Source organism: Cannabis sativa, chromosome 3 (genome assembly GCF_029168945.1).
Source record: "Cannabis sativa cultivar Pink pepper isolate KNU-18-1 chromosome 3, ASM2916894v1, whole genome shotgun sequence".
Classification (NCBI taxonomy): domain Eukaryota; kingdom Viridiplantae; phylum Streptophyta; class Magnoliopsida; order Rosales; family Cannabaceae; genus Cannabis; species Cannabis sativa.
The window spans coordinates 2,177,796-2,249,884 of NC_083603.1; the positions used below are offsets into that span (position 1 = coordinate 2,177,796).

At 34.1% G+C, this 72,089-nt stretch overlaps 6 protein-coding genes across 15 annotated transcripts; 4 read left to right on the forward strand and 2 right to left on the reverse strand.

Moving 5' to 3' along the window:
* The first annotated feature begins 9,501 nt into the window (after positions 1–9,501).
* On the forward strand, positions 9,502–13,845 carry LOC115709101 (protein TRANSPARENT TESTA 1). Its single transcript, XM_030637136.2, has 2 exons — positions 9,502–10,320; positions 13,162–13,845. Exons 1-2 carry the CDS (start codon positions 9,724–9,726, stop codon positions 13,681–13,683), a joined length of 1,119 nt encoding a protein of 372 aa, XP_030492996.2. The 5' UTR covers positions 9,502–9,723; the 3' UTR covers positions 13,684–13,845.
* Positions 13,846–16,765: 2,920 nt separating this feature from the next.
* Positions 16,766–17,817, forward strand: LOC115709080 (uncharacterized). The gene is made up of 2 exons (XM_030637113.2): positions 16,766–17,038; positions 17,482–17,817. The coding sequence occupies exons 1-2, from the start codon at positions 16,825–16,827 to the stop codon at positions 17,709–17,711; spliced, it is 444 nt and encodes a 147-aa protein (XP_030492973.2). The 5' UTR covers positions 16,766–16,824; the 3' UTR covers positions 17,712–17,817.
* A 657-nt stretch (positions 17,818–18,474) lies between these two features.
* LOC115711322 (thylakoid lumenal 19 kDa protein, chloroplastic) lies at positions 18,475–20,147 on the reverse strand. Its single transcript, XM_030639660.2, has 2 exons — positions 19,573–20,147; positions 18,475–19,118 (listed from the first exon to the last, which is right to left on the reverse strand). Exons 1-2 carry the CDS (start codon positions 19,934–19,936, stop codon positions 18,742–18,744), a joined length of 741 nt encoding a protein of 246 aa, XP_030495520.2. The 5' UTR covers positions 19,937–20,147; the 3' UTR covers positions 18,475–18,741.
* A 2,532-nt stretch (positions 20,148–22,679) lies between these two features.
* LOC115709329 (putative RING-type E3 ubiquitin transferase C3H69) lies at positions 22,680–27,156 on the forward strand. 10 transcript variants are annotated; one of them, XR_009686986.1, is made up of 8 exons: positions 22,845–23,043; positions 23,493–23,580; positions 23,668–24,458; positions 24,673–24,742; positions 25,999–26,087; positions 26,196–26,243; positions 26,320–26,461; positions 26,689–27,156. XR_009686986.1 is itself a non-coding variant. In XM_061112908.1 (7 exons), exons 1-6 carry the CDS (start codon positions 23,033–23,035, stop codon positions 26,230–26,232), a joined length of 1,086 nt encoding a protein of 361 aa, XP_060968891.1. In that variant the 5' UTR covers positions 22,845–23,032; the 3' UTR covers positions 26,233–26,243; positions 26,320–27,156. The 10 variants fall into 10 exon arrangements, 4 of the variants coding, with proteins under 4 accessions (XP_030493269.2, XP_060968891.1, XP_060968890.1 ...); XR_004010216.2 differs by having other exon boundaries at positions 26,320–26,440; XR_004010215.2 differs by having other exon boundaries at positions 26,320–26,416.
* Positions 27,157–27,688: 532 nt separating this feature from the next.
* On the reverse strand, positions 27,689–28,345 carry LOC133035536 (uncharacterized). The gene has a single exon (XM_061111380.1). It carries the CDS (start codon positions 28,343–28,345, stop codon positions 27,689–27,691), a length of 657 nt encoding a protein of 218 aa, XP_060967363.1.
* Positions 28,346–30,823: 2,478 nt separating this feature from the next.
* LOC115709523 (small RNA-binding protein 11, chloroplastic-like) lies at positions 30,824–31,778 on the forward strand. The gene is made up of 2 exons (XM_061111271.1): positions 30,824–31,393; positions 31,452–31,778. The coding sequence occupies exons 1-2, from the start codon at positions 31,247–31,249 to the stop codon at positions 31,581–31,583; spliced, it is 279 nt and encodes a 92-aa protein (XP_060967254.1). The 5' UTR covers positions 30,824–31,246; the 3' UTR covers positions 31,584–31,778.
* Positions 31,779–72,089: the final 40,311 nt, after the last annotated feature.

Genomic DNA, 72,089 nt, shown 5'->3' on the forward strand with positions numbered 1-72,089 from the left:
TAGAAATCTCCTACTTGTATGGGCAAATCTGACTTAGAGTTTGTATTAGTAGTGGTGGTCCAAGAAAGAATTACTCATTAAATTTGGTTGAATTTAAGTCTTTGACTTTAATTTTAGATTCCAAATAGAAATTTTCTTAAATTTCTAATTCCAGAATACAATACAGTTACACTTTCTCTAGTGTTTAATATCCATCTTTTATTAATGGATTATAACTGTATGGAATGTGAGTTAGGTATTCTGTGACCAGGATCCACTTGAAGTATTCTAAGAACTCTTTGATGTAACTAAACCTATGTCATCATAGACACTACCACATTTTCTTAATCTATGGCATTTGTATCTTGTTCATAGTGGATTTGACAAGATCAATCTCTGCAAAGAGTTAATATGCCTATATCCACTGAAAGTAATTCATCTCATTCGCAGATGGATGTACATTCAGGGGTGGATATGAGTTTTTCGTTGTATTCTTAAAACGATAACTCTAGATTATACCTTTTAGCAAAGAAATTTGAAATGTTTGAAAAATTTCATTAATTTCTAGCAATGGTTAAACACCATTAAGGTATGTGGTTAAAGATCTTGCGAACTGATAGGGGTGGAGAAATAGTTAGTAGATATGCAGTTCAAAGATCATTAAATTGATTTTTGAATTATATCCAAACTTACCTCCCTAGAAATTTCGAGTTGCATATTGATGATTAGTTACTAGTCGTTGCCTAAATCCTTCTATGGTAATACAATTTCAGAATGATGTAATGGTTGTATACTTAATGTAAATCATTACTAGATTCATGGATGACCTAATCAAAATCTTAAGAAAAGCTAGAACTGTTAACCATGGTTTCTTAGCTATTCTAAGTGATTAGGGGTGGACCATCCCATTGTCAATAGATAAGAAAGTGTTTGTTCAAACAAATACTACTTTTCTAAGAAAATGACTAAGTCTGGAAAACAAGTAGCAAATAAAGGAGATATTTAATTCTTGATTCCAAAAGTGTTCTATCATCTTATATGACATATGATGATCCCACTGCCTCTCTTGTCTTGTCACAACCAAAGAGGTTAATACCATTTAGTTTTCTTCGACATAATTCGCGGTACCTTGTCGTAGTGGGAGAGTTTCTAGGAACTCACCTTCTTATGACTTGGGAGACACTAGTGATTAAAATCCATTGTGAGTTTAAACAAGTAATGGATTGTCAAGATAAGAAACTAAGAAGAAAGCCAATAGAACTATGGTTTAATCCATTCACATGGAGTAACCTAAAGTTTTCTATTACAAGGACATAAAAGGAAATTTTCGTTTATAAGTCCATTCAATGGACTTAACAAAACTTCCTGTTCCTAGTATTATGGGTTTGAGTTTATCTAAACCTATGGCTTGTGGTATACCTGGTAATTACTTACTCTAATGCAAGCAACTTACTTTAGTAAGATGCTGAAGCATTTTATTTCTAATGGCAATCTATAGAAGCTTCACAACTTCTTAGGTATAGATTTTATTTATCTAAGGAAAAGTCTCAACTATTCCAGAAAAGATAAAGCCATGGAAAAATTTCTTATATCAACAGTGAGAGGTCTTAGATATGCTTTTGTATGCCTTAGACCAGACACCTGCTGTTGAGTGGGAGTAATGAGTAGGTATCAGATTAATCCAGGAGAAGAACATTGGAAGACAATCAAGTAAATCTTAAGATAAAGAAGAGGAACTATATGTTAGTCTATAAGGGTGTGTTTAAAACTCTTAGACTACACCATATCAGATTTCGAAATTTGCCTATGTGCTAGTAAATCTTTCTGATAAGATGGTGGTTACTCTGGGGGTGGAATAGTGATTTTGGAGAAGTGTAAAAACCTATACGAAGTCTCTAGGTCTACCGTAAAGGGACCGAATGTTAAAGTGCGGGAAAGTTACTTATTCAGTCTAAGGAAAGTTCTATACATCTTTGGCACCATTCCAAATTGCCTTAAACTACTAGTGTTAATTTCCTGATTAACCAAAAGTAGTTGCCAAAGGTATAGAATCCAGTATCCCAAGAGAGTAAACATATAGAGAGGAATTTCACATTATCAATGATTTTGTGATTAAAGGAAGAGTAATGGTGGAGAAAAGGTTGTGGTTAATTCAACCTTTCAGATCCTATTACGAGGAGTTTACTACTACTACACTTGATTTGTATATCAAGGTGTTGAGATTATTTGAAACGCACTTTTTGTTTTATATTAGTGCAAGTGGGAGTTTGTTGGGTTTTATGCCCTAAATAAAACTCATTTCAATATAATCAGATTTACTTATTAATATAGATCGAAAATAACATTTAATGTTGCATGGTTCACATGATTTATTTCATGATTATATGTACATAATGTATAAATTCATCTGAAACCCTTTTCACATACTTGATCCTGTTTATTGTGTCGTCAACACATTGGAAAGTAAACATGACTATGTGAATAAAGTTTCCTAGATTTATCAGACATAGGGTTTTACTGATATGATAATCTACAACAAGAGTTTACTTGTATTTGGAGAAATACTATGTTCTTTCCAGAGCATTGGTTAAAGTAAAGCTCAGGTTGGATGCATGGAGTATGCATCGGAAGGGACCGATATTGAACTTTGACTTAGATTTATTAAACTTACCGTAATATCTATTCAAGTCAATATCGCCTAAGTTGATCCTAGATCAAATGATCTTAATCCTGATATGATTAGGCTCAATCTTGAAAGGCTATTCGTGTTCTTTGATTTGTTAGTTAAGCCTACTTTTAGGTCAGGGTGATACGTACATTTTGGGAACACGGTAGTGCAATTGAGTGGGAGCGCTAGCATAAACATGGAATCTATAGCTTCTATCTGGCGAATAGTAAGCAAAGGATGATCTCCTTCGAGCTTGACCAAACGAACATAAATGGTGGAGTACTCATTTCACATAAGCTGAAATATCATTTATACGGGGTCAAGTGTTTTAAGGAATAAATACATTGTAGGGTGTAACGGTAATTGAATCCCTTTACAGTGTAGATCATTCATATAGAGGATCATTGATCAAATTAGGATTATAACAATGGATAACTAATGATGTGTCTATATGGTGGAACATATAGAGCATTCTATATACTGAGAGTGCAATTCTAAGTTCTATGCGTGGATTCAACGAAGAATTAATAAGTTAGTGAATTTTAGTGTTAAATTCTTGATCTACTTATTGGAAGCTCGGTTATATAGACCCATGGTCCCCCCACTAGTTGAGATAATATTGCTTGTAAGACTCATGTAATTGGTTTTGATTAATCAATTATAATTCACAAATTAGACTATGTCTATTTGTGAAATTTTCACTAAGTAAGGGCGAAATTGTAAAGAAAAAGTTTATAGGGGCATATTTGTTAATTATGATACTTTGTATGGTTCAATTAATAAATATGATAAATGACAATATTATTTAATAATTATTTATAGTTATTAAATAGTTAGAATTGGCATTTAAATGATTGAATTAGGAAATTGGCATTTTTGAGAAAATCAGATACAAAAGGTGTTAAAATTGCAAAATTGCAAAGCCCAAGGCCCAATCCATTAAGTGTATGGTCGGCCACCTTTGTAGCTTTTTTAAATGATTTTTTTCATTATTTTAATGCCATATAATTCAAATCAAACCCTAGAGGAATGCTATAAATAGATAGTGAAGGCTTCAGGAAAATAACACACTTTTCTGAATCAGAAAAACCTAGCCTCCACTCTCTTCTCTAGCCGCCACTCTCTCTCTCTTTTCTTCCTCAAAATTTCGAACCTCTCTTAGTGATTAGAGTAGTGCCCACACACATCAAGCAATACCTCAATCATAGTGAGGAAGATTGTGAAGAAAGATTATCAGCAAAGGAGATTCAGCATCAAAGATTCAGAGAAAGAGATCCAGGTTCAGATATTGATAATGCTCTGCTACAGAAAGGAATCAAGGGCTAGATATCTGAACGGAAGGAGTCATATTATTCCGCTGCACCCAATGTAAGGTTTCCTAAACTTTATATGTGTTTATTTTATCGTTTTAGAAAGTTCATATTTAGGATGTTAATAAACATACTTGTGAGTAGATCTAAGATCCTGGTAAAATAATTTCCAACACTATTAAGGGTATTCGATTGAGTAGAAGTGGACCGGTTTTATCCCATGTTTTCTTTGCGGATGACCTTATCCTGGTGGGTAGAGCCAATCTGAATGAGGCAAAAGGTCTATGGGATTGTCTCGAAAAGTTCTGCTCTTGGTCTGGACAACAAGTGAATAAGCTTAAAACGTCAATCTTTTTCAGTAAGAATACTCCCAATGGTGTAAGAAGAGGTATTAAGGAGGCCCTGGGGGTTAATTCTCCGGAGGGTGTCATCAAATACTTGGGACTTCCTCTGTTCAGATCAAGACAGAAGGATGCTGACTTCAACTTTATACTGGATAATCTCACTTCTAAATTGCAGGGATGGAAGGCAAAGACGTTATCCAAGGCGGGTCGTGCTACACTCATAAAATCTGTGGGTCTGTCTTTGCCCACCTATACTATGCAAACTACCAAACTCTCTAATCGTCTTGTCAACAGAATAGATGGTTTGGTGAGGGACTTTTGGTGGGGTTTTGAGAAAGGTAATCGTGGTCTTCATCTCAGAGCGTGGGACAAACTTTGCCTTCCTAAATCTCGGGGTGGCTTGGGGTTTCGAAAATCTAAAGAAATGAATCAGGCTTTCCTGGCAAAATGGGGGTGGAAACTCTTAAATGGATGTCAATCTCTTTGTTGTAAGATCTTGGAGGCCAAGTATCTTAAAGGAAAGGATTTTCTTAGTTGTAATTATAAGGATTCTGATTCTTGGTTTTGGAAGAACATTGTGAAAGCCAATGCAACCTTACGGAAAGGAGTTTGCAAGAAGATTGCCAATGGGAGGGATACAAGCATTTGGAGGGATCCTTGGATTCCTCATTTAAAAGGTTTCATTCCGAAACCGATTGGTAATGGCACTCAGGGTCACATCTATGTGGCCGATCTCTTATTAACATGTGGCAGATGGGATGTTAACAAATTAAGAAGCCTTTTTGATCATGATACTGTCTCTGCTATCTTAAAAGGTGGCAATCCTTCTGGGCAAGGTGAGGACAGATGGATTTGGACATTAGAGAGTAATGGGCGATTCTCTTGCAAATCGGCCTATTTAACTCAAGCTTTGGAAAGAGCGCCTCATTGTGAGGTGGCTCCATCTCTGTGGAATAAACTATGGAACAGCAAAATTTTGGAGCGACATAAGATTCTGTGGTGGTGCATCCTGTCCAACGCACTCCCTGTTAGATCTTTAATCGGAAGCAGGTTTCAGATTGAGACTATGACTTGCCCGCTATGTGGTTTAAGGGAGGAATCTATCGAACACTTGTTTCTTACTTGTGATTTGGCGTCACATGTTTGGAGATCCTCGCCTTGGGGTATCTACCCGGTGTGTGATAACGGAATTCGCATGTGGGATTGGGTTAAGTTTATTTGGAGTCTCAAGGACAGGGGTATACGAGCTGAAGAGGTCTTTCTTTATGCTTCAATTGTAGTCGACACCATCTGGAGGACAAGAAACGAGGTGGTTCACAATGACTGTCTGCCTGATGTGAAAAGATGCATTGACTCTGTTTGTTACTCATTTGCAGATATTCATCCTACTATCTTGCCTGATCATGATCAGATTCGGCGAGAGTTTTGGGCTCCTCCGCCTCAGGACTGGATTAAACTTAATTGTGATGTTAGAGTGGGCCTGGAGAGTATGTGTATCGCAGTTGTCGCAAGGAATCACCTGAGTGAGGTGATCCGGGTTCACTCGACTCAGTTAGACTTCTCGGATGCACTGTGTGGAGAGGCTGCGGCCTGTTGTTTAGCCGTCTCGGTGGCTTTAGAAATGGGATCCAAATTTGTAATAGTGGAGAGTGACTCGAGACTAGTCATCAATGCGCTCAATGGGAAGGAGTCTCATTGGGCTCTTGAGAACTATGTCTCCTTTTGCTCTAAGTCTTCTCCCTCGTTTATTAGTTGTAATTTTATTAATGTTAGTAGATCCTGTAATTTTGTTGCCCACAATGTCGCTAAGTGGGCTTTTACCCACCATTTGAACGGTTCTATTTCGGTTCCCTCCTTACCGGAGAACTTATTTTGTAATGACCATGAGGTCTAACTACTTCGTTTTATGATAATACGCTTATTATTCAAAAAAAAAAGTTTCTGTACTATTTATCAGAACCTTTGGTTGAGAAATTTATTAATAAAAGAATGTACTACAGTAATATGTGGTAATATATTTAATTTTTTGTACTATGTTTATGTCCCCTTTTAAATTTTAAGAACTTTTTCCAAATGTATATATATAGTGAGCTGTAAAACGGAAAACCACTTTTACATTTTGTTATATTTTGCATTTATTGGAGAGATCATCATATCAAATAATAATAATAATAATAATGAAAAGTGTATTGATATTAGGTACTAGTAGTACCTAGCAATTTCTCAACATGTTATATTGCGATTGGCTAGCGATACTTCTTAAAAGCACTACAAAAAATCTTACTTTTAGTCACAACAAAACTTGTGACTAAAAGTGAAAAAATTGTGACTAATTATCTATCATGATTCATATATTGTGACTAAAAGGTCTATGGCTAAAAGTATTAGTCACAAAAATTACAATTTGTTGTGACTAAATGTATTTTTAGTCACAATACTAAAACTAAATTAGTGACAACTTATAACTAAATATATTATGTTTTAGTCACAAGTAACATTTTGTTGTGACTAAAAATCACATTTAGTCACAAAAAATTATATTGTGACTAAAAAGTTGTCACTAAAAATAACAGTTTTTAATAATTTTTTTTATTTTTTTATAGTGAAGCTATATATGAAACTATATAAGACCTAATACTTAATTAGACCAATAGCGATGTTGACACATGTGAGAGTGTTAAGCACCATTGGTGCCCTTTAATGTTTTCTCTGATGAAAAGTGTGAAGCTTAGGGCTTCATGATCACTTCACTATTTATAAATATTTAATATATTTATTATTAAATGTACAGCCAACAATTCCTCTCCATATATAAATATATAAGTGGTGTTTGTTAGTATTTTGTTTTTTAATTTTAAAAACAAAATATAAAAGTGTAATATTCTTTAAATTTTATGTTTTGTTTTTATTTAAGTTAGGTTTAGGGTTCGAAGTTTGGGGTTTGAGTTTGGGTCCATGATTCGAGGTCTGAGGTCTGGGGTTCGGGGTTTGGGGTCCAAGGTCTAGGTTCGGGGTTCGGGGTCCGGGGCTGAGGCTAAGGTCTAGGCCCGTGGTTTGAGGCTGGGGCCAAGGTCAGGGACCGAGATCGGGTCCGGGTTCGAGTTCAAGTTTGGGTTTGAGTTTGGGTCTGGTAACGAATTTGGGTAAAGGGTCAAGGGTCAAGGGTTGGGGATATGCAAGGTCGGGGTCAGGTGTCGGGTTCGGGGTCGAGTTTTGGGGTACGGGATCAGGGTCGGAGTCGGGTTCTAAATATTGATGAAAGAAAATAAAAATAAATTATATTTAAAAAAAATGTTTAAAAATTTTTTGAAGGTGACTTTTTTTTATTTTTTTTAAAGTTTGATTCTTATTTTTTAAATTAAAAAGTAAAAATAATTTTATAGAACATATTTTTTAAAAATACAAAATAATACAAAAACTGATTAAAAAAATATTATAGAACGCCCTATGAAAAAAATATATTAAAATATAGGGACATTATTACTTTTCTCCCAACAGTTCCGATTTTATTATTCTATTTTGGGGAAAAATTGTACTTTAATTTTTTGTATAATATGTTATTACAGTCATAACATTAATTTCATTTTGGAAAAATTTAGAATAGTTTATAATAATGTCAAAAATAAAGTTTAAAATAATAAAGTATTGTTTGGTAATACTTTAGTTTTAATTTTTTTAATCGCAAAAATAAAGGTAAAATTTTATTTTTTAAAAATAAAAATATGTTATATAACTATTTTTATTTTTTAATTTTAAAAAACAAAAAATACAAGTGTAGCGTTCAAAAATTTCATTTTTATTTGTTAATTTTATTTAAGTGGTTCTGGGTCCGGGTATGGGGTCGGGGCTGGGGAAAGGGTCTAGGGTCGAGCTTGGTGTTCGGTTCTAAGCCTGGGTTCAAAGCCCAGGTTTGAGTCCAAATCCGGGGTCAGGATCCCGGATTAGGGTTCGGGTTCAGGTCGGGGTCCGAGTCTGGATCTTAAGGTCCAAGTTATGGTCGAGGTCAAAAATAGTGATTAGGAAAAAAAAACTATTTAAAAAAAATTTGAAAGTCTCTTTTTTTTTTTTCAAAAATTTTAAAATTTTAATTCCGATCAGTTAAAACATTGAAAGTGAAAACAAATTTATAGAATATATTTTTTGAAAAATATTTTCACTTTCTAATTAATTAAAAATAAAAAACGAATTAAAAAAAGTATTAGCAAACGCATCTTAAATTATTTCACGCCTTATATATAAAATATACTCACATGTTCGACTGAGTGTTTAATGAATCTTATTTTCAGTACTATAAACTAAAATTTAAAAAACAAGAATGATACTTGCTATAATTATAATATATAGGATAAATATTATTTTAAACTACGTGTTTTATAAAAATTACTGATTAGACAATTTATTTTGTTAAATGATAATTTTGTACTTTGTGTCTTTTAAAATAGCATAAAATAATTCACAGAGCTCATTTTTTTTAAAACTTAATAATAACCTCATATAAAAATGTTAAGGCTAATTAGATTATTTATTTATTTATTGCATATGTACTCATCATGTTAGAAATTGACTTCCTAAAAAATTGAGTTATTATAATTACTCAAAAATATAAAATGTTAGTACGGAAGGAAAAAAAATAATAATACCCCTACTTATTTTATTTTTTAATTTATACTTATATTTAATATTCATTGGAAAAACAAAAAAAAAAAAATACTATACAAATATACAATATTATAGTCATATAGGAAACATACAACACGTATATCCATGCAAATGTTGGATAATAAGGACTATAATCAATCTCTAATCTCTAATAATACTTAACAAATATATATATATGTGCTTAAAACAAGATGAAAATGCATTAATTAATAATCTATGAGTTTCAGTATATATAATATATATAACTAGTCAAAGTAAAAGCTATATACATAAATTCCCACATAAATGCTAGGTATTAGTGGTATCTACACCATTTTATGTATTAATATCGTTATTAGTTTAACTAAGTATCAGATCACATATAATTTATAATATAATAATTTTTAGAAAGTATCGTTAACCAATCGCAAGACGACATATTTTGAGAATGCTAGACACCACTAATACCTAATGCTCTAGAGCCAGGCAGCTGTCATTATCTTTGATTGCTTTGTATGTATATATATATATTTACATATTTGCAGGGTTATATTGGCATATTATATGTGGTATTATTTTCATCCAACTTTTCTTTTTTCTTTTTCACTTTTTTCCCCTTCTTTTAAATTCACTTTTTCCCTTATTTCATCATCAATTTCAAACCCTTCATTTCTCTCTCTCTCTCTATATATATACATATATATAAGTATAGTACTATATATATATATATTATTCAATCAAAAGCTATAGAGAGAGTCCCTTTGATTTCTTTGTGTGTGTGGCCATGACAAACCCTCATCACTTCTCCAAAAATACTTTATTCAATAATGAAAGAGGATGGATTAACTTCATTCCCATCCATAACCCTAACCCTAACCCTAATAATAATAATAATAATAATAATAATCATTACTACTATTACTCATCTTCATCATCATCAACAACACCATCTTCTTCTTCTTCTTCTTCATCTTCTTTTTCTTCTTCATCAAAATCTCCTCCTTTAAGAGAAGCACTTCCTTTAATAGACAAATTAAGTCCACAAAGCTTATTATTACCAACCAATAATCATAATCATAATAGTGATGATTATGATGATGAGGATGATGATGATGATGATGATGAAGATATTGAAGATTGTGAGAAAGATAATACTAGTGTAACTGTGGCTTTACACATGGGATTAATCCCAAGCCCTAATAATAATGATAATAATATTTCTAGGGTTTTGGATAATGAAAAGGAAGATTTAGAAGGAAGTGAGGAACAGGGTAGAGGTGAGGAGTACTGGATTCCTACCCCATCTCAAATTCTTGTTGGCCCAACTCAGTTTCATTGCCCTCTTTGCTCTAAATCCTTTAACAGATACAACAATCTACAGGTAATTAATTATATAAATATATATTAAATATTTGATTAATTAATTTAGAATTTTTATTTATTAATTGATGATTAGATCTATAGTATGTAAAGTATAATCCTTTGTTAATAATAATATATAATAAATATTAATTAATTTTGAACCCTTTTCCCTTATTATTATTATTATAGTATTATATATATGATTATTTTTTTTATTTATTTATATATTTAACTAATTTCTGTTGAGAGAGAGAACATGTTCTTTTCTATGAGGGACTTTGTTAAATTTTTGTTAATATTATTTATATACTTTGATTAATTCATTTTCTTATATATATATATATATAGAGAGAGAGATTCACTGTAATTATATAATACAATCAAATTGAGCATAGCATATATTATTGATTATTTAAACTAATATATATTATATAGGACAGTAGTTTGACCCAGGGTATCATCATATATATATATATATGTATGTATACATACATATATATAAATATGTATATATATGAATTATGAGGTCTCAGAAAATTCTACCTGAACAGTAATAATATATATGTAATAAACAGTAGACTGACTCTCTTCACAGTCAGTCTTTGAAGACCAACCAAACCAACCACCAATAGTCCACACATAATACATATACAATACTAATATATATATATATATATATAATCATACAAAGGACACACAAACAGTAGATATATATATATGCATATTAATTTTCCTTAGTACAAGTTTCCTTAAATATTATTTATTATTGACCTTCATATTATTGTTGATTTAATTTCATAATAAATTAGAGGCACACTACTTAAAAGTGATTGTTTGTAGTTGTGCTCATAATTGTTTTTTTGAATAGAATAGGGAATTGATTAAGTTAAATGTTTAGATGAATATCTAACATTACATTAATTTCATCAAAAGAAAAAAGGAAGAAGACAAAAACAATTCAGAGGTTAGAGTTAGATATTCCCACATTTTAATAATCCTCTGATCAATTGCATATGCAAAGCTACAAATTTAAGAGAAGAAGAAAAACCAGGCCCCTTCCCACTACATCATCACTACATTATATATATATATATATATAAACTTGTCTTGTCCATATCTCTATCCATATTATATGATGCATGAATCATAATATATATACTATGAACATATATATATATATATGTATGGTGTGTGTATATCTCTCTATATACGTACATTGATTAATCATAACTCACACATATATATGATTATAATTAGGGGTGGGCATCATCCAATCCAATCCAATTGAACCGAACCGAACCAATCCAATCCAATTACAAAAAGTTGGATATCCAATTACAATTGGATTGGATTGGATGTTAAAAGTTGGATTCTAATTGGATTGGATCGGTTATTGGATGTCAATCTCAAAATCCAATTAAAAACCGATCCAATCCAATTACATTTATATATATTAAAAAATTATTTATATAATAAAAAATATTAAAAATATTTATTATATTTTTATTTGATTTTCTTGTATGTTGAATTTGTAACATTTGATTGTTTAGTGTATTTATTTTCATGATGTTTTGTTCTATTTTATTACTTAGACATATTATTGTTTTAATTATTTAAAACTTTTAGCTACAATACACTTGTAAGAATAGTATATTTATGAAGTATTAAACTGAAATAAAAAGTGATACTCAGTTTTTTACTTATTTTTCTTTATATTTTTAAGCTAATATTGAAATTTAGGTGTGTAATTGGATATCCAATTAAAAAATCGATCCAATCCAATTAGTAATTGGATTGGATTGGATTGGATTTTGAGGTCTAATTGGATTGGATCGGATGATGATTTCTCAAATCCAATTACTAATTGGATTGGATCGGATGAGGAAAAAAAGGTTGGATTGGATCGGATGCCCACCCCTAATTATAATTAATTAATTTGAGCTATATCTTATATATATTATACGTTTTCTTTAGATTAAATACCACTACTACAAGAAAAGTTATTTTTACTAGTACAGTTTGTTACTGCGCTGATAACTTTTACCAGCACATTTCGCAAACTGGGCTGGCCATGAGGTCAAAGTTTTACCAGTGTATATTTGCAATGGCTAAAATCTAACTTTTACCAGCGCATTTACGTGCCATGAGAAAAGTCATTTTTGCCAGCGCTTTTTATTTTATGCTGGCAAAAGTTCTAATACCAACATTGATTTACCAACCCCCTTTTACTAACACATCACAAATAATTTCTATTTTACCAGTACAATACCAACTTTTATCAACACAAAAATGTGCTGGCAAAAGTGACATTTCACAAACAAAACAAGTAAATACACATATATAGAGATAATATTCATTAGAGCATTATTATTGGGTTTTTAGTAATTAGTAGTAGTATTTAGTTTATAGGCCGTGCTTTATAATTGGTTAATAATATTTTTTAAAAGTTATTTACTTAAATTATATGAGACTCAATGCTTAATTACACCAATAATATGACACCAAATAAAATATTACACACCAATAATATCTTTTAGTGTGTTTACATATCAATATAATATTAGTACACTGTGATGTACATAGAGATAATTTTTAATATCTCTAACTCATTAGTTATTAATTTACTCTCATCAATAATATGGTTAATCTAAACTTAATTAATTAGGTGGTGGTAGACATGAAACCATACATTGTGCCAAAGAAAGAAATGCATTAGAGTATTAATTTACATTAAATATTTCTATTAATATTTTTGTACTGACTGATTATTTGAGTAACCCCTCTTTATTTCGCGATCATAAATAGTACTTAGTTAAATTAATACATATTTTTTTAATTATTTTTTTACTTTTATATATAGATGCATATGTGGGGACATGGATCTCAATACCGAAAAGGAGCGGAATCGTTGAAGGGAAGCAACAAGCAAGGAGGAGGAATGACGAGAGTGGCGTGCTATTGTTGTTGGAGCGGGTGCAAGCACAACATCTCGCACCCCCGAGCAAGGCCTCTCAAGGACTTTAGAACTCTTCAAACTCACTACAAGCGCAAGCATGGCGCCAAGCCTTTCGCTTGTACAAAATGTTCTAAGCCATTTGCTGTGAAAGGTGATTGGAGGACTCATGAGAAGAATTGTGGTAAGATTTGGTATTGTCTTTGTGGCTCTGATTTTAAGCACAAGAGGTCTCTAAAAGACCATGTCAAGGCCTTTGGCCAAGGCCATGCTCCTCTACTTGATTATAATAATAATAATCATAATAATAATAATGGTAATGTTAATATTGATGATGATCATGATCATGAAGATGAGCCTAGTGCTTATTCTGAATTAATAGATGATCAACAACAATATCCTGATGATCATCATCATCAATACTATTAATATTAATAATTATATATTGTTATTAATTTTATGTGTATGTAATGTGAAAATTTGTATTAATTAATTCATGTAACTTTTTAGAAGAAGACTATATATGATATCATCATGATGATCTATATCATGTTAATTAAGCTAATATATATAGTTTGTAATTGCTTCTTATTTTTTGCTTTTTAATTAGCTCTATCTTTGTGCTTTATTTTGTAATTCATGTAATTTTATGTAAGATATTTCATGAGTAATTATTAATATTTTTATATATGTATGAGTAAATAATTATTCTCTCTCTTTCTTAATTTTAATTATACATGAGTGGTGTGGGATAGTACACTAGAGGGTGTGGGAAAATTACAAATGTGTAAAACCAAATTAACTATAATTAAATCACGAAATAATTAAGAATGACAAGATTAACAAAAGAGATGAACCAAGAATCGGAGATAAAAGTTGATAGAACATAGTAATTAAAACCAGAAACAAATAAAGCGTTAAAACAATAAAATAAACACCAAGATATATACCAGTTCAAGTCTTATAGATCGATGTAAATAATGACTCTACTCAATTCTGGAATACCGTCGAATAGTCTTTATTGATTGAGCAAGATCGCAGGTACAATACAGTCGAGAGGATTCTTTTATTTGGATTCTCTCAAAGTGTTTATCTCCCACACTCCTACTTAAGAATCTTTTTCATTTACAGAAGATTCTTCATACAAATCCCAAAACTCAATCTCTCTCTTTTATCTGTATCTCTCTCTCTACCTCTCAATCCCTCTCCACATTCTCAATCTTCAACCTCGAAGTCACTCCTTCCAAAAATCACGCCTTTGCAAATGATGAGAATGGTAGTATTTATAGATATGGGATATGGATCCCCAAAGTCGGTGGCTACAACAACTAAGTTGTTAAGTCAGTTACAACGTACTTAATGGACTTAACAAACTTCTTGTAACAATATCTCCACGTCAGCTCAAGAAAAAGCTCTTTCGGATGAGAGGCACGCTTCCTGGATAAAAGACCAAAGCGTACACTGAAGGAACTTCCCATGTACGAATAAGACAGTTGGAGTCGACTATCTAGAACTTCCCTCCAAGAAAGAACAACTAGCCATCCAGAACACCTTTCTAGAGACAGATTAGCTTTCCTGGAGATTTCTTCCGAATGAACAAGTTAGACTTCTGGGAATGCTCTTCTGAATGGACAAGTTAGACTTCCGGGAGAGCTCTTCCGGATGACATCTAACTTTCCATAAGAACATCTTTTGAAGATCTTTTCATTTAATGAAACTATACCACTGAAGGATAATAACATGTAGGACGTTATAATATAATAAAACTATCTCCACTTATATAATATTATTAGATTAAAGTATTCACTAATTATTTTTTTATTCTAATAAAACTAAAATAAATACACAATAACTTAATTATTATAGACTCATTCTAAACTCTCCTGGAGAAAATAATAGAACTGCTATTTTTGGTAAAAGTTTTATTATACTTTTATGTTTGAAGTTTTTTTTTTTTTTACATTTTTACAGTATTCTATAAAAATACAAGAAAACAACTACAAAATCACATGAAAGCAACAGGAAAACAACAACAAAAAAATATTAAAATACTATACAAATAATAAAAAATCAACAACAAAATAACAAGAATACAATATTAAAATATATCAAAAGACCATATTGTATGTAAATAAATTAAATCTTAAAAACTGTAAATTATTTAAAATTTTATACAACTGTATTTTTGTAATTTTTATGTTATTTTTTTTAAATGATCCCTTTATTATATGAAGAAGCTGTAATTAAGTTAATTAATATTGTTTTTTATACTTGTATGCAATAACAAGAAGATTGATGATCATGTAAAAATTTATGCTGCATGAATATATATATGTACAAATATATATTGCATGCATATATAACTATTTAGTTCTAAATATAACTACAAATCGATGACAATTTTTGCCCTATTTATGGGGTGACGAGAAATCTACAGAACACATCTTTCTCCATTGTTCGTTGGCATTCTATCTCTGGAGATCTTTCTCGTGGGGTATATATTCAATTTCTGACAATGGCATTCGTATGCGGGATCGGAGATCTGGGATTTGAGTAAAAAAGGAATTAATGCGGAGGAGGTTTTCTTGTGTGCCTCTATTATCATGGACACCATTTGGAGAGCTTAAAATGATGAGGTACACAATAATAATTTGGGTAGCATAAAGTATTATATATTAATGACTTCATTTCTTATTGTTATGTAGAATACTGTGCTTCCCTCTTCTCTTACTCTTCTCCTGACTTGGTGGAGAAATGGTCCCCTCCCCCTCTCGACTGGATCAAATTGAGTTGTGATGTTCGTGTGGGGATGGAAGATGTGTTTAGCAATTGGTTGCTCGTAACCACCTTGGGGATCAAGTGGTCTAGGTGATGACTACGAGTTTATGTTTCACTGAGTCCCTTTGTGGCGAGGCCACAACTTGTTGTTTGGCTCTGGATAAGGCGGTGGAGCGTGGCCACAATTTTGTAATTGTGGAAAGCGACTCTAGTAGTTATCAACACTCTTAATGGTATTTGTGCTAGATGTGAGATTGATAACTATACTATGTATTGTAAAAGACTTTTCTCTTCTTTTGTTGATTATATTTTTTCTATAATTGTAAGAACTTGTAATTTTTTAGCCCATAATGTGGTACAGTAGACATTTATCCACAAGAAGATTGGAAAAAATTAAACTCTATACCCTTTTTTTTTTATATTGTCCTCTTTTATTTTTATCTTCTTTTTTAAAGTCTATCATTTTTATCTCTTTTTTTTTTTTTTTAAACATTTTACCAATTTTGTACTTCAATACACTTTCCATGTGACTCCCTTATGTCAGGGTATTTTGGATACAATATATATAAAAAGAAGTATCTTTCAATTAAATATAAATTAGAGATAGATTTGATTAATTGATATATAAAAAAGGTATTTTTCAATATAATAAGGGTGGTCTATGTGTACATTTTTGGGATCCATAGAGGCAATTGGGCTGGATCAGTCAATCAATTCTCTCATGGTGTCAAATTGTCCATATATACATATACACTCTCTTTCTCTACCACAAGCTAGGTCCAGCAGTCTAGTATGGCCATGGCATACCATCTTTGCCAAACCATGCTCTGCTGCAAGCCATACAAGACTGTTATAATTAGGAGCTTAAAAATCAAGTCTTGCTATGAAAATCATAATGAAAGCAAACTAATAATCCAAACAAAGAAAAGATGCCTGAGATGCAATACTCTTTACTCAGACCAAGACAATTCACCCACTGCTTGCTCCTTCCATGGCCACACAACTGGTACATAATAATTTCCTTCCTCTTATCCATTCCCAACCACATATATATACACACATATCAACTTTTGGGTTTTGTTTTTGTGTTCTTCAAATTAAGAAAAGAAGACATTTTTAAGCTATTGCAAGTTTTTCTTATATGGGTTCTTTCTTTAATGTTTAGATTTGTAAGCAAAAAGGGTTTTTCTTATATGGGTCTTCTACATAACCAAAAGGGTTTTTAGCTCAAAGAAAAAGAAGACATTTTTCTTTCTCAAATTTAAATGTTTAAATTTGTTGATGAAGCTAACAAAAAAAGTTTATCTTTTTAAGTATTCAAAGTTGGAAAGATTCTTTTGCTTTGTGCTATAGCATCTATTCTACATAAACAAGAAAAAGAAGACTTTTTTAAGGTATTTAAAGTTTTTTCTTAATTGGGCTCTTTCTAAAGTATTTAATGTATAATAGGAGAAAGAGGGTTATTGGCATTGGCTCCACCACACCAAGGGATAGATGGTGAGTGGAGTGATCGGTCTGGTGTAATAGTTTACAGATGGAATGAGAGGAATAACAGACCAAACACTGGAAGTGGCAATTGGAAGAAGAGATGGAGCTGTTGTTCTGAGTATGGTGAAGATGCACCACCTTGTAGAACAGGTTGTCATGTTTCCTATGATGATGGCTACACTTTGTATTAATACGTAATCATATGAATGAGAACATAAAGATTTGTATTTGATCAAAGTTTCTGTTGTAGCAAAGAAAAATGCTAAATTATAGAATATGATCTTTGTCATGTGATTATTACTTTCCACAGCCATAAGAGGCACTAGAGAGCTTAATCCTACAAAATCTAAGAACAAAAAAAAAAGTTAGATTGCAGGGTCGGTCCTGAGAATATATAAACTAAGACGAATTATATTTCGGAGTCCTCAAAAATATATATAAAAATATATTGAAAAAAAGTGTCGTGAAATTCGAGATCATAACATTGTATAATATGTTATACACTCCAACCGACTAAACTATAAATATTTTTTGTTTACAATATAATTTAGTGAAACTTTTTATTTTTTATTTTGGGCCCTCGAAAAGTGTGGTCCCTAAACACGGGCCTAACCCGCCTGGTCCTGCTCCCACGTGATTTCCTAAGTTAGAGGTCATGAGTTTGAATCTGAGTGATTTAAATGTGAGCACAATATCCATCAGCTTAGTCACCCTAGACATCCATCTCGGGAGCATTTTATGTACCTAGTGCTCGATTGAGCCTCAAGTGACGCACCCCATCAAAAGTGGGGGTGATCGACCTAGTCTCAAAGGATCTTGGCGAACATTTGTAGGCAGGATTGAAACTCTTATGGTTATGCCGGAGAGAGAGAGAGGAGCCACACCTTATAGCCTCATCCCCATTTTACCATAAAAAAAAATTACAAACATGTCTATCTCAATACACTTGATAACTTTGGCAAGAACAATGAAACTCAATGTCACAATTCACAAACATGTCTATCCCAATACACTTCATTCCTACATTTACATGTATAACAATAATTTTACTTCTGACATATTTCATGACCTCTCAACAATGACAAATATTATGTTGTTCTCACAACCTCATATCAGCAACAAGTAAAAGAGACCAAGTACAAGAATGAGACCTTGAATGATGCCCTCAAAGACAAAAATTTCCCCCCAAAAAAAGAAGAAGAAAAGATTTACCAATCAAACTCAAGAAGAGTTAACAGTTTTAAAAGACTCATGAACATGTTTCAACATGTCACTATCTTTATTCCACTCTGCAGTTGGAGCATTAACAAAATGAGCATAAAGCTTGTTATTAGCACAAGTAACTGAGATTAAGCTATGTGCAGCAACACCATCGATCTCATAATTGTAATAAAGCTGACCCTTTTCATCTTTCTTCTCCTCAGATGAAACCTTATCTGCACTGGCTATTAAGTCCTGCAAATCCACATCAGACAATGCCAAATTGTTCAAGACCACATCTTTTGGTGCTAATTGCCTAAACCCAGATAGGAATGTCAAGTACTCTTTCTCTGATCTCTTCTTTGGGTTATAAAACTCACTGTCTGTCCCATTTGTACCTATATAATAAAACACAATAATATTAAGGTCAACTCCAATAGACTTTCAAAATGTCAAATTTGAAAAAGTTTAGCTCTAAATTTAATTAGTTTGATAGTAAGATCAAATACAGCATCCTACTTAATATTAGTAAATAATACAATTATAATTTAATAAATAATTTAACAGTACATGATTAAATTCGTGGAGTGGAGTTAATTCCCCTTGTGTTAATCAAGCCTCGAAGCTTGATCACCGATATTATAACTTAGTAGTTTCACACTTCTCCTCGGTCCAAGTTTGAATTCCTCCAAACTACTATTATGGTTGGAATTTTGAAAAATTTAGTGCTAAAATTTCACTCATTCTTTTGTTAATTTAACACTAAATTTAGACATTTAACATTTCCCTAAGTACAAATCCCAATGCCATAAATAAATAAAAAAACCATTTTTAACATAACATGATTATTACCCTTTTCGACTTTTGATACTAATCGCTCTTTCCATCCCTGAGGCACATCATAGACATACTCAGCCGAGTCTTGCTTGTTGGAATTTCCACCGTAGCCGCCGTAGTTGGCGGCGCTGGCTGCCGTGCCGTAGTATATTTGAAAAGAAGGGTCAGCTAGTGAAGGGAGTGGGGCAGAGGAAATGAGAACCGCGGCGGCGGCGGTTGCGGCTAAAGTGGAAGCTAAGGTGGTGATTGGGGACTTGGTGGAGGAGAATGGGAGGTGGGTTTTGGCTGCCGGTGGAGTTTGAGGTGGTCTTGCGGTGGTTGGAGTGGTGGTGGTGGTGGTGTTAGAGAAAAGGGCTGAGGGAGAGAATAGAGTGGCCATGTTAATGGGTCATAAAAATTTGATCTTTTTGCTAATTTTTGGGATTATTTGGATTGGATTTTGAAGGCTTTGGTAATGGTTGGTTGTGATTTTGTTGTGAATGGAGTTTTGGGATTTTGCTCTTATCCAATTTTTGTGGCTCTCAAAGGTTGTCTTTTTTTTTTTTTTTTGAATAAATGTATTTATGTGTGTGTGTGATAAAGAGATTGACCACATATTAAAACATTTACTTTGTATCAATACTAATACAAATTAAAAAAATTGATTTAATGATTCTCGTATGTTTATTTAATTAAAAAAATAATTTACGACATAGATACTTAAATTTAACTTATAATTGTAAATAAATATCTAAGTTTAATTTTTAGCATTAATAATATTTAAATTATAATTCTGAAATTTTTACAAGTAATTGACTATTAAATGTTAAGTAAATTGTCACGTGAAAATTATCAAAGTTAGTAAATTTTTATTTTTTTAAAAAAAAAAAAATTAGTTTAAACATACCAATAAAAAATAACATGTGGATAATGACTTAACATTTAATAGTTAAGTAAGAGTTCTAAAAATATAACTTAAGTATTATTATCGCAAAATTAAACTTAAAAATTTATTTACAATCGAAAATTAAATTTATATTTTTATGTTAGCCTCGAGCAACCTACTCTAGCACCTCCTTCTCCAGATTACTCTAATTAAAAAAGAAAAGAAATTATTTTGTTTTTGTCTTACTATTTTATGATATATGTCACTCTTGTTGTGAAAAGTGAAAACTTTGTAGTAGATGAAGTAGATACAAACTTTTACATACAAACTATTACTAAGTTAGCTTAAAATTAATCCCACCTAATTTTGATCCTAAAGTTAAGATATAACCTTTTTATATATAAATATATGGTTAAGTATTTTTTTGGTAAACTTTTTGTCTAATTCGACTTTTTTAACTTTTTTTGTTTATCGTGTATGTCATAGTTATTTAGGATCACTTGTAAATTTTTTACAATTTTTTAACTAATATACAAAATTAAAAATAAAGTTTAAATATTTTATTGCCATACATGTGGTAAGTACTATTTAAACTTTATTATTAGCATTGTAATTTTTTTTAAATACCAAAACAGATAAAAATTCTATGAGAACAATCATGATTCTACTACTAAATTTTTTTATACATGTATATTATTTTAAGAATAATACTAATAATATGTGCAACTAATGCATAAGAGTATTACATTCAATGACTTTGATACTTATTTAAAAAACAATCCTAAACCCTACTTAAATTAACTCAACATTCATCACCAAAGAGGTGGTCTAGCACTTAAGGTGATATATGAGTGTTAAGAGTTTTTTGGTACCTTTTTTGGAAAGTTTAAATGTGAAGGTAGAGACCTGCCCATTCCGATTCTCAGTCTTCTTCTACCTTTAGGATCTTTGACCCATTCCTTAGGTCTCACATTTTGACCTTAAAAAAAATTAAAATAAGTCTTTACTTGAAGAAACTTGGAAATTACAATGTATATTCATTTTTTATTTTTATTTTTACTTTTTAATTTATATTTAATTTTATAGGTTATGTTCCATTATGTGTTCTCTAATTTTAATAAATTATATAAGATTATATTTAATAATTTGATTATAAAAAGAGTATTTATTAATTAAAATTATTTTACAATTATATTTAATTAATGTGTAATAAAAAATAGTAATTTTCAATTTATTTCTAATTGTGAAATTTCAGTTATGAGCTAGATAGATCCTAGGCGTATATTTGGTCTACTTCAGCTCAGAGTCGGTCTTATGAATAGATAAATACTAAGTATCATAGTACCTAATACTTCTGTGATGTATAATATAGTTATTGATGCAGCTCAATAACAAATTATAAAAATTACAAATTACAAAGGGAAATTTAATTTTCTATACTTAGAAAATCTTAAAATTTTTTCCCTAAACCAAAAATTTAAACCCTAAAAAAATTATACATTTTTTTTCAAAACCCCAAAAATACTCTCAAACTCTCACAGCATCTCTCTTTCTCTCTCTATCTCGGCATCCCACACCCCAGGTCCGATGGTCGGACCATAGGATCCGATGGGGTCCGACCAATCGGACCCATCGGACTGTTTTTTTTTTTTTTTTTTTTTTTCTTCATTCGATTTGAGAGAGACTTAGAGAGAGGGGGTCCGATGGTCGGACCATGGGTTCGATTGGTCGGACCCCATCGGACCTGGGGCTTTTTTTCCTTTTTTTTTTGCTTTCGATTTGATGGACCGGCGGTGAAGAGGGGGCCTGGGATTCGTGGGCTTCGACCGTCGGTGATGGGGGGCCTGGGATTCGTGGGACCGGCAGTGAACTGGGCTTCGACCGTCGTTCGGGTTGGGGTTGGGATTCGTGGGTGAGGGTGGTTCGGGTTGGGGTTTTCGTGGGTGAGGGTGGTTCGGGTTGGGGTTGATCGTGGGTGAGGGTGGTCGACGACGGGTGAGGGTGGTTCGGGTTGGGGGTTGATCGTGGGTGAGGGTTTTCGTGGGTGAGGGTGGGCGGTTGGGGTGAGATAGAGAGAGAGAGATGATGCAGAGAGAGAGAATTGTGAGGGGGGTATTTTTGGGGTTTTGAAAAAAAGGTATAGTTTTTTTAGGGTTTAAATTTTTGGTTTAGGAAAAAAATTCTAAGATTTTCTAAGTATAGAAAATCAAATTTCCCATTACAAATTACAAATTATTTACACAGAACAATACAACACAAAAATTTCCAAAAAATATAAAATAATTAACAATGATGGAGAATGGTAACTCCCAAATTAAGAATTATATTTCCTATTCTGAAATTACGTAAATACCCCCTTCAGTTGCGTTAACCTTAAGGGTATATTCGTATTTTCGCTTAAAAAACCCCAATTTGCCATTTTTTTCGTACCGTACGACCGCCGAAAACCCTAGGCCACTCACAATTCGCGAAAATTTTCCTCTTCAGACATTCGTTGAAAGTTTTTTTTCCTCTATTTCTCCGAATGAATGATTGTATTTAGGGTTCCTTCTTCGTCGATTGTTGCTCCAGCCTTATGAATCGGAGTTTTCCCTCTCAAATTGGATTGTCATGTCTAAAAGGTGATTTCTTTTAATCTTCCCCGATCCTTTAACTTCTCTTTCGTACTAATTTTTGTTGTAATATTTCTGTCGTAAATTAGGTCATTTCTGATCCAAGTTTGTTGATTTTGATTGATCTTCGTTGTGTTTATGTGATTCTGTATCTTTCTATTGGTTTTGATTTTGGGGGAAATGCACAGTTTTCTTGTATAATCGATATTTATATATACATGTATGTGGTTGTATGTGTTTTTTTGGGGGATTATTGGATTTTAAGAGGAGATATTTTTGAGCTTGTTATTGGGTTTTTATAAAGAAATTATTTTGAATTTTACGTTCTTATTATTGTATCTGTTTGGTTGATGAGAAAAAAGTGAGCCAAAGATAACTGTGGCAAACATTGATATCTAATGCTTAGTAGTAAATGGGAAATGTATCATTTTTATTATTTTTCTGTAATTATTTTACAGGGTTCTTTGTAAGTTCTTTGCACAAGGAGCATGTCTGAAGGGGGAGCATTGTGAGTATTCACATGATTGGAAGGACCCTCCAAATAATGTAATAGTTCATTGATTTTATTAGTGTATCTAGGCATTGTTTATGTTTAAGCATATGAATTTAATCTTTTTTGTTTAACTGTTTCAGGTTTGCACCTTCTATCAGAGAGGGCTGTGTGCTTATGGTAGCCGATGCCGATATCAACACACTAAGGCTTCTCAATCTCAATCTTCTGGTTCATCTTCGTCCACAAGTTCACAGAAATTTCCTGTTTCAGATTCTCGGTCTCGTCCTCATTCTTCCAGCACCTCATTAAATGGGGTTGCTTTAGTTTCAGGGGTGTTTTCCGAGCTCTCTGCTGCAAGCAGGCCTTTTGTTGTTCCCAAACAACCTGCTTGGAATCAAGGGCTTGAGCAATCTGATGCTCTACATAGTGGTAATGTTGGTGAGAGCAGTCTTAGTCCGGCGGATCTTCCTATCTGTTCATTTGCTGCTGCTGGTGATTGTCCACGTGGGGAAAAATGTCCACATATTCATGGGAACCTTTGCCCTACATGTGGAAAACATTGCTTGCATCCTTATAGGCTTGATGAAAAAGAGGAACATCTGAGGACATGTGAAAAAAAGCATAAGAATCTAGAGGCATTGAAACATAGTCAAGAAATTGAATGCAGTGTCTGTTTGGAACGTGTTCTCTCAAAGCCGACAGCAGCTGAGCGGAAGTTTGGGTTGATGTCGGAATGTGATCATCCATTCTGTATATCTTGCATCAGGAATTGGCGTAGTAGTTCACCAACTTCTGGCTTGGATGTCAACAGTGCATTGAGGGCCTGTCCAATATGTCGCAAGCTTTCATACTTTGTTGTTCCAAGTGTCATTTGGTACACTTCTAAAGAAGAGAAACAAGAAATTGTTGACAGTTACAAGGCAAAGCTCAAGTAATTTGTTTACCTCCGAACCAAATTATATATGGATAATTTCTCAATTATTTCAATAGTTGTCTTCTACATTTGCAATATTTTTAAAGAAAAGGAACTTTTAATTTTTTATAGCTGAAGGCATATTGTATTATTCTCAAGTCGTTAAGTTGGTATTTACATGTGATGAATTGCTAGTTTTAATTAGTGGAATCAATTGGTTTTTCTTCTGCAGGTCAATTGATTGCAAGCACTTCGACTTTGGCAATGGAAACTGCCCATTTGGTACTAGTTGCTTTTACAGGGTAATACTCTACTCCTAGTTGCTGTTATTTTGTTCATATAATGCTCCACCTTTTGTATTTCATATGTTATTTGCAATTTGGATACGTGGCTGTTATTATCTGAGAATATATGCTATCGACAATATAAGTGAGAAAGGTCTTATTTTCTTTGATTTCTAATTTGTAGATTATTTCCTTGGCTTCTTTGTTGTGAATTTCTTTTGAAGTTCTTGTTCTTCAATGTCAGTTTTACCTTTAGGCTGTAGGCTAACTTACAGAGGCTCAATGTGTACTCAGTTAATATAAACTGAATTTAACGTACTGACTAATATTTAAATGAATTAAATTGGTGCTTATCATCTGTTGCTGTGTTAGAATTAGGAAGGGGTTAGTATTAGAAATCATTCAAGATGGACCACATTTTTTGCCTGATCCTCGAAAGCCTCACCCAGGCTCAGCAACAGTTGATCGACCTGGCATTTTTCTTGCTGTCTTATTGGTCGACCTGCGGAGATTTGGGCAATGAGTAACATTAAGTTTTCATGAACTCTGCAACTGAAGTAGACAGTTTTTTTAGAACTGTGAGTGGTAAGATGTAGTGGGGCAAGGGCATGGGGGGGACATTTACTTGAATTATATCATGCAACTTCTTTGCTGCATTTTACTTTCATGAAGGAGAGTATTAGCTTTATTACTCCTTTAATGGATAGAATATTTGTTGTGTTCCAGCATACGGTCAAGCCAGGCTCCTATGTATGGAAACATCACAGGCCACCACCACGAAGGCGAACTCCACACAGATCCAATTTTGTGGACATCGATGCTATGTTAGACGAAATGGAGTGTTTATTGGATGACGGTTTAGACTCTGAAGATGATAGTACTTGGAACATGGGGTTAATGTTTTCGTTGATGGGCTTTGAGACGGACTCATCTAGTGATGAGGATTTTATGTTCTAAACTCAGCTTTTGGATTAGCCAACTTTTAATTGCCTTATTTTTATTTTGGACGTTGGAATTGTTGCCATCCATTTTTTTTCTTTTTTTTTGGCATATTTGTCGGGGACAGAATTTAACTTGCGTCATTGAACGGGCGAAACATGTAGTGTCTAAAACTATAATTAAACATGTGAAATAAGATATAAATTTTATCTTCTTGGTCTTTGATAATGTTTGGTATCCTGGTTTCATTTCTACTGTTTTCGTCTTCCATGGCTCTGATCATGGTTGGCTACTAAGCAGTGAACTTAGCTGTTGTTATCTGATATCATTTGCAGCATGCATACCGCGATGGCAGTTTGGAGGAAGTTGATCTGCGTCATCTCGGGAACGAAGAAGGTCTAACTGTGATAGCTAAACACGTTAGGTTATATGCTTTTTTCCCTTCCTTTCAATTTGTTCCCAAGAATTAAAACAAAAGCCAAAACTTTTCCATATTTTTTTTCTCACAACTTAAAATTTTCGGTATTCTCAGGCTATCAGACTTCCTAAGTGACATGCATATAAGGTGATACCCCCCTATGTAAGTTTGCCCCTACTTATTATGATTTCCTTATCTTGGTGAACAAAAATCTTGTTTCGGGTCCGAATATAAGTAGATTCTTTGTCAATCAATATGTGCAGGGTGTTTACTCATATGAACAAGAAGAATAAGAGATTGTGTGATATGGTGTTGTATGTTATCTTTTGCTGGTGGTATGCTCACCTTGTTTTTTGGGGGTATGGTGATTCTACGATAGGGTATGATTTTTATACCGTACTATTAGGATACAATTCGGACCATTCATCAAAGATTGTACGCTGATTCTTGTCATCGTACAACTTCTGGATGAATGGTTATTATCGTGTCTTATCATCGTAAATCATACCCTAATCGTAGATTGTACGAGTAACTTCTTCTCCAAGATAGAGAAAGAGAGAGTTGTAATTTAATGTATTTTCCTTCCAATTTTTGTGTTGTTTTGTAGGCTCAACACTTATACACGATGATGGCAGAGGTTGGTTGGTTGGTTGGTGATGCTTGTTGTTATGAAGTTGAAATAATAGTACTAAACAAAGAACAAAATCATTGCAAGTAAACATTATTGAAAAAGAAAAAGAGAGATATACACGTGAGGATTTTTGACAAAGTTTGCTCCTTTTTTTCTCTTTTTCTTAGATTGTATACATATAATCATACATATATGTCTCTCAAATTTCAATGGCTAATTCTTGTGAGTCAAGATTGAATTTTGAATAAAGGGGCATGATGATATGAATATGATATATATGATAGAGGTGTTGTATTTGTAGTAATTAAGTACCTTCCTTTGTGGATGAGTTTGAGCCTCCAAGTGTATATATATCTTGATATTATATGACATGGCTATGGCTATGGCTACTTCTACTGGTCTTACTCCAAATTTTTAATAAGAGAGAGACTTGGTTTTCTAATATATTAAGCTTTTTACATTTACCATAGTTTCTATTTTCAGCTAAGAATTCAAAGTTTTAGTTTTTATGTTTTAGTTGTGCATGTGATTGTTCTGAACTTCATTAAAAATGTTGTAAGCCTTTTCATTTGACTAATTAAGATTTTTGACACTCGAATTCTGATACGTATCAAATCATGTTTTATGAACTTATCAAGTCGTAAATTATTTTTTTTGAAATATTGACATTGTAAGATTATTTTTCAATTTTATTTACAAAAGTTTAATGTAGATAAAAATTTACGGGTACGATTTGGTATATGTTAAAGTAGAATTGAATTGGATTAGATAGAAATTCTTAAATCTAGAATTTAAAGGGAATTTTAATTTCCTAAAAAGTTTTGAGTATAATTATAATTAGCATTAGCTGATTAATTTTCTTTTTATCTTAATTTCAAAAAAATCTTAATTTATGCGCTTAAATTAAGAAAAATTTAATTCTAGTTCTACTTTTGTAACTTTTTTTTGAGATGAAATATCAACTTTATTGAATAAATTAGCATTCTGAATGCAAAAGATGTAAGAGTTCACCAGAAATAGAAATATCAGAAATGTTACGGTCAGATTGATACCGAGAATGTTTAGCAACATAATGTGCTACTCGATTTGCTGATCGTCTAATGAAAAATAAATTAACATTTGGGAGGGTAGATAACAAAAGTTGGCAGTCTTTGATTGAAAGGGCGAAAGTGGACTTCATTGCTTGGTTGCTTCGAATAGCTTGTACAGAAACAAGATTGGCCGTCTCAATTTGAACATGTTGCCAATTGTTGGTCTTTACCCAACTGAGAGCTTTTTTAATCCCCATGACTTCAATGACTTCAGCTGCATATCTTCCACCATGGCAACCGGCCCGTGCTGCAACAAGGTAACCAAGATAGTTTTGGGCAATAATTTCGAAACCATACTTATTGTCGATATCAAAGAGTGCTGCATCTACATTAATCTTGATTGTGTTTTCTACAGGTTTAGTCCATGACTCAGCGCTATCACCGATGTTTTCCAGACAGATTGATGACAACAAAATTTTATCGTGAGCTTTATTCCAGTGATCAAGAGCTACTTGTGCAGAAGTAAGCACGTCATTAACAGATGAGTGTTTCTTTTTCCAAACAACCTTGTTCCTAGCCTTCCAGATTGTCCAACTATACATGGTAATAAGACAAATCATATTAGCTCCAGCTTGCTTAAAGATGGTCTCCAGCCAATTGCCGAAAGAACCACCAGGATCAAAAACTACTGGAGTTGCACATTGGCTCCAGCAATCAAATGCAAACAGGCAAGAGATGAGGACATGGCTAATGGTTTCAGGTTGTAGATTACAAAAAGGGCAAGTGACTGAAATATCGAGATGCTCAATCACTAGTTGGACACAAGTTGGTAATGTATCTGTAACAGCTCGCCACAAAAAGTTTTTGACTTTTGTAACTTAATTACAATAACATCGTATCTTTTTTATTCTTTCCATTTTAACGATTAATTTTGAAATCTTCAACTTTTTATACCGAATATCAAGATTTATATTTATTATTAACTTAAATTAAAAAGTATTAATGTCTCTTAATAAATGTGTATATATCACTATTTTATGAAGTTATTAAATTATTATTAAAGTTTCATTATTATCACATAAAAATAAAGTTAGTAGTATTTCAGTGATTTTATATGATATAGCAAATTGATTTCAAAATTTTACAAAGACAAAATTATATAGATACTAAATGGTATTAATAAGATTGCTTAAAAAAAATTGTAAATTATTATTCGTGTAGATACTATTTAGCATAATGTTGAATTATTAGAGAATGGAAGCTTAATTTGATTCTATATTGTTTAGTTAAATTGATACTATTTAGTAGTAGTATATAATTTTTTTTTTATTTATTTTGATGTTATATTTTCTTTTTAGTATATATTAATCCTATTTTGTTTAAAAGTTTTATTTGTTGAATTTATCAACAATATTATTGTATGTATTTTGTACTTTGTAGTATATAATCGAGTCTGTGACTGTGTTTGATACTTTGTAGTATATAATCTCATTTAAATTTTGGCAAAACCAAAATAATAAAACAAAACAAAAATGTACTATTGGGTAGTTAAATGCAAATAAAAAAAAAATAAAAGATACTATTAAGTAGTCAAATACAAAAGTAAAGAAAAAGCATGTACGATACTACAATAAACTCCCTTAAAAGTGATGTACTGATACATTGTTTCGCCATTAAAAAAACTTTAATTTAATTTTTTATTATCTATAAAAAAAAAACTAATTAGTATCTTACATGAGGTTTTTCTTGACATTTGTATTTGACTACTTAATAGTATCTTTTACTTTTTTTTATTTGCATTTAGTAGTATCAAAAGTAGATAAATAATGCTTAAAGATTTAGCAATGGGAAGAACAATGTTGAACCAATTTATTTATGGATTATTTTGACAGATTGATTTGCATATGTAGTAGATAAATAGATATGCAAATCAATCCCAGCATTTGATAAAGCAGACCATATGTTTCATCACAGCCACACCCCATAACCCTACAACCTCACCTTGTTTCTTTTAATTTTTCTTTAAAAGATCTAATCTTTTCATTTTCTTGGTAATAATTTTTAAAGCAGCATTGGGTTTTAAAATTCTAAGCTTCTTCAACATCATCATTTTTGTATGTAATCTATACTTGTAAAAACTGTGGCTGTGTTGATTGATGATGTTGTTGTTGTTGTTTGCTAAGTCATGTTATGTTTTTGTGTTTTGGATTTTCCAGTCTACTTTTAGGCTATAGAGACTTTGTTTTTAAAATTTGACTTATAGAGCTATGAATTAAGGGTATTAAGAGTTTATGAATCTAAAAGTTTACAGTTTTGGGTATGCTTAACTTAGTGGAACAGAAGTTTAGACAGTATAAATGTATGGTGGATATATGATATAAGAATCATAGAATTCAACTTGAAAACTAATCTCTTTATAAATAGTTGAATTTTCTCACACTTTGTAAGAGTAGAACACTCTAATACTAAGGTAAAGAAGTTGAAAATCAACACTTAAGTTGCGTTTGATTGGATGGAATGAAAGCATAGAATTAGGAATGGAAATGAGAATAGGAATAGAATTAGAATAGTCATTCCACCAAAATAGTGAAAAAGTCAGTCCATCGGAATGATATTCTAATACTATAAAATGCACCCATAAAAATTGATTCATTTCGATTCTATTTCATTTCATTAACTCCAACCAAACAGAAGCTTAGACTCTTGATTCTCGGCTCTGGCTGCTGAATCCATGTGATGATAGCTTAATTTGGCTCATTTGGTTAGGTTGATTTTGCTTCTTATAAAGGATGATGAGAAATTGTTTGAATTGCAAAGTAGCAACCTATTTAAAAATCTATATTATTGAAAAGAATAGCTTAGCTTAGTATGGATTTTTGTACAACCATAATGACCAGTGTCATTAAAAAGCATGGAAAATGAGGAACTTTAGAATCCTTTGTATTAGAAGTTTATATAGCCACTCAACCCTAAACCGTAAACCCTAAATAGATGATCACTTACACTCCAAGCACATTTCACATAAAACACACCCAAACTATGAAAATTATGTAAAATGACTTGTGTTTGATGTAAATTTTTTCGAGTTTTCAACTTACTCAGGGCTGTTAAGTGAACCAGAACATCTTCAAAAGTGCCAAATATTATCCCATTCATAAATTTACAAGAAAATACATCCTCCAGTCAATAAGGTGGTTTGGCAATATAAAAGTTCATAAATTTAATCATCATATTCATAGATATGATTAGACTTAAACTCTTATGGATATAAAACGCTGCTGTTGATGATTTATAGAATCAGGTTATTACATGAGTTGTTGTAGATATGGTGCCTTTACTAAAAGACTCATAAGTATTAATTAAGAGTTGGGTTTTCTCTCACAGGCATATCTTTCTCTACAACAGAGGAGACATTGGGTAAAGTGTTTTCAAGATTTGGTGAAGTAATTGAAAGTATGTACTTGTCACAATCCTAATGCTATTAACATCCCCATATTAGTCAAATGATCCTCCTCAATATTGGTTGTTCTGCTTCTTTTACAGTTAATATTATTATCGATAAAACTCGAAACAGATCCAAAGGATATGGATATGTGACCTTTGCTGAAGAAGATGATGCTGAAAAGGCATTGATTAGCACAAATGGGAAGGTACAAAAATTGTGATTTTTTCAAATGACGATACAAGTGCATATGCATATGCATTCAGGTGATCGATGGGCGAGCTGTTTACGTGGACAAGGTACGGAAGCCATGGCCAACACCAACAGCAAGAGAACCATCTCAGCCACCAGAAACCACTCCTAGTCCTAGGTACGGAATGTATTCCGTGATACATTAGATGGGTCTCAGTGTACATTAAATGAGTGTCAGGTACGTTTCTACTTTTTAATCCTAATTACTTTCAATTAGGGGGCCATTTCAATAAATTTTAACCCAAAACCATTCTTCATATTCATTTCTTAGTAGTACAAATTGATTGTGACTAGTGGCAAAAAAAATTTCGAGATTGGTCCGGGCCACATTTCACAAAGGGGTACCACTATCAGAAATGTGAGATTTTCACTATTTCGATTAAAACGATCGTTAGTGCAAGAAAACTAATTTTTCTCTCAACGTGTCCAAGAGAAAAGTGACGCACAACGGTCTTGGCTAGGCCCCCGTGAAATTTCATGATCTTTGGAGATGTGTAGGTTGAGATTTTAACAGATAACTAACGAGTGTAAGAGTAAGGAAAAAACTTGTCAAAATTTCCCCTGAAAAGAAGAATATTTTCAATTAGGGGGCCATTTCAACAAATTTTAACCCAAAACCATTCTTCATAATCATTTCTTAGTAGTACAAATTGATTGTGACTAGTGGCAAAAAATATTCCGAGATTGGTCCGGGCCATATTTCACAAAGGGGTACCACTATCAGAAATGTGAGATTTTCACTATTTCGATTAAAACGATCGTTAGTGCAAGAAAACTAATTTTTCTCTCAACGTGTCCAAGAGAAAAGTGATGCACAACGGTCTTGGCTAGGCCCCCGTGAAATTTCATGATCTTTGGAGATGTGTAGGTTGAGATTTTAACAGATAACTAACGAGTGTAAGAGTAAGGAAAAAACTTGTTAAAATTTCCCCTGAAAAGAAGAATATTTTCAATTAGGGGGACATTTCAAAAAATTTTAACCCAAAACCATTCTTCATATTCATTTCTTAGTAGTACAAATTGATTGTGACTAGTGGCAAAAAATATTCCGAGATTGGTCCGGGCCACATTTCACAAAGGGGTACCACTATCAGAAATGTGAGATTTTCACTATTTCGATTAAAACGATCGTTAGTGCAAGAAAACTAATTTTTCTCTCAACGTGTCCAAGAGAAAAGTGATGCACAACGGTCTTGGCTAGGGCCCCATGAAATTTCATGATGTTTGGAGATGTGTAGGTTGAGATTTTAACAGAAAACTAACGAGTGTAAGAGTAAGGAAAAAACTTGTAAAAATTTCCCCTGAAAAGAAGAATATTTTCAATTAGGGGGCCATTTCAACAAATTTTAACCCAAAACCATTCTTCATATTCATTTCTTAGTAGTACAAATTGATTGTGACTAGTGGCAAAAAATATTCCGAGATTGGTCCGGGCCATATTTCACAATGGGGTACCACTATCAGAAATGTGAGATTTTCACTATTTCGATTAAAACGATCGTTAGTGCAAGAAAACTAATTTTTCTCTAAACGTGTCCAAGAGAAAAGTGATGCCCAACGGTCTTGGGTAGGCCCCCGTGAAATTTCATGATCTTTGGAGATGTGTAGGTTGAGATTTTAACAGATAACTAACGAGTGTAAGAGTAAGGAAAAAACTTGTTAAAATTTCCCCTGAGAAGAAGAATATTTTCAATTAGGGGGCCATTTCAACAAATTTTAACCCAAAACCATTCTTCATATTCATTTCTTAGTAGTACAAATTGATTGTGACTAGTGGCAAAAAATATTCCGAGATTGGTCCGGGCCACATTTCACAAAGGGGTACCACTATCAGAAATGTGAGATTTTCACTATTTCGATTAAAACGATCGTTAGTGCAAGAAAACTAATTTTTCTCTCAACGTGTCCAAGAGAAAAGTGATGAACAACGGTCTTGGCTAGGCCTCCGTGAAATTTCATGATCTTTGGAGATGTGTAGGTTGAGATTTTAACAGATAACTAACGAGTGTAAGAGTAAGGAAAAAACTTGTTAAAATTTCCCCTGAAAAGAAGAATATTTTCAATTAGGGGGCCATTTCAAAAAATTTTAACCCAAAACCATTCTTCATATTCATTTCTTAGTAGTACAAATTGATTGTGACTAGTGGCAAAAAATATTCCGAGATTGGTCCGGGCCACATTTCACAAAGGGGTACCACTATCAGAAATGTGAGATTTTCACTATTTCGATTAAAACGATCGTTAGTGCAAGAAAACTAATTTTTCTCTCAACGTGTCCAAGAGAAAAGTGATGCACAACGGTCTTGGCTAGGCCCTCGTGAAATTTCATGATCTTTGGAGATGTGTAGGTTCAGATTTTAACTGATAAACTCGAGTGTAAGAGTAAGGAAAAAACTTGTTAAAATTTCCCCTGAAAAGAAGAATATTTTCAATTAGGGGGCCATTTCAACAAATTTTAACCCAAAACCATTCTTCATATTCATTTCTTAGTAGTACAAATTGATTGTGACTAGTGGCAAAAAATATTCCGAGATTGGTCCGGGCCACATTTCACAAAGGGGTACCACTATCAGAAATGTGAGATTTTCACTATTTCGATTAAAACGATCGTTAGTGCAAGAAAACTAATTTTTCTCTCAACGTGTCCAAGAGAAAAGTGATGCACAACGGTCTTGGCTAGGCCTCCGTGAAATTTCATGATCTTTGGAGATGTGTAGGGTTAGATTTTAACAGATAACTAACGAGTGTAAGAGTAAGGAAAAAACTTGTTAAAATTTCCCCTGAAAAGAAGAATATTTTCAATTAGGGGGCCATTTCAAAAAATTTTAACCCAAAACCATTCTTCATATTCATTTCTTAGTAGTACAAATTGATTGTGACTAGTGGCAAAAAATATTCCGAGATTGGTCCGGGCCACATTTCACAAAGGGGTACCACTATCAGAAATGTGAGATTTTCACTATTTCGATTAAAACGATCGTTAGTGCAAGAAAACTAATTTTTCTCTCAACGTGTCCAAGAGAAAAGTGATGCACAACGGTCTTGGCTAGGGCCCCATGAAATTTCATGATGTTTGGAGATGTGTAGGTTGAGATTTTAACAGAAAACTAACGAGTGTAAGAGTAAGGAAAAAACTTGTCAAAATTTCCCCTGAAAAGAAGAATATTTTCAATTAGGGGGCCATTTCAACAAATTTTAACCCAAAACCATTCTTCATATTCATTTCTTAGTAGTACAAATTGATTGTGACTAGTGGCAAAAAATATTCCGAGATTGGTCCGGGCCACATTTCACAAAGGGGTACCACTATCAGAAATGTGAGATTTTCACTATTTCGATTAAAACGATCGTTAGTGCAAAAAAACTAATTTTTCTCTCAACGTGTCCAAGAGAAAAGTGATGCCCAACGGTCTTGGGTAGGCCCCCGTGAAATTTCATGATCTTTGGAGATGTGTAGGTTGAGATTTTAACAGATAACTAACGAGTGTATGAGTAAGGAAAAAACTTGTCAAAATTTCCCCTGAAAAGAAGAATATTTTCAATTAGGGGGCCATTTCAACAAATTTTAACCCAAAACCATTCTTCATATTCATTTCTTAGTAGTACAAATTGATTGTGACTAGTGGCAAAAAATATTCCGAGATTGGTACGGGCCACATTTCACAAAGGGGTACCACTATCAGAAATGTGAGATTTTCACTATTTCGATTAAAACGATCGTTAGTGCAAGAAAACTAATTTTTCTCTCAACGTGTCGAAGAGAAAAGTGATGCACAACGGTCTTGGATAGGGCCCCCTGAAATTTCATGATCTTTGGAGATGTGTAGGTTGAGATTTTAACAGAAAACTAACGAGTGTAAGAGTAAGGAAAAAACTTGTCAAAATTTCCCCTGAAAAGAAGAATATTTTCAATTAGAGGGCCATTTCAACAAATTTTAACCAAAAACCATTCTTCATATTCATTTCTTAGTAGTACAAATTGATTGTGACTAGTGGCAAAAAATATTCCGAGATTGGTCCGGGCCACATTTCACAAAGGGGTACCACTATCAGAAATGTGAGATTTTCACTATTTCGATTAAAACGATCGTTAGTGCAAGAAAACTAATTTTTCTCTCAACGTGTCCAAGAGAAAAGTGATGCACAACGGTCTTGGCTAGGGCCCCATGAAATTTCATGATGTTTGGAGATGTGTAGGTTGAGATTTTAACAGATAACTAACGAGTGTAAGAGTAAGGAAAAAACTTGTCAAAATTTCCCCTGGAAAGAAGAATATTTTAAATTAGGGGGCCATTTCAACAAATTTTAACCCAAAACCATTCTTCATATTCATTTCTTAGTAGTACAAATTGATTGTGACTAGTGGCAAAAAATATTCCGAGATTGGTCCGGGCCACATTTCACAAAGGGGTACCACTATCAGAAATGTGAGATTTTCACTATTTCGATTAAAACGATCGTTAGTGCAAGAAAACTAATTTTTCTCTCAACGTGTCCAAGAGAAAAGTGATGCACAACGGTCTTGGCTAGGCCCCCGTGAAATTTCATGATCTTTGGAGATGTGTAGGTTGAGATTTTAACAGATAACTAACGAGTGTATGAGTAAGGAAAAAACTAGTCAAAATTTCCCCTGAAAAGAAGAATATTTTCAATTAGGGGGCCATTTCAACAAATTTTAACCCAAAACCATTCTTCATATTCATTTCTTAGTAGTACAAATTGATTGTGACTAGTGGCAAAAAATATTCCGAGATTGGTCCGGGCCACATTTCACAAAGGGGTACCACTATCAGAAATGTGAGATTTTCACTATTTCGATTAAAACGATCGTTAGTGCAAGAAAACTAATTTTTCTCTCAACGTGTCCAAGAGAAAAGTGATGCACAACGGTCTTGGCTAGGGCCCCATGAAATTTCATGATGTTTGGAGATGTGTAGGTTGAGATTTTAACAGAAAACTAACGAGTGTAAGAGTAAGGAAAAAACTTGTCAAAATTTCCCCTGAAAAGAAGAATATTTTCAATTAGGGGGCCATTTCAAACAATTTTAACCCAAAACCATTCTTCATATTCATTTCTTAGTAGTACAAATTGATTGTGACTAGTGGCAAAAAATATTCCGAGATTGGTCCGGGCCACATTTCACAAAGGGGTACCACTATCAGAAATGTGAGATTTTCACTATTTCGATTAAAACGATCGTTAGTGCAAGAAAACTAATTTTTCTCTCAACGTGTCCAAGAGAAAAGTGATGCCCAACGGTCTTGGGTAGGCCCCCGTGAAATTTCATGATCTTTGGAGATGTGTAGGTTGAGATTTTAACAGATAACTAACGAGTGTATGAGTAAGGAAAAAACTTGTCAAAATTTCCCCTGAAAAGAAGAATATTTTCAATTAGGGGGCCATTTCAACAAATTTTAACCCAAAACCATTCTTCATATTCATTTCTTAGTAGTACAAATTGATTGTGACTAGTGGCAAAAAATATTCCGAGATTGGTCCGGGCCACATTTCACAAAGGGGTACCACTATCAGAAATGTGAGATTTTCACTATTTCGATTAAAACGATCGTTAGTGCAAGAAAACTAATTTTTCTCTCAACGTGTCCAAGAGAAAAGTGATGCACAACGGTCTTGGATAGGGCCCCCTTAAATTTCATGATCTTTGGAGATGTGTAGGTTGAGATTTTACCAGAAAACTAACGAGTGTAAGAGTAAGGAAAAAACTTGTCAAAATTTCCCCTGAAAAGAAGAATATTTTCAATTAGGGGGCCATTTCAACAAATTTTAACCCAAAACCATTCTTCATATTCATTTCTTAGTAGTACAAATTGATTGTGACTAGTGGCAAAAAATATTCCGAGATTGGTCGGTGCCACATTTCACAAAGGGGTACCACTATCAGAAATGTGAGATTTTCACTATTTCGATTAAAACGATCGTTAGTGCAAGAAAACTAATTTTTCTCTCAACGTGTCCAAGAGAAAAGTGATGCACAACGGTCTTGGCTAGGGCCCCATGAAATTTCATGATCTTTGGAGATGTGTAGGTTGAGATTTTAACAGAAAACTAACGAGTGTAAGAGTAAGGAAAAAACTTGTCAAAATTTCCCCTGGAAAGAAGAATATTTTCAATTAGGGGGCCATTTCAACAAATTTTAACCCAAAACCATTCTTCATATTCATTTCTTAGTAGTACAAATTGATTGTGACTAGTGGCAAAAAATATTCCGAGATTGGTCAGGGCCACATTTCACAAAGGGGTACCACTATCAGAAATGTGAGATTTTCACTATTTCGATTAAAACGATCGTTAGTGCAAGAAAACTAATTTTTCTCTCAACGTGTCCAAGAGAAAAGTGATGCACAACGGTCTTGGGTAGGCCCCCGTGAAATTTCATGATCTTTGGAGATTTGTAGGTTGAGATTTTAACAGATAACTAACGAGTGTATGAGTAAGGAAAAAACTAGTCAAAATTTCCCCTGAAAAGAAGAATATTTTCAATTAGGGGGCCATTTCAACAAATTTTAACCCAAAACCATTCTTCATATTCATTTCTTAGTAGTACAAATTGATTGTGACTAGTGGCAAAAAATATTCCGAGATTGTCCGGGCCACATTTCACAAAGGGGTACCACTATCAGAAATGTGAGATTTTCACTATTTCGATTAAAACGATCGTTAGTGCAAGAAAACTAATTTTTCTCTCAACGTGTCCAAGAGAAAAGTGATGCACAACGGTCTTGGCTAGGGCCCCATGAAATTTCATGATCTTTGGAGATGTGTAGGTTGAGATTTTAACAGAAAACTAACGAGTGTAAGAGTAAGGAAAAAACTTGTCAAAATTTCCCATGAAAAGAAGAATATTTTCAATTAGGGGGCCATTTCAAACAATTTTAACCCAAAACCATTCTTCATATTCATTTCTTAGTAGTACAAATTGATTGTGACTAGTGGCAAAAAATATTCCGAGATTGGTCTGGGCCACATTTCACAAACGGGTACCACTATCAGAAATGTGAGATTTTCACTATTTCGATTAAAACGATCGTTAGTGCAAGAAAACTAATTTTTCTCTCAACGTGTCCAAGAGAAAAGTGATGCCCAACGGTCTTGGCTAGGCCCCCGTGAAATTTCATGATCTTTGGAGATGTGTAGGTTGAGATTTTAACAGATAACTAACGAGTGTATGAGTAAGGAAAAAACTTGTCAAAATTTCCCCTGAAAAGAAGAATATTTTCAATTAGGGGGCCATTTCAACAAATTTTAACCCAAAACCATTCTTCATATTCATTTCTTAGTAGTACAAATTGATTGTGACTAGTGGCAAAAAATATTCCGAGATTGGTCCCGGCCACATTTCACAAAGGGGTACCACTATCAGAAATGTGAGATTTTCACTATTTCGATTAAAACGATCGTTAGTGCAAGAAAACTAATTTTTCTCTCAACGTGTCCAAGAGAAAAGTGATGCACAACGGTCTTGGATAGGGCCCCCTGAAATTTCATGATCTTTGGAGATGTGTAGGTTGAGATTTTAACAGAAAACTAACGAGTGTAAGAGTAAGGAAAAAACTTGTAAAAATTTCCCCTGAAAAGAAGAATATTTTCAATTAGGGGGCCATTTCAACAAATTTTAACCCAAAACCATTCTTCATATTCATTTCTTAGTAGTACAAATTGATTGTGACTAGTGGAAAAAAATATTCCGAGATTGGTCCGGGCCACATTTCACAAAGCGGTACCACTATCAGAAATGTGAGATTTTCACTATTTCGATTACAACGATCGTTAGTGCAAGAAAACTAATTTTTCTCTCAACGTGTCCAAGAGAAAAGTGATGCACAACGGTCTTGGCTAGGGCCCCATGAAATTTCATGATGTTTGGAGATGTGTAGGTTGAGATTTTAACAGAAAACAAACGAGTGTAAGAGTAAGGAAAAAACTTGTTAAAATTTCCCCTGAAAGAAGAATATTTTCAATTAGGGGGCCATTTCAACAAATTTTAACCCAAAACCATTCTTCATATTCATTTCTTAGTAGTACAAATTGATTGTGACTAGTGGCAAAAAATATTCCGAGATTGGTCCGGGCCACATTTCACAAAGGGGGTACCACTATCAGAAATGTGAGATTTTCACTATTTCGATTAAAACGATCGTTAGTGCAAGAAAACTAATTTTTCTCTCAACGTGTCCAAGAGAAAAGTGATGCACAACGGTCTTGGCTAGGCCCCCGTGAAATTTCATGATCTTTGGAGATGTGTAGGTTGAGATTTTAACAGATAACTAACGAGTGTATGAGTAAGGAAAAAACTTGTCAAAATTTCCCCTGAAAAGAAGAATATTTTCAATTAGGGGGCCATTTCAACAAATTTTAACCCAAAACCATTCTTCATATTCATTTCTTAGTAGTACAAATTGATTGTGACTAGTGGCAAAAAATATTCCGAGATTGGTCCGGCTATTTCGATTAAAACGATCGTTAGTGCAAGAAAACTAATTTTTCTCTCAACGTGTCCAAGAGAAAAGTGATGCACAACGGTCTTGGCTAGGGCCCCATGAAATTTCATGATGTTTGGAGATGTGTAGGTTGAGATTTTAACAGAAAACTAACGAGTGTAAGAGTAAGGAAAAAACTTGTAAAAATTTCCCCTGAAAAGAAGAATATTTTCAATTAGGGGGCCATTTCAACAAATTTTAACCCAAAACCATTCTTCATATTCATTTCTTAGTAGTACAAATTGATTGTGACTAGTGGCAAAAAATATTCCGAGATTGGTCCGGGCCACATTTCACAAAGGGGTACCACTATCAGAAATGTGAGATTTTCACTATTTAGATTAAAACGATCGTTAGTGCAAGAAAACTAATTTTTCTCTCAACGTGTCCAAGAGAAAAGTGATGCCCAACGGTCTTGGGTAGGCCCCCGTGAAATTTCATGATCTTTGGAGATGTGTAGGTTGAGATTTTAACAGATAACTAACGAGTGTATGAGTAAGGAAAAAACTTGTCAAAATTTCCCCTGAAAAGAAGAATATTTTCAATTAGGGGGCCATTTCAACAAATTTTAACCCAAAACCATTCTTCATATTCATTTCTTAGTAGTACAAATTGATTGTGACTAGTGGCAAAAAATATTCCGAGATTGGTCCGGCCACATTTCACAAAGGGGTACCACTATCAGAAATGTGAGATTTTCACTATTTCGATTAAAACGATCGTTAGTGCAAGAAAACTAATTTTTCTCTCAACGTGTCCAAGAGAAAAGTGATGCACAACGGTCTTGGATAGGGCCCCCTTAAATTTCATGATCTTTGGAGATGTGTAGGTTGAGATTTTAACAGAAAACTAACGAGTGTAAGAGTAAGGAAAAAACTTGTCAAAATTTCCCCTGAAAAGAAGAATATTTTCAATTAGGGGGCCATTTCAACAAATTTTAACCCAAAACCATTCTTCATATTCATTTCTTAGTAGTACAAATTGATTGTGACTAGTGGCAAAAAATATTCCGAGATTGGTCTGGGCCACATTTCACAAAGGGGTACCACTATCAGAAATGTGAGATTTTCACTATTTCGATTAAAACGATCGTTAGTGCAAGAAAACTAATTTTTCTCTCAACGTGTCCAAGAGAAAAGTGATGCACAACGGTCTTGGCTAGGGCCCCATGAAATTTCATGATGTTTGGAGATGTGTAGGTTGAGATTTTAACAGAAAACTAACGAGTGTAAGAGTAAGGAAAAAACTTGTCAAAATTTCCCCTGAAAGAAGAATATTTTCAATTAGGGGGCCATTTCAACAAATTTTAACCCAAAACCATTCTTCATATTCATTTCTTAGTAGTACAAATTGATTGTGACTAGTGGCAAAAAATATTCCGAGATTGGTCCGGGCCACATTTCACAAAGGGGGTACCACTATCAGAAATGTGAGATTTTCACTATTTCGATTAAAACGATCGTTAGTGCAAGAAAACTAATTTTTCTCTCAACGTGTCCAAGAGAAAAGTGATGCCCAACGGTCTTGGGTAGGCCCCCGTGAAATTTCATGATCTTTGGAGATGTGTAGGTTGAGATTTTAACAGATAACTAACGAGTGTATGAGTAAGGAAAAAACTTGTCAAAATTTCCCCTGAAAAGAAGAATATTTTCAATTAGGGGGCCATTTCAACAAATTTTAACCCAAAACCATTCTTCATATTCATTTCTTAGTAGTACAAATTGATTGTCACTAGTGGCAAAAAATATTCCGAGATTGGTCCGGGCCACATTTCACAAAGGGGTACCACTATCAGAAATGTGAGATTTTCACTATTTCGATTAAAACGATCGTTAGTGCAAGAAAACTAATTTTTCTCTCAACGTGTCCAAGAGAAAAGTGATGCACAACGGTCTTGGCTAGGGCCCCATGAAATTTCATGATGTTTGGAGATGTGTAGGTTGAGATTTTAACAGAAAACTAACGAGTGTAAGAGTAAGGAAAAAACTTGTCAAAATTTCCCCTGAAAAGAAGAATATTTTCAATTAGGGGGCCATTTCAAACAATTTTAACCCAAAACCATTCTTCATATTCATTTCTTAGTAGTACAAATTGATTGTGACTAGTGGCAAAAAATATTCCGAGATTGGTCCGGGCCACATTTCACAAAGGGGTACCACTATCAGAAATGTGAGATTTTCACTATTTCGATTAAAACGATCGTTAGTGCAAGAAAACTAATTTTTCTCTCAACGTGTCCAAGAGAAAAGTGATGCCCAACGGTCTTGGGTAGGCCCCCGTGAAATTTCATGATCTTTGGAGATGTGTAGGTTGAGATTTTAACAGATAACTAACGAGTGTATGAGTAAGGAAAAAACTTGTCAAAATTTCCCCTGAAAAGAAGAATATTTTCAATTAGGGTGCCATTTCAACAAATTTTAACCCAAAACCATTCTTCATATTCATTTCTTAGTAGTACAAATTGATTGTGACTAGTGGCAAAAAATATTCCGAGATTGGTCCGGGCCACATTTCACAAAGGGGTACCACTATCAGAAATGTGAGATTTTCACTATTTCGATTAAAACGATCGTTAGTGCAAGAAAACTAATTTTTCTCTCAACGTGTCCAAGAGAAAAGTGATGCACAACGGTCTTGGCTAGGGCCCCATGAAATTTCATGATGTTTGGAGATGTGTAGGTTGAGATTTTAACGAGAAAACTAACGAGTGTAAGAGTAAGGAAAAAACTTGTCAAAATTTCCCCTGAAAAGAAGAATATTTTCAATTAGGGGGCCATTTCAACAAATTTTAACCCAAAACCATTCTTCATATTCATTTCTTAGTAGTACAAATTGATTGTGACTAGTGGCAAAAAATATTCCGAGATTGGTCCGGGCCACATTTCACAAAGGGGTACCACTATCAGAAATGTGAGATTTTCACTATTTCGATTAAAACGATCGTTAGTGCAAGAAAACTAATTTTTCTCTCAACGTGTCCAAGAGAAAAGTGATGCCCAACGGTCTTGGGTAGGCCCCCGTGAAATTTCATGATCTTTGGAGATGTGTAGGTTGAGATTTTAACAGATAACTAACGAGTGTATGAGTAAGGAAAAAACTTGTCAAAATTTCCCCTGAAAAGAAGAATATTTTCAATTAGGGGGCCATTTCAACAAATTTTAACCCAAAACCATTCTTCATATTCATTTCTTAGTAGTACAAATTGATTGTGACTAGTGGCAAAAAATATTCCGAGATTGGTTCGGGCCACATTTCACAAAGGGGTACCACTATCAGAAATGTGAGATTTTCACTATTTCGATTAAAACGATCGTTAGTGCAAGAAAACTAATTTTTCTCTCAACGTGTCCAAGAGAAAAGTGATGCACAACGGTCTTGGCTAGGGCCCCGTGAAATTTCATGATCTTTGGAGATGTGTAGGTTGAGATTTTAACAGAAAACTAACGAGTGTAAGAGTAAGGAAAAAACTTGTCAAAATTTCCCCTGAAAAGAAGAATATTTTCAATTAGGGGGCCATATCAACAAATTTTAACCCAAAACCATTCTTCATATTCATTTCTTAGTAGTACAAATTGATTGTGACTAGTGGCAAAAAATATTCCGAGATTGGTCCGGGCCACATTTCACAAAGGGGTACCACTATCAGAAATGTGAGATTTTCACTATTTCGATTAAAACGATCGTTAGTGCAAGAAAACTAATTTTTCTCTCAACGTGTCCAAGAGAAAAGTGATGCACAACGGTCTTGGCTAGGGCCCCATGAAATTTCATGATGTTTGGAGATGTGTAGGTTGAGATTTTAACAGAAAACTAACGAGTGTAAGAGTAAGGAAAAAACTTGTCAAAATTTCCCCTGGAAAGAAGAATATTTTCAATTAGGGGGCCATTTCAACAAATTTTAACCCAAAACCATTCTTCATATTCATTTCTTAGTAGTACAAATTGATTGTGACTAGTGGCAAAAAATATTCCGAGATTGGTCCGGGCCACATTTCACAAATGGGGTACCACTATCAGAAATGTGAGATTTTCACTATTTCCATTAAAACGATCGTTAGTGCAAGAAAACTAATTTTTCTCTCAACGTGTCCAAGAGAAAAGTGATGCCCAACGGTCTTGGGTAGGCCCCCGTGAAATTTCATGATCTTTGGAGATGTGTAGGTTGAGATTTTAACAGATAACTAACGAGTGTATGAGTAAGGAAAAAACTTGTCAAAATTTCCCCTGAAAAGAAGAATATTTTCAATTAGGGGGCCATTTCAACAAATTTTAACCCAAAACCATTCTTCATATTCATTTCTTAGTAGTACAAATTGATTGTGACTAGTGGCAAAAAATATTCCGAGATTGGTCCGGGCCACATTTCACAAAGGGGTACCACTATCAGAAATGTGAGATTTTCACTATTTCGATTAAAACGATCGTTAGTGCAAGAAAACTAATTTTTCTCTCAACGTGTCCAAGAGAAAAGTGATGCACAACGGTCTTGGCTAGGGCCCCATGAAATTTCATGATGTTTGGAGATGTGTAGGTTGAGATTTTAACAGATAACTAACGAGTGTAAGAGTAAGGAAAAAACTTGTCAAAATTTCCCCTGAAAAGAAGAATATTTTCAATTAGGGGGCCATTTCAAACAATTTTAACCCAAAACCATTCTTCATATTCATTTCTTAGTAGTACAAATTGATTGTGACTAGTGGCAAAAAATATTCCGAGATTGGTCCGGGCCACATTTCACAAAGGGGTACCACTATCAGAAATGTGAGATTTTCACTATTTCGATTAAAACGATCGTTAGTGCAAGAAAACTAATTTTTCTCTCAACGTGTCCAAGAGAAAAGTGATGCCCAACGGTCTTGGGTAGGCCCCCGTGAAATTTCATGATCTTTGGAGATGTGTAGGTTGAGATTTTAACAGATAACTAACGAGTGTATGAGTAAGGAAAAAACTTGTCAAAATTTCCCCTGAAAAGAAGAATATTTTCAATTAGGGTGCCATTTCAACAAATTTTAACCCAAAACCATTCTTCATATTCATTTCTTAGTAGTACAAATTGATTGTGACTAGTGGCAAAAAATATTCCGAGATTGGTCCGGGCCACATTTCACAAAGGGGTACCACTATCAGAAATGTGAGATTTTCACTATTTCGATTAAAACGATCGTTAGTGCAAGAAAACTAATTTTTCTCTCAACGTGTCCAAGAGAAAAGTGATGCACAACGGTCTTGGATAGGGCCCCCTTAAATTTCATGATCTTTGGAGATGTGTAGGTTGAGATTTTAACAGAAAACTAACGAGTGTAAGAGTAAGGAAAAAACTTGTCAAAATTTCCCCTGAAAAGAAGAATATTTTCAATTAGGGGGCCATTTCAACAAATTTTAACCCAAAACCATTCTTCATATTCATTTCTTAGTAGTACAAATTGATTGTGACTAGTGGCAAAAAATATTCCGAGATTGGTTCGGTCCACATTTCACAAAGCGGTACCACTATCAGAAATGTGAGATTTTCACTATTTCGATTAAAACGATCGTTAGTGCAAGAAAACTAATTTTTCTCTCAACGTGTCCAAGAGAAAAGTGATGCACAACGGTCTTGGGTAGGGCCCCATGAAATTTCATGATGTTTGGAGATGTGTAGGTTGAGATTTTAACATAAAACTAACGAGTGTAAGAGTAAGGAAAAAACTTGTCAAAATTTTCCCTGAAAAGAAGAATATTTTCAATTAGGGGGCCATTTCAACAAATTTTAACCCAAAACCATTCTTCATATTCATTTCTTAGTAGTACAAATTGATTGTGACTAGTGGCAAAAAATATTCCGAGATTGGTCCGGGCCACATTTCACAAAGGGGTACCACTATCAGAAATGTGAGATTTTCACCATTTCGATTAAAACGATCGTTAGTGCAAGAAAACTAATTTTTCTCTCAACGTGTCCAAGAGAAAAGTGATGCCCAACGGTCTTGGGTAGGCCCCCGTGAAATTTCATGATCTTTGGAGATGTGTAGGTTGAGATTTTAACAGATAACTAACGAGTGTATGAGTAAGGAAAAAACTAGTCAAAATTTCCCCTGAAAAGAAGAATATTTTCAATTAGGGGGCCATTTCAACAAATTTTAACCCAAAACCATTCTTCATATTCATTTCTTAGTAGTACAAATTGATTGTGACTAGTGGCAAAAAATATTCCGAGATTGGTCTGGGCCACATTTCACAAAGGGGTACCACTATCAGAAATGTGAGATTTTCACTATTTCGATTAAAACGATCGTTAGTGCAAGAAAACTAATTTTTCTCTCAACGTGTCCAAGAGAAAAGTGATGCACAACGGTCTTGGCTAGGGCCCCATGAAATTTCATGATGTTTGGAGATGTGTAGGTTGAGATTTTAACAGATAACTAACGAGTGTAAGAGTAAGGAAAAAACTTGTCAAAATTTCCCCTGAAAAGAAGAATATTTTCAATTAGGGGGCCATTTCAACAAATTTTAACCCAAAACCATTCTTCATATTCATTTCTTAGTAGTACAAATTGATTGTGACTAGTGGCAAAAAATATTCCGAGATTGGTCCGGGCCACATTTCACAAAGGGGTACCACTATCAGAAATGTGAGATTTTCACTATTTCGATTAAAACGATCGTTAGTGCAAGAAAACTAATTTTTCTCTCAACGTGTCCAAGAGAAAAGTGATGCCCAACGGTCTTGGGTAGGCCCCCGTGAAATTTCATGATCTTTGGAGATGTGTAGGTTGAGATTTTAACAGATAACTAACGAGTGTATGAGTAAGGAAAAAACTAGTCAAAATTTCCCCTGAAAAGAAGAATATTTTCAATTAGGGGGCCATTTCAACAAATTTTAACCCAAAACCATTCTTCATATTCATTTCTTAGTAGTACAAATTGATTGTGACTAGTGGCAAAAAATATTCCGAGATTGGTCCGGGCCACATTTCACAAAGGGGGTACCACTATAGAAAATGTGAGATTTTCACTATTTCAATTAAAACGATCGTTAGTGCAAGAAAACTAATTTTTCTCTCAACGTGTCCAAGAGAAAAGTGATGCCCAACGGTCTTGGCTAGGCCCCCGTGAAATTTCATGATCTTTGGAGATGTGTAGGTTGAGATTTTAACAGATAACTAACGAGTGTATGAGTAAGGAAAAAACTTGTCAAAATTTCCCCTGAAAAGAAGAATATTTTCAATTAGGGGGCCATTTCAACAAATTTTAACCCAAAACCATTCTTCATATTCATTTCTTAGTAGTACAAATTGATTGTGACTAGTGGCAAAAAATATTCCGAGATTGGTCCGAGCCACATTTCACAAAGGGGTACCACTATCAGAAATGTGAGATTTTCACTATTTCGATTAAAACGATCGTTAGTGCAAGAAAACTAATTTTTCTCTCAACGTGTCCAAGAGAAAAGTGATGCACAACGGTCTTGGCTAGGGCCCCATGAAATTTCATGATGTTTGGAGATGTGTAGTTTGAGATTTTAACAGAAAACTAACGAGTGTAAGAGTAAGGAAAAAACTTGTCAAAATTTCCCCTGAAAAGAAGAATATTTTCAATTAGGGGGCCATTTCAACAAATTTTAACCCAAAACCATTCTTCATATTCATTTCTTAGTAGTACAAATTGATTGTGACTAGTGGCAAAAAATATTCCGAGATTGGTCCGGGCCACATTTCACAAAGGGGTACCACTATCAGAAATGTGAGATTTTCACTATTTCGATTAAAACGATCGTTAGTGCAAGAAAACTAATTTTTCTCTCAACGTGTCCAAGAGAAAAGTGATGCCCAACGGTCTTGGGTAGGCCCCCGTGAAATTTCATGATCTTTGGAGATGTGTAGGTTGAGATTTTAACGAGATAACTAACGAGTGTATGAGTAAGGAAAAAACTTGTCAAAATTTCCCCTGAAAAGAAGAATATTTTCAATTAGGGGGCCATTTCAACAAATTTTAACCCAAAACCATTCTTCATATTCATTTCTTAGTAGTACAAATTGATTGTGACTAGTGGCAAAAAATATTCCGAGATTGGTCGGGCCACATTTCACAAAGGGGTACCACTATCAGAAATGTGAGATTTTCACTATTTCGATTAAAACGATCGTTAGTGCAAGAAAACTAATTTTTCTCTCAACGTGTCCAAGAGAAAAGTGATGCACAACGGTCTTGGATAGGGCCCCCTTAAATTTCATGATCTTTGGAGATGTGTAGGTTGAGATTTTAACAGAAAACTAACGAGTGTAAGAGTAAGGAAAAAACTTGTCAAAATTTCCCCTGAAAAGAAGAATATTTTCAATTAGGGGGCCATTTCAACAAATTTTAACCCAAAACCATTCTTCATATTCATTTCTTAGTAGTACAAATTGATTGTGACTAGTGGCAAAAAATATTCCGAGATTGGTCCGGGCCACATTTCACAAAGGGGTACCACTATCAGAAATGTGAGATTTTGACTATTTCGATTAAAACGATCGTTAGTGCAAGAAAACTAATTTTTCTCTCAACGTGTCCAAGAGAAAAGTGATGCACAACGGTCTTGGCTAGGGCCCCATGAAATTTCATGATGTTTGGAGATGTGTAGGTTGAGATTTTAACAGAAAACTAACGAGTGTAAGAGTAAGGAAAAAACTTGTCAAATTTTCCCATGAAAAGAAGAATATTTTCAATTAGGGGGCCATTTCAACAAATTTTAACCCAAAACCATTCTTCATATTCATTTCTTAGTAGTACAAATTGATTGTGACTAGTGGCAAAAAATATTCCGAGATTGGTCTGGGCCACATTTCACAAAGGGGTACCACTATCAGAAATGTGAGATTTTCACTATTTCGATTAAAACGATCGTTAGTGCAAGAAAACTAATTTTTCTCTCAACGTGTCCAAGAGAAAAGTGATGCCCAACGGTCTTGGGTAGGCCCCCGTGAAATTTCATGATCTTTGGAGATGTGTAGGTTGAGATTTTAACAGATAACTAACGAGTGTATGAGTAAGGAAAAAACTTGTCAAAATTTCCCCTGAAAAGAAGAATATTTTCAATTAGGGGGCCATTTCAACAAATTTTAACCCAAAACCATTCTTCATATTCATTTCTTAGTAGTACAAATTGATTGTGACTAGTGGCAAAAAATATTCCGAGATTGGTCCGGGCCACATTTCACAAAGGGGTACCACTATCAGAAATGTGAGATTTTCACTATTTCGATTAAAACGATCGTTAGTGCAAGAAAACTAATTTTTCTCTCAACGTGTCCAAGAGAAAAGTGATGCACAACGGTCTTGGATAGGGCCCCCTTAAATTTCATGATCTTTGGAGATGTGTAGGTTGAGATTTTAACAGAAAACTAACGAGTGTAAGAGTAAGGAAAAAACTTGTCAAAATTTCCCCTGAAAAGAAGAATATTTTCAATTAGGGGGCCATTTCAACAAATTTTAACCCAAAACCATTCTTCATATTCATTTCTTAGTAGTACTAATTGATTGTGACTAGTGGCAAAAAATATTCCGAGATTGGTCCGGGCCACATTTAACAAAGGGGTACCACTATCAGAAATGTGAGATTTTCACTATTTCGATTAAAACGATCGTTAGTGCAAGAAAACTAATTTTTCTCTCAACGTGTCCAAGAGAAAAGTGATGCACAACGGTCTTGGCTAGGGCCCCATGAAATTTCATGATGTTTGGAGATGTGTAGGTTGAGATTTTAACAGAAAACTAACGAGTGTAAGAGTAAGGAAAAAACTTGTCAAAATTTCCCCTGGAAAGAAGAATATTTTCAATTAGGGGGCCATTTCAACAAATTTTAACCCAAAACCATTCTTCATATTCATTTCTTAGTAGTACAAATTGATTGTGACTAGTGGCAAAAAATATTCCGAGATTGGTCCGGGCCACATTTCACAAAGGGGTACCACTATCAGAAATGTGAGATTTTCACTATTTCGATTAAAACGATCGTTAGTGCAAGAAAACTAATATTTCTCTCAACGTGTCCAAGAGAAAAGTGATGCCCAACGGTCTTGGGTAGGCCCCCGTGAAATTTCATGATCTTTGGAGATGTGTAGGTTGAGATTTTAACAGATAACTAACGAGTGTATGAGTAAGGAAAAAACTAGTCAAAATTTCCCCTGAAAAGAAGAATATTTTCAATTTGGGGGCCATTTCAACAAATTTTAACCCAAAACCATTCTTCATATTCATTTCTTAGTAGTACAAATTGATTGTGACTAGTGGCAAAAAATATTCCGAGATTGGTCCGGCCACATTTCACAAAGGGGTACCACTATCAGAAATGTGAGATTTTCACTATTTCGATTAAAACGATCGTTAGTGCAAGAAAACTAATTTTTCTCTCAACGTGTCCAAGAGAAAGGTGATGCACAACGGTCTTGGCTAGGGCCCCATGAAATTTCATGATGTTTGGAGATGTGTAGGTTGAGATTTTAACAGAAAACTAACGAGTGTATGAGTAAGGAAAAAACTTGTCAAAATTTCCCCTGAAAAGAAGAATATTTTCAATTAGGGGGCCATTTCAACAAATTTTAACCCAAAACCATTCTTCATATTCATTTCTTAGTAGTACAAATTGATTGTGACTAGTGGCAAAAAATATTCCGAGATAGGTCCGGGCCACATTTCACAAAGGGGTACCACTATCAGAAATGTGAGATTTTTACTATTTCGATTAAAACGATCGTTAGTGCAAGAAAACTAATTTTTCTCTCAACGTGTCCAAGAGAAAAGTGATGCCCAACGGTCTTGGGTAGGCCCCCGTGAAATTTCATGATCTTTGGAGATGTGTAGGTTGAGATTTTAACAGATAACTAACGAGTGTATGAGTAAGGAAAAAACTAGTCAAAATTTCCCCTGAAAAGAAGAATATTTTCAATTAGGGGGCCATTTCAACAAATTTTAACCCAAAACCATTCTTCATATTCATTTCTTAGTAGTACAAATTGATTGTGACAAGTGGCAAAAAATATTCCGAGATTGGTCCGGGCCACATTTCACAAAGGGGTACCACTATCAGAAATGTGAGATTTTCACTATTTCGATTAAAACGATCGTTAGTGCAAGAAAACTAATTTTTCTCTCAACGTGTCCAAGAGAAAAGTGATGCACAACGGTCTTGGCTAGGGCCCCATGAAATTTCATGATGTTTGGAGATGTGTAGGTTGAGATTTTAACAGAAAACTAACGAGTGTATGAGTAAGGAAAAAACTTGTCAAAATTTCCCCTGAAAAGAAGAATATTTTCAATTAGGGGGCCATTTCAACAAATTTTAACCCAAAACCATTCTTCATATTCATTTCTTAGTAGTACAAATTGATTGTGACTAGTGGCAAAAAATATTCCGAGATTGGTCCGGGCCACATTTCACAAAGGGGTACCACTATCAGAAATGTGAGATTTTTACTATTTCGATTAAAACGATCGTTAGTGCAAGAAAACTAATTTTTCTCACAACGTGTCCAAGAGAAAAGTGATGCACAACGGTCTTGGCTAGGCCTCTGTGAAATTTCATGATCTTTGGAGATGTGTAGGTTGAGATTTTAACAGATAACTAACGAGTGTAAGAGTAAGGAAAAAACTTGTTAAAATTTCCCCTGAAAGGAAGAATATTTTAAATTAGGGGGCCATTTCAAAAAATTTTAACCCAAAACCATTCTTCATATTCATTTCTTAGTAGTACAAATTAATTGTGACTAGTGGCAAAAAATATTCCGAGATTGGTCCGGGCCACATTTCACAAAGGGGTACCACTATCAGAAATGTGAGATTTTCACTATTTCGATTAAAACGATCGTTAGTGCAAGAAAACTAATTTTTCTCTCAACGTGTCCAAGATAAAAGTGATGCACAACGGTCTTGGCTAGGGCCCCATGAAATTTCATGATGTTTGGAGATGTGTAGGTTGAGATTTTAACAGAAAACTAACGAGTGTAAGAGTAAGGAAAAAACTTGTCAAAATTTCCCTTGAAAAGAAGAATATTTTCAATTAGGGGGCCATTTCAACAAATTTTAACCCAAAACCATTCTTCATATTCATTTCTTAGTAGTACAAATTGATTGTGACTAGTGGCAAAAAATATTCCGAGATTGGTCCGGGCCACATTTCACAAAGGGGTACCACTATCAGAAATGTGAGATTTTCACTATTTCGATTAAAACGATCGTTAGTGCAAGAAAACTAATTTTTCTCTCAACGTGTCCAAGAGAAAAGTGATGCACAACGGTCTTGGCTAGGGCCCCATGAAATTTCATGATGTTTGGAGATGTGTAGGTTGAGATTTTAACATAAAACTAACGAGTGTAAGAGTAAGGAAAAAACTTGTCAAAATTTCCCCTGAAAAGAAGAATATTTTCAATTAGGGGGCCATTTCAACAAATTTTAACCCAAAACCATTCTTCATATTCATTTCTTAGTAGTACAAATTGATTGTGACTAGTGGCAAAAAATATTCCGAGATTGGTCCGGGCCACATTTCAGAAAGGGGTACCACTATCAGAAATGTGAGATTTTCACTATTTCGATTAAAACGATCGTTAGTGCAAGAAAACTAATTTTTCTCTCAACGTGTCCAAGATAAAAGTGATGCACAAAGGTCTTGGCTAGGGCCCCATGAAATTTCATGATGTTTGGAGATGTGTAGGTTGAGATTTTAACAGAAAACTAACGAGTGTAAGAGTAACGAAAAAACTTGTCAAAATTTCCCCTGAAAAGAAGAATATTTTCAATTAGGGGGCCATTTCAACAAATTTTAACCCAAAACCATTCTTCATATTCATTTCTTAGTAGTACAAATTGATTGTGACTAGTGGCAAAAAATATTCCGAGATTGGTCCGGGCCACATTTCACAAAGGGGTACCACTATCAGAAATGTGAGATTTTCACTATTTCGATTAAAACGATCGTTAGTGCAAGAAAACTAATTTTTCTCTCAACGTGTCCAAGAGAAAAGTGATGCCCAACGGTCTTGGGTAGGCCCCCGTGAAATTTCATGATCTTTGGAGATGTGTAGGTTGAGATTTTAACAGATAACTAACGAGTGTATGAGTAAGGAAAAAAACTTGTCAAAATTTCCCCTGAAAAGAAGAATATTTTCAATTAGGGGGCCATTTCAACAAATTTTAACCCAAAACCATTCTTCATATTCATTTCTTAGTAGTACAAATTGATTGTGACTAGTGGCAAAAAATATTCCGAGATTGGTCCGGGCCACATTTCACAAAGGGGTACCACTATCAGAAATGTGAGATTTTCACTATTTCGATTAAAAAGATCGTTAGTGCAAGAAAACTAATTTTTCTCTCAACGTGTCCAAGAGAAAAGTGATGCACAACGGTCTTGGCTAGGGCCCCATGAAATTTCATGATCTTTGGAGATGTGTAGGTTGAGAGTTTAACGTAATAACTAACGAGTGTAAGAGTAAGGAAAAAACTTGTCAAAATTTCCCACCGAAAAGAAGAATATTTTCAATTAGGGGGCCATTTCAACAAATTTTAACCCAAAACCATTCTTCATATTCATTTCTTAGTAGTACAAATTGATTGTGACTAGTGGCAAAAAATATTCCGAGATTGGTCCGGGCCACATTTCACAAAGGGGTACCACTATCAGAAATGTGAGATTTTCACTATTTCGATTAAAACGATCGTTAGTGCAAGAAAACTAATTTTTCTCTCAACGTGTCCAAGAGAAAAGTGATGCCCAACGGTCTTGGGTAGGCCCCCGTGAAATTTCATGATCTTTGGAGATGTGTAGGTTGAGATTTTAACGAGATAACTAACGAGTGTATGAGTAAGGAAAAAACTTGTCAAAATTTCCCCTGAAAAGAAGAATATTTTCAATTAGGGGGCCATTTCAACAAATTTTAACCCAAAACCATTCTTCATATTCATTTCTTAGTAGTACAAATTGATTGTGACTAGTGGCAAAAAATATTCCGAGATTGGTCCGGGCCACATTTCACAAAGGGGTACCACTATCAGAAATGTGAGATTTTCACTATTTCGATTAAAACGATCGTTAGTGCAAGAAAACTAATTTTTCTCTCAACGTGTCCAAGAGAAAAGTGATGCACAACGGTCTTGGCTAGGGCCCCATGAAATTTCATGATGTTTGGAGATGTGTAGGTTGAGATTTTAAAAAAAACTAACGAGTGTAAGAGTAAGGAAAAAACTTGTTAAAATTTCCCCTGAAAGAAGAATATTTTCAATTAGGGGGCCATTTCAACAAATTTTAACCCAAAACCATTCTTCATATTCATTTCTTAGTAGTACAAATTGATTGTGACTAGTGGCAAAAAATATTCCGAGATTGGTTCGGGCCACATTTCACAAAGGGGTACCACTATCAGAAATGTGAGATTTTCACTATTTCGATTAAAACGATCGTTAGTGCAAGAAAACTAATTTTTCTCTCAACGTGTCCAAGAGAAAAGTGATGCCCAACGGTCTTGGGTAGGCCCCCGTGAAATTTCATGATCTTTGGAGATGTGTAGGTTGAGATTTTAACAGATAACTAACGAGTGTATGAGTAAGGAAAAAACTAGTCAAAATTTCCCCTGAAAAGAAGAATATTTTCAATTAGGGGGCCATTTCAACAAATTTTAACCCAAAACCATTCTTCATATTCATTTCTTAGTAGTACAAATTGATTGTGACTAGTGGCAAAAAATATTCCGAGATTGGTCCTGGCCACATTTCACAAAGGGGTACCACTATCAGAAATGTGAGATTTTCACTATTTCGATTAAAACGATCGTTAGTGCAAGAAAACTAATTTTTCTCTCAACGTGTCCAAGAGAAAAGTGATGCACAACGGTCTTGGCTAGGGCCCCATGAAATTTCATGATGTTTGGAGATGTGTAGGTTGAGATTTTAACAGAAAACTAACGAGTGTATGAGTAAGGAAAAAACTTGTCAAAATTTCCCCTGGAAAGAAGAATATTTTCAATTAGGGGGCCATTTCAACAAATTTTAACCCAAAACCATTCTTCATATTCATTTCTTAGTAGTACAAATTGATTGTGACTAGTGGCAAAAAATATTCCGAGATTGGTTCGGGCCACATTTCACAAAGGGGTACCACTATCAGAAATGTGAGATTTTCACTATTTCGATTAAAACGATCGTTAGTGCAAGAAAACTAATTTTTCTCTCAACGTGTCCAAGAGAAAAGTGATGCACAACGGTCTTGGCTAGGGCCCCATGAAATTTCATGATGTTTGGAGATGTGTAGGTTGAGATTTTAACAGAAAACTAACGAGTGTAAGAGTAAGGAAAAAACTAGTTAAAATTTCCCTTGAAAGAAGAATATTTTCAATTAGGGGGCCATTTCAACAAATTTTAACCCAAAACCATTCTTCATATTCATTTCTTAGTAGTACAAATTGATTGTGACTAGTGGCAAAAAATATTCCGAGATTGGTTCGGGCCACATTTCACAAAGGGGTACCACTATCAGAAATGTGAGATTTTCACTATTTCAATTAAAACGATCGTTAGTGCAAGAAAACTAATTTTTCTCTCAACGTGTCCAAGAGAAAAGTGATGCCCAACGGTCTTGGGTAGGCCCCCGTGAAATTTCATGATCTTTGGAGATGTGTAGGTTGAGATTTTAACAGATAACTAACGAGTGTATGAGTAAGGAAAAAACTTGTCAAAATTTCCCCTGAAAAGAAGAATATTTTCAATTAGGGGGCCATTTCAACAAATTTTAACCCAAAACCATTCTTCATATTCATTTCTTAGTAGTACAAATTGATTGTGACTAGTGGCAAAAAATATTCCGAGATTGGTCCGGGCCACATTTCACAAAGGGGTACCACTATCAGAAATGTGAGATTTTCACTATTTCGATTAAAACGATCGTTAGTGCAAGAAAACTAATTTTTCTCTCAACGTGTCCAAGAGAAAAGTGATGCACAACGGTCTTGGCTAGGGCCCCATGAAATTTCATGATGTTTGGAGATGTGTAGGTTGAGATTTTAACAGAAAACTAACGAGTGTATGAGTAAGGAAAAAACTTGTCAAAATTTCCCGTGAAAAGAAGAATATTTTCAATTAGGGGGCCATTTCAACAAATTTTAACCCAAAACCATTCTTCATATTCATTTCTTAGTAGTACAAATTGATTGTGACTAGTGGCAAAAAATATTCCGAGATTGGTCCGGGCCACATTTCACAAAGGGGTACCACTATCAGAAATGTGAGATTTTTACTATTTCGATTAAAACGATCGTTATTGCAAGAAAACTAATTTTTCTCACAACGTGTCCAAGAGAAAAGTGATGCACAACGGTCTTGGCTAGGCCTCTGTGAAATTTCATGATCTTTGGAGATGTGTAGGTTGAGATTTTAACAGATAACTAACGAGTGTAAGAGTAAGGAAAAAACTTGTTAAAATTTCCCCTGAAAAGAAGAATATTTTCAATTAGGGGGCCATTTCAAAAAATTTTAACCCAAAACCATTCTTCATATTCATTTCTTAGTAGTACAAATTAATTGTGACTAGTGGCAAAAAATATTCCGAGATTGGTCCGGGCCACATTTCACAAAGGGGTACCACTATCAGAAATGTGAGATTTTCACTATTTCGATTAAAACAATCGTTAGGGCAAGAAAACTAATTTTTCTCTCAACGTGTCCAAGATAAAAGTGATGCACAACGGTCTTGGCTAGGGCCCCATGAAATTTCATGATGTTTGGAGATGTGTAGGTCGAGATTTTAACAGAAAACTAACGAGTGTAAGAGTAAGGAAAAAACTTGTCAAAATTTCCCTTGAAAAGAAGAATATTTTCAATTAGGGGGCCATTTCAACAAATTTTAACCCAAAACCATTCTTCATATTCATTTCTTAGTAGTACAAATTGATTGTGACTAGTGGCAAAAAATATTCCGAGATTGGTCCGGGCCACATTTCACAAAGGGGTACCACTATCAGAAATGTGAGATTTTCACTATTTCGATTAAAACGATCGTTAGTGCAAGAAAACTAATTTTTCTCTCAACGTGTCCAAGAGAAACGTGATGCACAACGGTCTTGGCTAGGGCCCCATGAAATTTCATGATGTTTGGAGATGTGTAGGTTGAGATTTTAACAGAAAACTAACGAGTGTAAGAGTAAGGAAAAAACTTGTCAAAATTTCCCCTGAAAAGAAGAATATTTTCAATTAGGGGGCCATTTCAACAAATTTTAACCCAAAACCATTCTTCATATTCATTTCTTAGTAGTACAAATTGATTGTGACTAGTGGCAAAAAATATTCCGAGATTGGTAGGGGCCACATTTCACAAAGGGGTACCACTATCAGAAATGTGAGATTTTCACTATTTCGATTAAAACGATCGTTAGTGCAAGAAAACTAATTTTTCTCTCAACGTGTCCAAGAGAAAAGTGATGCCCAACGGTCTTGGGTAGGCCCCCGTGAAATTTCATGATCTTTGGAGATGTGTAGGTTGAGATTTTAACAGAAAACTAACGAGTGTATGAGTAAGGAAAAAACTTGTCAAAATTTCCCCTGAAAAGAAGAATATTTTCAATTAGGGGGCCATTTCAACAAATTTTAACCCAAAACCATTCTTCATATTCATTTCTTAGTAGTACAAATTGATTGTGACTAGTGGCAAAAAATATTCCGAGATTGGTCAGGGCCACATTTCACAAAGGGGTACCACTATCAGAAATGTGAGATTTTTACTATTTCGATTAAAACGATCGTTAGTGCAAGAAAACTAATTTTTCTCTCAACGTGTCCAAGAGAAAAGTGATGCACAACGGTCTTGGCTAGGCCTCCGTGAAATTTCATGATCTTTGGAGATGTGTAGGTTGAGATTTTAACAGATAACTAACGAGTGTAAGAGTAAGGAAAAAACTTGTTAAAATTTCCCCTGAAAAGAAGAATATTTTCAATTAGGGGGCCATTTCAACAAATTTTAACCCAAAACCATTCTTCATATTCATTTCTTAGTAGTACAAATTGATTGTGACTAGTGGCAAAAAATATTCCGAGATTGGTCCGGGCCACATTTCACAAAGGGGTACCACTATCAGAAATGTGAGATTTTTACTATTTCGATTAAAACGATCGTTAGTGCAAGAAAACTAATTTTTCTCTCAACGTGTCCAAGATAAAAGTGATGCACAACGGTCTTGGCTAGGGCCCCATGAAATTTCATGATGTTTGGAGATGTGTAGGTTGAGATTTTAATAGAGAACTAACGAGTGTAAGAGTAAGGAAAAAACTTGTCAAAATTTCCCCTGAAAAGAAGAATATTTTCAATTAGGGGGCCATTTCAAAAAATTTTAACCCAAAACCATTCTTCATATTCATTTCTTAGTAGTACAAATTGATTGTGACTAGTGGCAAAAAATATTCCGAGATTGGTCCGGGCCACATTTCACAAAGGGGTACCACTATCAGAAATGTGAGATTTTCACTATTTCGATTAAAACGATCGTTAGTGAAAGAAAACTAATTTTTCTCTCAACGTGTCAAAGAGAAAAGTGATGCACAACGGTCTTGGCTAGGGCCCCATGAAATTTCATGATGTTTGGAGATGTGTAGGTTGAGATTTTAACAGAAAACTAACGAGTGTAAGAGTAAGGAAAAAACTTGTCAAAATTTCCCCTGAAAAGAAGAATATTTTCAATTAGGGGGCCATTTCAACAAATTTTAACCCAAAACCATTCTTCATATTCATTTCTTAGTAGTACAAATTGATTGTGACTAGTGGCAAAAAATATTCCGAGATTGGTCCGGGCCACATTTCACAAAGGGGTACCACTATCAGAAATGTGAGATTTTCACTATTTCGATTAAAACGATCGTTAGTGCAAGAAAACTAATTTTTCTCTCAACGTGTCCAAGAGAAAAGTGATGCCCAACGGTCTTGGGTAGGCCCCCGTGAAATTTCATGATGTTTGGAGATGTGTAGGTTGAGATTTTAACAGAAAACTAACGAGTGTATGAGTAAGGAAAAAACTTGTCAAAATTTCCCCTGAAAAGAAGAATATTTTCAATTAGGGGGCCATTTCAACAAATTTTAACCCAAAACCATTCTTCATATTCATTTCTTAGTAGTACAAATTGATTGTGACTAGTGGCAAAAAATATTCCGAGATTGGTCCGGGCCACATTTCACAAAGGGGTACCACTATCAGAAATGTGAGATTTTCACTATTTCGATTAAAACGATCGTTAGTGCAAGAAAACTAATTTTTCTCTCAACGTGTCCAAGAGAAAAGTGATGCACAACGGTCTTGGCTAGGCCTCCGTGAAATTTCATGATCTTTGGAGATGTGTAGGTTGAGATTTTAACAGATAACTAACGAGTGTAAGAGTAAGGAAAAAACTTGTTAAAATTTCCCCTGAAAAGAAGAATATTTTCAATTAGGGGGCCATTTCAACAAATTTTAACCCAAAACCATTCTTCATATTCATTTCTTAGTAGTACAAATTGATTGTGACTAGTGGCAAAAAATATTCCGAGATTGGTCCGGGCCACATTTCACAAAGGGGTACCACTATCAGAAATGTGAGATTTTTACTATTTCGAATAAAACGATCGTTAGTGCAAGAAAACTAATTTTTCTCTCAACGTGTCCAAGATAAAAGTGATGCACAACGGTCTTGGCTAGGGCCCCATGAAATTTCATGATGTTTGGAGATGTGTAGGTTGAGATTTTAACAGAAAACTAACGAGTGTAAGAGTAAGGAAAAAACTTGTCAAAATTTCCCCTGAAAAGAAGAATATTTTCAATTAGGGGGCCATTTCAAAAAATTTTAACCCAAAACCATTCTTCATATTCATTTCTTAGTAGTACAAATTGATTGTGACTAGTGGCAAAAAATATTCCGAGATTGGTCCGGGCCACATTTCACAAAGGGGTACCACTATCAGAAATGTGAGATTTTCACTATTTCGATTAAAACGATCGTTAGTGAAAGAAAACTAATTTTTCTCTCAACGTGTCCAACAGAAAAGTGATGCACAACGGTCTTGGCTAGGCCCCCGTGAAATTTCATGATCTTTGGAGATATGTAGGTTGAGATTTTAACAGATAACTAACGATTGTAAGAGTAAGGAAAAAACTTGTTAAAATATCCCCTGAAAAGAAGAATATTTTCAATTAGGGGGCCATTTCAACAAATTTTAACCCAAAACCATTCTTCATATTCATTTCTTAGTAGTACAAATTGATTGTGACTAGTGGCAAAAAATATTCCGAGATTGGTCCGGGCCACATTTCACAAAGGGGTACCACTATCAGAAATGTGAGATTTTCACTATTTCGATTAAAACGATCGTTAGTGCAAGAAAACTAATTTTTCTCTCAACGTGTCCAAGAGAAAAGTGATGCACAACGGTCTTGGGTAGGCCCCCGTGAAATTTCATGATCTTTGGAGATGTGTAGGTTGAGATTTTAACAGATAACTAACGAGTGTATGAGTAAGGAAAAAAACTTGTCAAAATTTCCCCTGAAAAGAAGAATATTTTCAATTAGGGGGCCATTTCAACAAATTTTAACCCAAAACCATTCTTCATATTCATTTCTTAGTAGTACAAATTGATTGTGACTAGTGGCAAAAAATATTCCGAGATTGGTCCGGGCCACATTTCACAAAGGGGTACCACTATCAGAAATGTGAGATTTTCACTATTTCGATTAAAACGATCGTTAGTGCAAGAAAACTAATTTTTCTCTCAACGTGTCCAAGAGAAAAGTGATGCACAACGGTCTTGGCTAGGGCCCCATGAAATTTCATGATGTTTGGAGATGTGTAGGTTGAGATTTTAACAGAAAACTAACGAGTGTAAGAGTAAGGAAAAAACTTGTCAAAATTTCCCCTGAAAAGAAGAATATTTTCAATTAGGGGGCCATTTCAACAAATTTTAACCCAAAACCATTCTTCATATTCATTTCTTAGTAGTACAAATTGATTGTGACTAGTGGCAAAAAATATTCCGAGATTGGTCCGGGCCACATTTCTTAAAGGGGTACCACTATCAGAAATGTGAGATTTTCACTATTTCGATTAAAACGATCGTTAGTGCAAGAAAACTAATTTTTCTCTCAACGTGTCCAAGAGAAAAGTGATGCACAACGGTCTTGGGTAGGCCCCCGTGAAATTTCATGATCTTTGGAGATGTGTAGGTTGAGATTTTAACAGAAAACTAACGAGTGTATGAGTAAGGAAAAAACTTGTCAAAATTTCCCCTGAAAAGAAGAATATTTTCAATTAGGGGGCCATTTCAACAAATTTTAACCCAAAACCATTCTTCATATTCATTTCTTAGTAGTACAAATTGATTGTGACTAGTGGCAAAAAATATTCCGAGATTGGTCCGGGCCACATTTCACAAAGGGGTACCACTATCAGAAATGTGAGATTTTTACTATTTCGATTAAAACGATCGTTAGTGCAAGAAAACTAATTTTTCTCTCAACGTGTCCAAGAGAAAAGTGATGCACAACGGTCTTGGCTAGGCCTCCGTGAAATTTCATGATCTTTGGAGATGTGTAGGTTGAGATTTTAACAGATAACTAACGAGTGTAAGAGTAAGGAAAAAACTTGTTAAAATTTCCCCTGAAAAGAAGAATATTTTCAATTAGGGGGCCATTTCAAAAAATTTTAACCTAAAACCATTCTTCATATTCATTTCTTAGTAGTACAAATTGATTGTGACTAGTGGCAAAAAATATTCCGAGATTGGTCCGGGCCACATTTCACAAAGGGGTACCACTATCAGAAATGTGAGATTTTCACTATTTCGATTAAAACGATCGTTAGTGCAAGAAAACTAATTTTTCTCTCAACGTGTCCAAGATAAAAGTGATGCACAACGGTCTTGGCTAGGGCCCCATGAAATTTCATGATCTTTGGAGATGTGTAGGTTGAGATTTTAACAGAAAACTAACGAGTGTAAGAGTAAGGAAAAAACTTGTCAAAATTTCCCCTGAAAAGAAGAATATTTTCAATTAGGGGGCCATTTCAAAAAATTTTAACCCAAAACCATTCTTCATATTCATTTCTTAGTAGTACAAATTGATTGTGACTAGTGGCAAAAAATATTCCGAGATTGGTCCGGGCCACATTTCACAAAGGGGTACCACTATCAGAAATGTGAGATTTTCACTATTTCGATTAAAACGATCGTTAGTGAAAGAAAACTAATTTTTCTCTCAACGTGTCCAAGAGAAAAGTGATGCCCAACGGTCTTGGCTAGGCCCCCGTGAAATTTCATGATCTTTGGAGATGTGTAGGTTGAGATTTTAACAGATAACTAACGAGTGTAAGAGTAAGGAAAAAACTTGTTAAAATTTCCCCAGAAAGAAGAATATTTTCAATTAGGGGGCCATTTCAACAAATTTTAACCCAAAACCATTCTTCATATTCATTTCTTAGTAGTACAAATTGATTGTGACTAGTGGCAAAAAATATTCCGAGATTGGTCCGGGCCACATTTCACAAAGGGGTACCACTATCAGAAATGTGAGATTTTCACTATTTCGATTAAAACGATCGTTAGTGCAAGAAAACTAATTTTTCTCTCAACGTGTCCAAGAGAAAAGTGATGCCCAACGGTCTTGGGTAGGCCCCCGTGAAATTTCATGATCTTTGGAGATGTGTAGGTTGAGATTTTAACAGATAACTAACGAGTGTATGAGTAAGGAAAAAACTTGTCAAAATTTCCCCTGAAAAGAAGAATATTTTCAATTAGGGGGCCATTTCAACAAATTTTAACCCAAAACCATTCTTCATATTCATTTCTTAGTAGTACAAATTGATTGTGACTAGTGGCAAAAAATATTCCGAGATTGGTCCGGGCCACATTTCACAAAGGGGTACCACTATCAGAAATGTGAGATTTTCACTATTTCGATTAAAACGATCGTTAGTGCAAGAAAACTAATTTTTCTCTCAACGTGTCCAATAGAAAAGTGATGCACAACGGTCTTGGCTAGGGCCCCATGAAATTTCATGATGTTTGGAGATGTGTAGGTTGAGATTTTAACATAAAACTAACGAGTGTAAGAGTAAGGAAAAAACTTGTCAAAATTTCCCCTGAAAAGAAGAATATTTTCAATTAGGGGGCCATTTCAACAAATTTTAACCCAAAACCATTCTTCATATTCATTTCTTAGTAGTACAAATTGATTGTGACTAGTGGCAAAAAATATTCCGAGATTGGTAGGGCCACATTTCAGAAAGGGGTACCACTATCAGAAATGTGAGATTTTCACTATTTCGATTAAAACGATCGTTAGTGCAAGAAAACTAATTTTTCTCTCAACGTGTCCAAGAGAAAAGTGATGCCCAACGGTCTTGGGTAGGCCCCCGTGAAATTTCATGATCTTTGGAGATGTGTAGGTTGAGATTTTAACAGATAACTAACGAGTGTATGAGTAAGGAAAAAACTTGTCAAAATTTCCCCTGAAAAGAAGAATATTTTCAATTAGGGGGCCATTTCAACAAATTTTAACCCAAAACCATTCTTCATATTCATTTCTTAGTAGTACAAATTGATTGTGACTAGTGGCAAAAAATATTCCGAGATTGGTCTGGCCACATTTCACAAAGGGGTACCACTATCAGAAATGTGAGATTTTCACTATTTCGATTAAAACGATCGTTAGTGCAAGAAAACTAATTTTTCTCTCAACGTGTCCAAGAGAAAAGTGATGCACAACGGTCTTGGCTAGGGCCCCATGAAATTTCATGATGTTTGGAGATGTGTAGGTTGAGATTTTAACAGAAAACTAACGAGTGTAAGAGTAAGGAAAAAACTTGTCAAAATTTCCCCTGGAAAGAAGAATATTTTCAATTAGGGGGCCATTTCAACAAATTTTAACCCAAAACCATTCTTCATATTCATTTCTTAGTAGTACAAATTGATTGTGACTAGTGGCAAAAAATATTCCGAGATTGGTTCGGGCCACATTTCACAAAGGGGTACCACTATCAGAAATGTGAGATTTTCACTATTTCGATTAAAACGATCGTTAGTGCAAGAAAACTAATTTTTCTCTCAACGTGTCCAAGAGAAAAGTGATGCCCAACGGTCTTGGGTAGGCCCCCGTGAAATTTCATGAACTTTGGAGATGTGTAGGTTGAGATTTTAACAGATAACTAACGAGTGTAAGAGTAAGGAAAAAACTTGTTAAAATTTCCCCTGAAAAGAAGAATATTTTCAATTAGGGGGCCATTTCAAAAAATTTTAACCCAAAACCATTCTTCATATTCATTTCTTAGTAGTACAAATTGATTGTGACTAGTGGCAAAAAATATTCCGAGATTGGTCCGGGCCACATTTCACAAAGGGGTACCACTATCAGAAATGTGAGATTTTCACTATTTCGATTAAAACGATCGTTAGTGCAAGAAAACTAATTTTTCTCTCAACGTGTCCAAGAGAAAAGTGATGCACAACGGTCTTGGCTAGGGCCCCATGAAATTTCATGATGTTTGGAGATGTGTAGGTTGAGATTTTAACAGAAAACTAACGAGTGTAAGAGTAAGGAAAAAACTTGTCAAAATTTCCCCTGAAAAGAAGAATATTTTCAATTAGGGGGCCATTTCAACAAATTTTAACCCAAAACCATTCTTCATATTCATTTCTTAGTAGTACAAATTGATTGTGACTAGTGGCAAAAAATATTCCGAGATTGGTCTGGGCCACATTTCACAAGGGGTACCACTATCAGAAATGTGAGATTTTCACTATTTCGATTAAAACGATCGTTAGTGCAAGAAAACTAATTTTTCTCTCAACGTGTCCAAGAGAAAAGTGATGCACAACGATCTTGGCTAGGCCTCCGTGAAATTTCATGATCTTTGGAGATGTGTAGGTTGAGATTTTAACAGATAACTAACGAGTGTAAGAGTAAGGAAAAAACTTGTTAAAATTTCCCCTGAAAAGAAGAATATTTTCAATTAGGGGGCCATTTCAAATAATTTTAACCCAAAACCATTCTTCATATTCATTTCTTAGTAGTACAAATTGATTGTGACTAGTGGCAAAAAATATTCCGAGATTGGTCCGGGCCACATTTCACAAAGGGGTACCACTATCAGAAATGTGAGATTTTCACTATTTCGATTAAAACGATCGTTAGTGCAAGAAAACTAATTTTTCTCTCAACGTGTCCAAGAGAAAAGTGATGCACAACGGTCTTGGCTAGGGCCCCATGAAATTTCATGATGTTTGGAGATGTGTAGGTTGAGATTTTAACAGAAAACTAACGAGTGTAAGAGTAAGGAAAAAACTTGTCAAAATTTCCCCTGAAAAGAAGAATATTTTCAATTAGGGGGCCATTTCAACAAATTTTAACCCAAAACCATTCTTCATATTCATTTCTTAGTAGTACAAATTGATTGTGACTAGTGGCAAAAAATATTCCGAGATTGGTCCGGGCAACATTTCACAAAGGGGTACCACTATCAGAAATGTGAGATTTTCACTATTTCGATTAAAACGATCGTTAGTGCAAGAAAACTAATTTTTCTCTCAACGTGTCCAAGAGAAAAGTGATGCAAAACGGTCTTGGCTAGGCCTCCGTGAAATTTCATGATCTTTGGAGATGTGTAGGTTAAGATTTTAACAGATAACTAACGAGTGTAAGAGTAAGGAAAAAACTTGTTAAAATTTCCCCTGAAAAGAAGAATATTTTCAATTAGGGGGCCATTTCAAAAAATTTTAACCCAAAACCATTCTTCATATTCATTTCTTAGTAGTACAAATTGATTGTGACTAGTCGCAAAAAATATTCCGAGATTGGTCCCGGCCACATTTCACAAAGGTGTACCACTATCAGAAATGTGAGATTTTCACTATTTCGATTAAAACGATCGTTAGTGCAAGAAAACTAATTTTTCTCTCAACGTGTCCAAGAGAAAAGTGATGCCCAACGGTCTTGGCTAGGGCCCCATGAAATTTCATGATGTTTGGAGATGTGTAGGTTGAGATTTTAACAGAAAACTAACGAGTGTAAGAGTAAGGAAAAAACTTGTCAAAATTTCCCCTGGAAAGAAGAATATTTTCAATTAGGGGGCCATTTCAACAAATTTTAACCCAAAACCATTCTTCATATTCATTTCTTAGTAGTACAAATTGATTGTGACTAGTGGCAAAAAATATTCCGAGATTGGTTCGGGCCACATTTCACAAAGGGGTACCACTATCAGAAATGTGAGATTTTCACTATTTCAATTAAAACGATCGTTAGTGCAAGAAAACTAATTTTTCTCTCAACGTGTCCAAGAGAAAAGTGATGCCCAACGGTCTTGGGTAGGCCCCCGTGAAATTTCATGAACTTTGGAGATGTGTAGGTTGAGATTTTAACATATAACTAACGAGTGTAAGAGTAAGGAAAAAACTTGTTAAAATTTCCCCTGAAAAGAAGAATATTTTCAATTAGGGGGCCATTTCAAAAAATTTTAACCCAAAACCATTCTTCATATTCATTTCTTAGTAGTACAAATTGATTGTGACTAGTGGCAAAAAATATTCCGAGATTGGTCCGGGCCACATTTCACAAAGGGGTACCACTATCAGAAATGTGAGATTTTCACTATTTCGATTAAAACGATCGTTAGTGCAAGAAAACTAATTTTTCTCTCAACGTGTCCAAGAGAAAAGTGATGCACAACGGTCTTGGCTAGGGCCCCATGAAATTTCATGATGTTTGGAGATGTGTAGGTTGAGATTTTAACAGAAAACTAACGAGTGTAAGAGTAAGGAAAAAACTTGTCAAAATTTCCCCTGAAAAGAAGAATATTTTCAATTAGGGGGCCATTTCAACAAATTTTAACCCAAAACCATTCTTCATATTCATTTCTTAGTAGTACAAATTGATTGTGACTAGTGGCAAAAAATATTCCGAGATTGGTCCGGGCCACATTTCACAAAGGGGTACCACTATCAGAAATGTGAGATTTTCACTATTTCGATTAAAACGATCGTTAGTGCAAGAAAACTAATTTTTCTCTCAACGTGTCCAAGAGAAAAGTGATGCACAACGATCTTGGCTAGGCCTCCGTGAAATTTCATGATCTTTGGAGATGTGTAGGTTGAGATTTTAACAGATAACTAATGTAACGCCCCGATATTTTGCCTTATTTTACAAAAATACTATTCTCATGCATAATTTGAAAAGATAAAAAAAATAATTTAAATACAACAGTGGATTTTAAAAAAAATCAAAATGCAACAGAGAAGGATCCTTCATTTGTAAAACAAGATACAGTAAGTAAATAATTTTAAATAATGCATTTCCACTGTGTTAGGTTTATCAACTGCTTAAAATAAAACTAAGGCACCACTGGCGTTCTAGATCGTTTGTCCGCCCGTAGCCGCTCACAGTATACGTACCAGAACTGACCCTGCTCACTATACATACTTCCCTGTCTAATACCTGTAGGGGGAAAGTAAGGGGGGTGAGCTAAAAGCTCAGTAAGGAAATGCTTATCAAACAATACCATATAATATCACACATACCATTAATGTATTTATTAAGTTTTAGCAATATCATACATGCTCTTTTATAACTATAACCAAATAACTGTACATATGGAAACCTTTATCATACAAGTCTATACTATTTGTTCACACCGTACACATATACAGAGATCATAACTCCAATATCATACTCATAACATAATCATATCAATACTATAGATAATAATAACATTATCACAACATTGGCATATCATAGCCATTACTTACATAACCCGGGCCTAGCCTGACCCTACAATATCCTGGGCCTAATCTGCCCATATAATAACATGGGCCTATGCGGCCCTACCATTGTTATAGGATAGGGTATCTCTATATTCAACAGTAACATCACTGTATCATACCCACCATAACAATCTCATACACGACTCAGTAAAATGTAGGGTAGGGTATCTCTACATTCAACGGCCTTATCCCGTATCATACCCCACCATGGTCCCTCACTTTACCTGAGACGTTAGCATACAACATATAACATACAACATAAACCATACACCATACAACATACAACATGCAAGATACAAATACATCATACAACATACAACCTAAAACATACAAATACAACATACAACATATACAAGTCATACAACCATAATCTATGTATCAATTCACAACCTCATATTGTGTCCATACCACACATTCTCAGTACCATATACATATTCATAATAACAAATCATAAATCATATTTCAATACATAAAGATTAAATTTATGCAGATAAACACATACAAAACTATCTAATTTCCTTACCTCAAATCCCGCTGCTTAAGAGTTGTTATCTCGTCACTACTACCTATAATAACACATGGGTCAAGGCCCTAACATTAAAATTCACACTCTTACAGTACAGCAGAAAGAATACTATTTTTTTTACCAATAACTACACGAATTCAGTAAAAGTTTCCTTCATAAAAATTATAGGAAATTCAATTATCTTTCCAACGATATATAGATCATTAAAAATGGATTAAAACTGAGGGAGTTATGATAGTTTTACTGAAACTATTTCTGAGAAGGAATATGGAGTAACGAATCACAGGAGACATCGGAAATACAAAGTTTTGATACTGAAATATTCCAAATCAGAGAATACTCTCTTCATAAAAGTTTTAGAAAATCAAATTCCCTTTCTAATGACACTAAAATCTTTAAAATCGGAGTTATAACGTAAGAGATATAGATATTATACCGAAACAGTTTTCTAGAAATCCTGAAACAAATGGATTTCGAACTACAGCAATAAAACAATAATTTTAACTTAGAATAATCAATAATTAGTGAATGGTTTCTTCATAAAACATTTGGAAAATTGAATTATCTCTTCAACAGTACCAAGATTGCTAGAATCGGATCATTATTCAGAGAGATATTCGGATTTTACTGAAACAACTTATATAGAAAATATGAAAAACGATTTACAACAAACAGCGTAAAAATACTAATTTTTGACATAGATAAATTTCGATTCAGTAAAACCTTTCTTCATAAGAATTATAGGAAATTTAATAAGCTTTCTATAGACACCAAGATTGCGAGAATCAGATGAGTATTTAAAGAGATATGACAGTTTTACTGAGACATGTTTCATTCTGAAAAATAAGAAAAGGAGACCTACGAAAATTCTCCTATTGTGATCAATAAATAAGTAAATGTAGAGTTTCTTACCTCGAATACATCAAGCTACTTGGATCGATAGACATAAGATGATGGTGATCAAAGATGAGAGTGAAGAGTGGTATAGATTTGGCTAAGGATGTAATGGAAAGATGACTTGAAATTTTTTAGGGTTAGTCTTGCTCAGATAGGTGGGAAGAATAGAACGATATAATTTTAGGGTTAATGAAACCTATACTATTCTGACTCTTATTAGCTTTAGTTTTATGAATAATAATAATATTAACATAATAACAATAATAATATGATAAATTATTAAATAAACAAATATCTAACTTTTAAATTTAAATTGTAAGCTCTCAATCTCGTAACTTTAGGGGCTTAGTTTTGACCTAGAAAAATTACGAATTCTGATATAGTTATTTCTACAAAATTTATAGATCTTTAAATTATCTTTCCAACGCCACTGAAATCACCTCAATCCGAGCTCTAGAACTCCAGATATGATCATTTTAGTAAAACAGTTTTTAATCCTGCGAATTTATCCAAACCTACGAATTTTTAACATTAATTAATTAAACTCACTAAATATATTATAAAACCCTAATGGACCTTCATATTGGGCTTTAATTAAACGATTACTTACTCTGTAAAAATACCATAATATTTTACTTTCGTAGTTAATACAACTTTAACTCTCTCTAGAAAATTGGTACAACTACTCTAAGCAATAATATCAACTCACTAACAACACAAAGAAACAAGATAATTATCCTCGCTCAATTAATATCCAAAAAAAAAAAAATTAAATACTATTTTAATCTGGATATTACATTCTACCCTCCTTAAAAGAAATTTCGTCCTCGAAATTTAACTTACCAACACTCGGGGTGTTGAGTCGTCATGTCTTTCACCACTTACTGCATTACCTCATTATCTACCATATATATATGGACCCAATAAACATGCATTTAACCTATGTCTTATCGGTCAATCCATAACACATAAAATATACACAACTTAATTAAGTATTATTATTTCTCTATACATTACTTTAAATACCAAAATATACTCCATCATAATAACTTACATATACATGCTTTGAATACATAAGTTTTGCAATCAGATGCTCGTAATATATGAAAAGTTTTTCTTTCTCTTATGACCATCCTTACATGCCATTAAGAGTGAAATTATTGTTGGGTTTTATGCCCTAAATAAAACTCATTTCAATATAATCAGATTTACTTATTAATATAGATCAGAAATAACATTTAATGTTGCATGGTTCACATGATTTATTTCATGATTATATGTACATAATGTATAAATTCATCTGAAACCCTTTTCACATACTTGATCCCGTTTATTGTGCCGTCAACACATTGGAAAGTAAACATGACTATGTGAATAAAGTTTCCTAGATTTATCAGACACGGTGGTTTTATCGATATGATAATCTACAACAAGAGTTTACTTGTATTTGGAGAAATACTATGTTCTTTCCAGAACATTGGTTAAAGTAAAGCTCAGGTTGGATGCATGGAGTATGCATCGGAAGGGACCGATATTGAACTTTGACTTAGATTTATTAAACTTACCGTAATATCTATTCAAGTCAATATCGCCTAGTTGATCCTAGATCAAATGTTCTTAATCCTGTTATGATTAGGCTCAATCTTGAAAGGCTATTCGTGTTCTTTGATTTGTTAGTTAAGCCTACTTTTAGGTCAGGGTGATACGTACATTTTGGGAACACGGTAGTGCAATTGAGTGGGAGCGCTAGCATAAACATGGAATCTATAGCTTCTATCTGGCGAATAGTAAGCAAAGGATGATCTCCTTCGAGCTTGACCAAACGAACATAAATGGTGGAGTACTCATTTCACATTAGCTGAAATATCATTTATACGGGGTCAAGTGTTTTAAGGAATAAATACATTGTAGGGTGTAACGGTAATTTAATCCCTTTACAGTGTAGATCATTCATATAGAGGATCATTGATCACATTAGGATTATAACAATGGATAACTAATGATGTGTCTATATGGTGGAACATATAGAGCATTCTATATACTGAGAGTGCAATTCTGAGTTCTATGCGTGGATTCAACGAAGAATTAATAAGTTAGTGAATTTTAGTGCTAAATTCTTGATCTACTTATTGGAAGCTCGGTTATATAGACCCATGGTCCCCCCACTAGTTGAGATAATATTGCTTGTAAGACTCATGTAATTGGTTTTGATTAATCAATTATAATTCTCAAATTAGACTATGTCTATTTGTGAATTTTTCACTAAGTAAGGGCGAAATTGTAAAGAAAGAGTTTATAGGGGCATATTTGTTAATTATGATACTTTGTATGGTTCAATTAATAAATATGATAAATGACAATATTATTTAATAATTATTTATAGTTATTAAATAGTTAGAATTGGCATTTAAATGGTTGAATTAGGAAATTGGTATTTTTGAGAAAATCAGATACAAAAGGTGTTAAAATTGCAAAATTGCAAAAAGCAAGGCCCAATCCACTAAGTGTAGGGCCAGCCACTTTTGTAGGAAATTTAAACTGATTTTTTCATTATTTTAATGCCATATAATTCAAATCAAACCCTAGTGGAATGCTATAAATAGATAGTGAAGGCTTCAGGAAAATTACACACTTTTCTTCTGACTTTTTCTATTCAGAAAAACTGAGCCTTCTCTCTCCCTATCTTTAGCTGACCACTCTCTCTCTTCTTCCTTGATAATTTCGAAATCCTTAGTGTATGAGTAGTGCCCACACACATCAAGTGATACCTCAATCATAGTGAGGAAGATCGTGAAGAAAGATCATCAGCAAAGGAGTTTCAGCATCAAAGATTCGAGAAAGAGATCCAGGTTCGGATATTGATAATGCTCGCTACGTAAAGGAATCAAGGGCTAGATATCTGAACGGAAGGAGTCATTATATTCCGCTGCACCCAATGTAAGGTTTCTTAAACTTTATAT

Bases quoted from the DNA above. Each gene is read 5' to 3' on its own strand.
- LOC115709080 (XM_030637113.2), top strand. From the start codon at position 16,825: ATGGCCATGGCATACCATCTTTGCCAAACCATGCTCTGCTGCAAGCCA. The intron at 17,039-17,481 runs GTACATAATAAT...AATGTATAATAG, and splicing joins CTTCCATGGCCACACAACTG to GAGAAAGAGGGTTATTGGCA.
- LOC115709329 (XM_030637409.2), top strand. The intron at 23,581-23,667 runs GTAATAGTTCAT...TAACTGTTTCAG, and splicing joins GGAAGGACCCTCCAAATAAT to GTTTGCACCTTCTATCAGAG. The intron at 24,459-24,672 runs GTAATTTGTTTA...TTTCTTCTGCAG, and splicing joins AGTTACAAGGCAAAGCTCAA to GTCAATTGATTGCAAGCACT.
- LOC133035536 (XM_061111380.1), bottom strand. From the start codon at position 28,345: ATGTATAGTTGGACAATCTGGAAGGCTAGGAACAAGGTTGTTTGGAAA.
- LOC115711322 (XM_030639660.2), bottom strand. From the start codon at position 19,936: ATGGCCACTCTATTCTCTCCCTCAGCCCTTTTCTCTAACACCACCACC. The intron at 19,119-19,572 runs GTAATAATCATG...TTTATTATATAG, and splicing joins AGTATCAAAAGTCGAAAAGG to GTACAAATGGGACAGACAGT.
- LOC115709101 (XM_030637136.2), top strand. From the start codon at position 9,724: ATGACAAACCCTCATCACTTCTCCAAAAATACTTTATTCAATAATGAA. The intron at 10,321-13,161 runs GTAATTAATTAT...TTTTATATATAG, and splicing joins ACAGATACAACAATCTACAG to ATGCATATGTGGGGACATGG.
- LOC115709523 (XM_061111271.1), top strand. From the start codon at position 31,247: ATGATCCTCCTCAATATTGGTTGTTCTGCTTCTTTTACAGTTAATATT. The intron at 31,394-31,451 runs GTACAAAAATTG...ATATGCATTCAG, and splicing joins TGATTAGCACAAATGGGAAG to GTGATCGATGGGCGAGCTGT.